The following is a 72,089-nucleotide window of genomic DNA, read 5'->3' as shown; positions in this document are numbered from 1 at the left end:
CAAATCTGCCTCCTCACAACAGGATGGGCAATTCCAGCCAATAAGATAGTTTGAATGTGCAGGGCAGCATGATTGCATTGTTGAGATGTGGGAGCGTATCCGACCCTTGGCAACCTTCCTTTTCCCGTCTTCACCGCTTAGGTCTGCAGACGTTTACCTGGGCCTCAGCAGGAGCATAAATCCAGCCTGAGAGCCAATCACAACAGACCACACCCGTCGGAGGTCTGCCAGGTCAGATTGCATTACGATGGCAATGTGTTTGACGCACAACTACTACAACTTTTCTTTATCTGAATAACGAATGGGGGTACAGATTGTATTTGAATGCAAAGTGGAAACGCGGCCTATGAGAAGTCAACTAACCAGATTGATGATGGAAATGGAAATCTGTATTCCATGCGGTGTGACACACCTGCCCTCCCTGTTCTGCTGCTGCAGCACATACACTTCAGTTTATTCATGAAAGGAAGTGTCCACTATGCTGGGCTACTCTGCCACATCCAATGCATTATCTCAGTGTGAAGATGAAAAGGCAGGGCTAGGGGTTGGGAATATTATAGAGATAGATTGTGTATTGAGACCATTTGGACTGGCTGCGGGAGCTGGCCAGTACACAGCTGTGCAGCTGATCAGTAATGCTGACAGTAGAGAGAAAAGGCCTGAATACAAGCTGCAAAAGGTCAGGAAATGAAATATAGCTCTCAGTCTTATTGTTGCACCAATCAGCTTAGCTCTGGTGCCCTTTCCAGCCTGTCAGCTGTAGATTCAGGCTTGTTTTGATACAACAACCTTTCATGTTGTGAATTACATACTCACTTCCTGTAATGGCTGTAATGGTGGATCCAGTAGTAATTATCATCAAGTTGCAATTGCCGTTTGAGTTAATGGAGCACAACAAAGACAGAATTATCTGTGATTAAACACCAACCTGTGTCTGAGCGGCCGTACTGTACTGTAAAGTTAAGTCGGGGTGTTTGTGATATCGAACGTGTGTATGACGGATTACTGGTTGTAAAATGGGGACAACAGAGGGAAGATGACATTTGGCCGGTTCTTACGAGTCGTTTCTCCAGAGGTATTATCTGGAATTGAATTTACATGCGGCGATTCTAGTAATTACTGCACTGAGTGAGAGAGAGAGTGTGTGTGAGAGAGAGGGAGAGAGACAGAGAGTGTGTGATAGACTGTTTTAATTGGATATTTGGCCCCTCTGGATGTGGACCGAACCATGGAGCAGCATCATTATAATCTCTCATCAGGTTCTAATTTGAACCCTGAATGCCCACTCCCCACTGTGCTCCCCACACTTGAAAGTGCAGGCAGTCTGCTTAAATCTGTCTTTGAGGATCATTCACATGTAAATTATACATCTCTGCTTATTCATCCGACCATGCAACCTACATTTTTCACATGACACCTTTTTGTAATCCAGTTTGCCTCACAGTCGGCAGGCTTATGTGGAGGCTAAAACATCTATTGTAATCTGACACACTGGTAATAGGTGGATTCTTTGGAAACAAACCGCGATTGTTAGACGTTTTCCTCCACTGTGTAAACACTGCATCAGATTGCAGACATACCTGCTGGGCTTCCTCCCATGAGTCCTCTTCTATATTCAACAAATGAAAGAATCCTATTAATTCAATCCATATATGCATCTCTCTCTCCATATTTTAGCCTCAATCACAGTATAAACAATGATCTGAGTATAATGTGCACATAAACGCACTCATCATTTCTGCATTTGTGCGCCTGCTGTACCATTTGAAAGGCATCAGCGGCTTTATCTACACATAGTAACAGCAGATTTGTAATATGATGCACATACTAAACAGTGGCAGTGGGAACCAGCGTGCACACACCCACACTGCTCTTCCTCCTGTGCATAAACAATTGAATTTCACCCAGCAGTGGTCGTGCTTATCTCCAAACCGCGGAGCTGTGAGGGTGTTTTTTGGCTGCTGGTTGCAGACGAAGCAGAGTCGCTTGGGGGCCTCGGGCTGCGAGTACACGACTCAGATGAGCCCTGTCAACTCCATTACCTGCTGATGTGAAACAACCTAATGACCTTTGAATGAACAGACAGGTTTGAATCTAGCTTACCACTGTAAAGCCTGTCAGGAATGACAATGGCTGAAAAAAAAAAAGCACCCGGCAGATGAGCGGCAGAGATGCCATATTGAAAGTAACAGATGATTTGCAGAGCATGAACCGTCTAATCAAATCTGACAGCCGGGTGTTTCAGTAATTATTTTCAATATGCATCTCTGGACTTCAGGTTCATTCTGGGAGCTGATTGTAAAATGAGTTTTTATCAACTTGGAGATAAAGCAGAATGCAGACAGCTCTCTGAAATCAATATGCTATAGGTCAGCCCAGAGTCTTGTATCAGTACAATCAATACTTGACATGAAAGGAGTTTGCCATTGTACACACTTAACAAGTGCAAAAAGGCCAAACCCTGGAGGATCAACCTGATAAGTAGGTCAGAGAAACACTCCAATTGGGTCAAATGTGCTTCTGGATGAGATTACTTCTGGAAATGTGCTGTGCATGTGTGTAACATTTATGGCTAATAATGCACTTGTTTTGATCAATACTGCACATTACTGTTGATTAAAACAAAGTTGCCAGCGCCTCTCTGCGAGGGAACCGCCTCATGCTGTATAAAAATCTGTTCTTTTTCTCCATTCAGCATTTCTTCACAGGAATTCATGTGTAAATTAATCTACTCAGCTGAATAAGTGCTGCACTAGAAACCTGCAAGTATCTTCGCTAGCCAAGCAAGTCGACATAATTGATGCAACAGCAGTAATTTCATCGCCCATAAAGCAGCAAGTTGTTCTGCTAAATGGAAGATGTCATGAGGAGCCGGTGGGTTCAGTTATGATTATGATATGTGTTTTGTCTGGTTGGACAGCCCGAACGGCCGATCATCGCTGACTGATACGGAGCAATCAGAATGAAATCTTATCAGTGCTGTATGGTAGATATTGTATGTGTGTGTTATCTGCACACAGCACGGAGCACAGAGCTGCGTTTGTTCCCCCAGCGTCGTCTGTGTGTGCACCCTGGGCAGGGAGATAATTTCACCTCCCTTTCAGAATTTGTCAGTTTTAGACCTGTGTAGGTGTTCATGTTAACACCGAAACTTAGACACAACTCAGGGCTCCATGCCTCAGAGGCAGGCAGGCACAGATAAGGATGCTCTTCAACATGTCGAGGGGAGCTGCATCGATCCGTTCGTTTCAAATACCAAATAAGATGGATGAGATTAAAAACAAGCTCGATGTGGCCGCGCCGCCCAAGCTAATGTGAAACAATGAGACTGGACTGCAAAGTAAAACCACATTGTTGAAGGTGGAAAATGATTTACACCTTTAATTAACTTCATTTTTGGTTATGAATGAATGTTTGAAGAAATACTCTGCACTTTCTGAGTGCTTCCTCCTCCGGCTCCTGTTGTTACTCCTGCTGTCACAAAGGTTAATTGCGCTTTTTTTTCTAAATAGTTTTAAGTCCAGAAACGTAAGAGCACAGCTGCAGAAGGTGAACAACACAAAGTTATATCAGGATGCTTTCTTGCTTAGTAATGTTATTGTCGGCACACTCAGGTAGCTTCTATGCTGAATTGTGGGGAAATCTGAAACTGCAAATCCTGCGCCATCCAATCAACTCAGCCTTCAAATTTAGACCAAACCCGACGAAAAGTAGGCAGATATGTAAAATAAATAAGCTGTTAGATTCTTCCACTTGCTGTTCAAAAATGACGGGGAAATATCAAACTGACACCTTATAGTTTATGACTCAGAAGTGTGAATAAAGGCTATATTAAGATGCTTAAATGAAATACTTGCCATACAAATAGAATGAAGCTGTCAGGAAATATAGAGTTTGATGCATTACATAAAATCTGGAAAACTATTAAAAGTGCAGAATTCTTCCTCTTATATGTTTAATACCTTCAAATATTTGTTTTGTACCTTCCATTCTCAGAAATCTAACCTCAGGCATGAATAATTCTAACCGCTTTCCACATCATACAACACACTTAACACAATTACCGGCTTCCCTTCCTGCTATTTTGCCTCTGAGCAGATGAATAAATGTCATGCATGATGAGACAAAGCCCTGTCGTGGGTTGGAGAGGACAATGTGCAAATGTGTAGCATGACATCTGACATTTGTTCTACTGGGGGATAGATACTGTTGAGAAGCCAGAGAATAGAGGAGGAGCTTGTATCTGTGCTGCTGCAGTGATGAAGTGATGCATCTCTGCACACGTTGTCTTTGAATGCGCTGGAAGGAGACATCAGAGCGTCCACACAGTTTGAATCACACCTGAAGAGACAGAAATCTATAATATGACCAAGAACTGATGCACATTTCGTTTTCTTTCCAGTCTTCCTTGTTATTTTTGTTGAAGTTAACTGTCCTTGGATCGCTTCACTCAAAGAGTCCGAGTGGTTATTGGCATACACACAAGGCTGTTTTGAGCACACACTCCATCAAGTACAATCAATCTCTGTCTTAGCCATTCTGAGCAGGCAGGAAGGATGGAGTCCAAAAATGATGGGGTTGTGACTGATCCACAGCAGATAAAAAATCCAATAGATTGGGATTTTAGGACTTTAGGGGCAAGCTTGTGTCATAGATTCTTTATTAGGCTACGGGCCATTGTGACTACGGTGTGTGTGTGTGGCTTCCGTGCTGAAATGTCAGTCTTCTACCGGCTTTCACTTGTCAAGCGTCTGTGGCAAATGCTCACACCATTGCCACAGTGTTGCTATAGATGCGGTAGTGGGCCAATAGTGGGCAGACCTCATGCCAGGAGAAATTTTATAATTAGGGGGATCTGGATAAAAATGTGGATTCAGTAGCACCTGACATATGGCTGGCAGTGTTACCTGTTAGAGCTCTGCAGAGGCTCTATAATGGACTCCCATCGCTCCTGAAGCTGCCCTGCAGCCTGTCTCCTTACTTTATTAGCCTTTCTCCCTGCTCGTCTTCTTCACGTTAAAGCCACAAAAATACCAGATGTTATTAGATTACGTACAAAACTCACCCTCGCCCCTTCACGCTCATCTGCAATCAACAGAATACTCCTCTTTTTAATAGATAATAGCACTTTAGTCATTTTCACGCCACTAAATTTGAAGAATAAGGTCCAGGGAGTGAATACAAAATGCATGAAGCAATGTCCTGTCAGCCTGAGATGATCATTATCCTGCATTGTTTGATTGGTCCCTAAAAATGTTATGTGAAAGGAAAAAAATATTGCCACTGCCCAGTTTTAGGAGCACCTTAATAATGTAGTGTACGAGGCCCTGAGGATAACCCTTCTTCCTTAATGGTGTTGTTAGCTGTCTGCTGAAATCCTCTGCCAATAGTCGGGGTTGTAAAGGCTAAGGTATGTGTAATTTAATGTAGTATGTTTCCCCTGTAATGCCGCGGCTGGGGCTTTGGTGAAACAAGGTCTCTGGACATCCAGATTGGCAGCTGCAGCCGTGGGCTTTACACCAGGGAAACATTGATTCCTTTTAAACCAAGAAACCCATGATAACTGGAATTAACATATCTACTTAATTACCTTAATCAGTCAGCACTCATTTATCAACCTCACGTCTAAATTGCTTTTTGTCAGGGTAAATTAATTTTGATTGCACTTTGACCTTAAACGGCACATAGGTTTTCCCTCCTTGGATTCCCTGGAGCGTGTCAGTTTGTGTGTGCGAGTTTGTATCCTAAAAATACATAAAACACAGCGGCCGGTGTGTTTCCTCTTCTCCGCAGCTAAATTTGGGATCTCATCATAGCTTCCACGTTGATATGGGAAGATAATTGCTTTTTTTAACAATGCACTTCTCACGCCCGCCTCCCCTGCATGCCTAGCGGCGGTCTAGCTCAGGCTGCGGCGTCTGGCTGCATCTCCTCGCTGCTCTCCTGTGCCAGAGCGTGAAGATGGTCTGGAGGAACACTAATTAGCCCGTGAGTGGCTCTGCTGGTCCAAGAGTGTGTTTAGGGTAAATATTTATCCAACTTAGGTTTAATTTACCCATGCAAGGGGGATGTTGGGATTAACGTGTTTACTCTTAATCAAGCCTTTAAAGCATCTCTGAACGGGAGTTTAGAGGAATACACTCTGGATCTATGTGGGGGAAAAAAGTACATTCACACTTTGCATAGTTTCTATTTGACTTGTGTTCAATTTTCTGTTGTTTTTGCCCTGGAAAAACCCTCTGGCAGGTCACAGTAGCTTTGCTCACACACACACACACACGCACACACAGTTGTCCAACGACGAGCCATGTTTATAAAGTGATCCATTTATAACGCACCTGCCGCAGTGCTGCAAATGAACGTAAAACATCCAACTGTGAGTAATGAAGCAATATATGTGCCAATGTGTTAATTTACAGCCTGAACCTCCTTTTTTAGCCGGATTAAGGTGCGTTCAAGCGCTCATTTCTTGGTCTGATTGACTAATAACAGACTATTTCTGTGCAAATGTGTGTCTTTTGTGGCTACAGACTAAGTTTAGTTCAAGCATACATTATGTCACAGGTTCACACACGTACCCACAGACAGACAGTGACTATTAACACTATCAGTGACCTATAGTCAGGGTGTAAATTAACTCTTATCACTTTAATATATTTGGTGTGGTTTGCTTGATCTTATCTGCGTTAAGCCACATTTAATTGCGGTTCATTTATCTTATTTATGCATACAGCTGTTACATTTACACACAGTCAATTACTTAATTCTACATTATAAATAATTGCAAAAATGTGAAACTATACTCTGACATCTCTGGCCACACATTGTTAATACGACTGAGGCTAAGTTAAGGCATTAAAATGGAACAAATGAAATAAAGAAACGATAGCGCCGTTCAATCTCTCCTTATTAGAAAGTCCTTTGAATATATTGGATGATATATTTTTCAATCATGGAAATGAGGGGAGATCCATCGAACATAAAACACTTGGATTGAAGTGACAGTTATGTTGATGAGGCCTTTTATGAATGGATACATGCCAGTAACTCTCCCAAGATGACTCACGGCTATGAAACGCATGGAGCATGACCCACATCTGATCGGAGACTCACACACTCCCAGACCAGGCATGAAATGAAGCTGTTATCTGACAATGAGAGTGACTTCTCACCGCCATGACACTGTTCTCTTCAGACATTCAAGGAGCAAAGCCGAGCGATAGTAGAAAGGAAACTTAAATGAAGATTCTTGATGTGAGGACAAATGTGGAATTCAATCATCTGATGAATGAATGTTTCCTTTCAGCTGCCACTTACTCTTTAATTCATCCACTAATTTCTTTTTAAAGAATCTGCCCAAAGCCGACGACTGAAACTTTTAGATAATCCACCAATGAAAGAATGTCTTTTGTTATTCTTTAGAAAAATCTTAATGGCTTATGTGCAGACTCATCATCCAACTTTATGAGGTCTAGAGAAAATAGATGAATAGATGAATGAGATAAAAATGTAGAGAATCATTCTGTAGGTAACAACAGATCTACAATGTTATCGCTTATTAAGTCATCATTTCCTGCTTTTGATTTGAAATCATTGATGCAAAAACCAATTGAGGAGCAGCCGAATCTAATTTTTATATCTGACAAACTGTTTGTAAAAACACGCATAATGATCCCGCCTACTGCTTCACTATTATTATTATTATTTTAATCATTTGTCGTTGCTTTTATCATCATTAATAACAGTCATAAACCAAATTGAGTGCCTGGGAGTTGGCAGAGGGGTGGTGGGCTAAAGGTGAAGCAGAGCAGAACCACTGTGTGACAGACAGACAGACAGACAGACAGACAGCCCGTCCACATATTTATGGCCTGTAAGAGATCAGAGCCAGGCAAATGTTATATGATGACAGAAAATTGTGTACGTGTTTGCATGTGTGTGTTTGTGTGTTTGTGTGTTTGTGTGTGTGCGTGTGTGTGTGTGTGTGTGTGTTTGTGTGGTGTCACAGGATCCCAGGCAATGCAGACGCACCAGGATACAAAAATTCTTTCCCTGTTCCTTCCTCTTTGGCACAGGAACGTGGAAAACTGTCAACACCAAAGGTCACCGTTCATGTTAAACCCAACATGAAGTAATACAGTATGAACACCTTTAGCTTTAAAAACTCATGGGGCTATTATTCCTATAGTTAGTATAGATTTTATTTTTGTATGCATACATGTTTATAGAAACAGTATATTGTAGCCTTTTGTTACTATTTTATTATATTGTTGCACTTTCTTTAACACATATTTATACAGTCTTATTCTTTGTCAATCTGCTGCTGTGTTATTATTTTATATTTAAACCCGGCTGAGGGAACCGTGCAAGGATTCTGCTGCTCTGTTGCTCATGTACCTGTGAAAAATCAGATCGGCTCTACATTGAATTAAAACCAGTTCTTGTAAGCATATCCATATGTTCATTTTAACAGTTTAGATTCTCACTTCTGCCTGTTTTCGCTTTCTCTTTCTTGGAACAGGTGCGCGCGAGTGTGTGTGTGTGTGTGTGTGCATGTGTGTGTGTGTGTGTGTGTGTGTGAGCCAAGCAGTCCTCATCTACAGCAGATTTTAAGGTTGAGTAGATTTTTCCTTCAGTAGCACTGCCATGTTGGCACAAAGAGGGGCACCATCTTGCCCACTGACAAGGATTATTTTTGTCAAGCGCAGCACTCACGGGTCTATCTAAAAGCCGCGCTAATGAACGTCCGTCACTGTTGCTATACATCACCGGCAGCGAGTAACTCAGCAGCTTGCAACACAAAGTGCTTACTGTACCGTCGCTGAATTAGAGCAAACAAGCTCGTCTGGCCAGGAGATGCATGTAAATGAAAGGCAATAGATAGCCTGAGCATAAAAAGGGATTTATTAGGTAAGGTGCTTGGGCTCCATAATGTGCTCACACATAAAAATCCGCAATATACACGGGCACAGACTTTCATGTAAATTGGCTCTCACATGGTTATCATTACTGCCATTTTCTATGAGCACTTTGATTGCGTTAATTATATTTAATTGGCCGCCTCACTCAGTCGATCCATCATTACTGGTTATTTGTTTGTAACCCGATTGAAAGCGCAGTGAAGCCGCCGCAGCTTGCCGGGGTTTGTGCTCTCTCAGCAGGTTATTTTCAAAAGCTTTGGAAAGTTTCAGCATTGTTCAGGCAGCAGAGTGGCTCCATGTAATCACAAATGGCTGGGGTTATTGTTTTACTGACAGAAACGCTCAGATTTCCAGATTTGTGCATTAAACATGCAGCCTAATAAAATATTAAGGTGCACTGCAGATGCCAGGAGTCTGATTTTCTCCCCCCTTCTTCCCTGCTGGATACCTCAGGCACAAGTCATAAAAGTGGCTCGCGGTTGCTTTTGCTTTTGCTGTTTTTTTTTTTTGCTTTGCTATTTTGGTTGAGAAGAAACCTTACAGTAAACTGAAAGAGAGGATTTTCCGTGAATATGTGGGCAGCGGCGGTGCAGGAGAAGTGATGTAACTGATTGATGAAGGGCAGCGCAATTCATCTCGGCGTGTACCATTCTTCCTTTGAGATATGTTGACATTAAGAGATAGACAGCAGATACATTAGCAGAATGTACCCCGGAGTGACATCAGACAGAGTACTTTGCCCTATATTTCTCTCAATCAGTGGGCAAACACATCCCTTTGGCAGCTCGCCCGACTGAACTATAAATCCAAACCTAGGTCACGTATTCGCAAACAATTTTAATCTGACAGCCTGTAAACTAAACATTTTTGCTGTGCTGAAAGGTGCAGCATTTTGCAACACTGGCTCACACTCACACACACATTTTGACAGTAGAATGCCGGCGTTAACACAGATGCACGGGGAAAGAATCTGACTGAACTTTTTACCCAGGGAGGAGTCCAGAATAGCTGCTGCCTCCGCTCGCGTTGCTTAGCTGCTGTTACGCCGTCTGCACAGGAACTCTCCTCTGGTGTCGCCCAAAAAGCAGATCTCCGCCCGGTGCAGCCCCTCATTCTGGATGAATGATCTACACTCCCAACTGCCCGGCTCCCTCCATCAAACCTGGCCAACGCTCATAATAAATGATAGTGGGGGACAATGCCCTATTTTCGCGGCAGAGTCATCCGTCATGCCAGGCCAGACAAAGCCCCCAGAGTTTCATCATTTTCAACTATTGCTCACACAAAGCAACAGAAAAGAAGCCTTCATCTGTTCAGTAATGGCTATGGGATACCTTGAAAACTGGCTTAAATGTATTTTCTATATGTCACAGGTCTTGGTTTACAAAGAGGAAGATGTATCATTTCTCTTTTGATTATCAATCTCACTTAATGATTCTGAACAAAGGGTCTGGATCTACATTTTTCTTTGCGGGGGAGCTGCTGTCACTTTCGCCGGTCCACATCCTATTACACCGATTCTCCGTTCAATTTCATGCGTTAAGAGCTTAATTAACCCCTGGATTATATGAGGTGGCAAACCAAGACAGACTCTTGATGGTTAATGTCAATTTGCAGGTTAATCAGGTCACCTTCTATCATCTGCCAAAGCTGCAGAGGCCCTATGGTCTTGTCATAATTATACACATGGGACCACCTCCACAGATTGCCACTCAAAGCCATCTCATCTTATCTCATCTCACACACACACACGCACACACACACACACACACACACACACACACACACACACACACACACACACACACACACACACACACACACACACACACACACACACACACACACACACACACACACTGGTAATGTAATGTCATCACTGTAGTGGTTGGGTTTAATAGTTGGGGTGTTAATGTTGATCTGGACCAAAACAAGATGGAGCTAAACGGAAATGGCAGATGTGAAATCAGACAAATGATGCGTTTAGGTTCCATTTGGCCCTATTAAGTAAAGAGCTACTGGTGTGGGGAGCCTCCAGTGAACAGTCATGCACATTACATCAGCATTGGCATTTAGACAGGCAGACACCGCAACTAAAACTACAGTAGAAACAACAAATACTGAGCTCGTACAGGAACTATTGTTTGTTTTGTTGTTTGTTGGTTTTTCATTCGTGACTGCCTTTGTGATTGGACCAAACGCCCGAGCAGATGTCAAGCCACCAGATATTGCGGGTAGCTGTTTTCTTTCTTTGAAGAAACACACAGCATTTAATGGCTGACCTGTGTGGAGACTGACAGAGCCCTAATGCAATCCACGCTCCGCTGCATCTAAACGAGTACATCTGCAGAACACAGCAAAGGCTTTTAATGAAATCTCACAATGATGGTGACATTTGGTCTCACATTAAGGCGGCCCGCCCTCCTCTCACACACACACACACACACACACACACACACACAGACTTACATTTACATCTTCACAGTGAATAATGCAAAATTGGGGAATACATCTATTCAACCAAACATGCATGTGCGATCGTTCTGTGTAATCTGGCAAAGATCTGCTGCCCCCCCTCCTCCCTCCTCCTCCCTCCTTCTCCTTCAACACCACCGCCTCCTCAACTCCACATTTCACCCTGTTCTCCATGTGATAGATGCTATTTACATGGCAGAGGAAGCGCTGTGAATGCTATGAGTAAGGCACCTGGATGCTGGCAGGCAAAGACAGAGTGCCCCGAGATAGAAATGTAACAGCACTATCTATCTGGGTTATTAGAGTCCCCCTCAGGATCCTTTTCAACAGAACACTGGCCATTATGTAGGCCACTGAGAAACAATACAAGGAAAAAAGCTGGGCTTTGGTAACACAGCAGAGGAATTAACTCTGAAGCCCTCAACCCTCCACATCCCAGCCTACGCCCCTGCTTACGAGACGGGATAATGAGAGAACGTGCAAAGAGTCGGGGCACTAACTGACAGATCAATATATCAGCGGCAATTATGCAGGTGTGCCACGGTGACAAAACTCCCGCTCGTCATTATTACTCTGTGTTTGGCTCCGTGCATAAAGGCCTGTAAAATGATTTGCATTAGTGCTTAAACCTAAAGTTTGACTGTGCAGAGTAATTTCCTTGAGAAATAACAGCAAGCACGCCACCGGCAAGCTAATGGCACTAAAAGCACTTTTTTTTCTCCTTTTTTTTATTTTTATAGAAGAGTTCTAAACGACACAGAATTACAACGCGGCGCTGAAAGAAGACGGTGTGAATTGGAAAGAGAGAGGAGGAAAAATGAGAATAGCGGTGCCAACAAAATAAATGTTTGGGAGTGTTTGTAACGATGTTTGCATGACATAGCGGAGTGAGCCAGCAGCTGAAAGTATGTAATTGATCATGTTGCAGCCTTCCCCGCTCTTGCTTTGAATGTTCAAAAGGATTAGTCTTCAGGTTGATGGATTAAAGCGAGGTGGGAGGGAAAGGAGGGGCCGGTGAGGAGCAGAGAGAAATGAAACATGTGCACACTAATCCTCTGCTGGGGTGTTTTTTTTTTTTTTGTGAAGAACAATGGCACATAGCTAATGTAAAAGTGATTGTGTGCGTGCGTGTGTGTGTGTGTGTGTGTGTGTGTGTGTGCGTTGCCGGCGTCGCCCCCAGCACTTTTTCTCTCTCCCCAGCTCCTTACTGTTTACTTTTGACTATTGAATTAGCAGGTTAAAATCTCATTAAATAGCCTCCCTCTGCCCTGAACTCCCAGGTTTGCAGAGCTCCTTTTAATCAGAGGGTGTTGGTGGTTCATATAAAGAGCCTCCACTGTGACTTCACAAGTCTTAACTCATCTGCAATGCAATTACAGACATACAGGTTAATGAAATATGGGTGTAGTACAAGCTAGTGTGTGACTGGGCTATTTTTTTTTACACACACACACACACAGACAGACAAACAAACGCGCACAGACACACACGAGGCTTGGATGGCAAACACAATGAATTATCCTGCACTGCAGTAAATAGAAAGAATTCTTCACATCAAACCAGCTCCCACGTGCCTATGTACTCCTGTAGTCACTCCCATGCACACACACACACACACACACACACACATATCTGTGCAGGGGGGCGGGGGGGGAGTGGTTGCACTCTCACACACGCACACACACCTACAAGTCAGCAAAACTATGCTCAGACAGGGAAGTCATTAAGGGAGCATTTAATTAAGGCCGGGAATAAGGTCAGCGTTGGAAGGACAAACATATTGTAATAAAGCCTGTGTGTGTGTGTGTGCGTGTGTGTGTGTGTGTGTGTGTGTGTAGCAGGAGGAGCCCTGTGCGCACTCATACATCAGCCTGGGCTGCAAGGACCACAGCTCAATTTCGTAACCAAGCTATTTCTATGCAGATTAAAAGCTCATTCATCAATTCCCCAGCACTCTCCTTTTGATTACATATCTCTTCTCTTCTGTTCTCTTGGTCTCTTCCTCTACCTCTCCTGTTGGTGTTCCCTCTGGGGGTTTATAATACCACAGGAACAAATGCACACCCATATCCTTAATTAAATCAATCTGCAGGGGGGCCAGCAGGTGCATCCACTCACCTTTGCTGTGATTCGCTCGGGTTTGTGCTCTCAGGCTGACCTTGATCACGCTAATCTGTCACAAGCTACCTGCAGGACCGACAGACAGACAGATGGACAGACAGACAGACCTGGAGTCAGGTGTCAGGTGATGACACAGAGGGTCACAGAGGAACCTTCTGCCAGGTGAGAAGAGCTGACGTAGAGAGAAACTCCTGAATATACACACACCCTCAGGACCAGAGAGCACAACAACACACACACACATCACAATCAGACTCACTACTGCAGTTATATTAACGATCTGTTTTTCCTATATAAAGAAGTTTTAAAATCAATTAATAATAATAATAATAATAATAATTAATAAATAATCTTACATTGTAATCAGTGCTGAAAAAGTCTCTATTCTTCGCTGCAGTTGTATGTGTGTGTTTATATGTGTGTATGTACGTGCTTGTATGTCAAACAACAGCAGTGGCTTTTCGAAACATAAGGGTACAAACATCATTTATTTTATTATTTACACTTATTTGGTAGTTTGTGTCCCATTTTAAAACTAAATCCATCTTGTTTCAGTTAATTGTTTATGGAATTACGTGTGTGGCTACTTTGTAAAACACATTTGTATATCTACTTTGCTGCTTTTTAAATTCAGAATGAATTGAAATCTATTTGAAATCAGCAATAGCACAACATGGTTGATAACATTCTCCATATTGGAAAAAGCTAAAGCCAATGAGAGAATGTACTGGAATGTTCTCCAAACATGATCCAGGCGAGTATTGGATTATTGTCACCAGCACCGTACTGTGTGTGTGAATCCAGAGGTGTGTATTCTTCTTTATCTAGTTGCTGTGAGAGATGATTAACTTTTACTGTACCGTGCTGGGAAATGAGAGAATATAAAGGTTGATTTTATATTATGTTCCTCTTATTTAGCTGGTGTAAATAAATTGTAATTTTACAGCCGTATGAGTTTATTGTTTTACCATTAAAGCCTGGAGACAAAGTGATTTCTTAAAGTATGAATAAAACGAGGTTAATCAAAATTCAGGGCCGTGCTTGTTTTTATTTGATTATAAATGTAATGAAATTGGATCCAAATGAAGAGCAGATTTTATATGCCGGTCCAAACGCGCAAATCATAATCCGCAGAGTAGAAGTCGAAACCAGAGAGAGGAAATCAGGCAGAGGGCAAAATGTAGCAATCCAGTCACAGTATCGGCTCAGAACAACAGACGCAAGACTAGTAGAAGTGGGAATGTGGGAATACTGGAACGAGTGCAGTGAGAGCGAGTTCAATAGCGGCACAGCGTAGAATGTTTAAATACTCCTAACGATTACTGAAGGAGATGGTGCTGAGTTCGATATAGTGACGAGGCAGAGAGCGTCTCAAAAGTTAGGGAGCGTCTGAGAAAAACAAAACACTCAGGTTGCTCCTAATTTGGACATTTGTGTTTTTAATCATGTATTATTCTACATTACATCTGTTCCAATAAGATGAACACTCAGTTTGACATTTAAATCAAGCATTTCGTTCATCACCAGAAATATCTCAATGCTTTAATATATCATTTATCATGAATGGGACATTGATGAATGAAGTCTGCGGGGAAGAAAAATGTGTCTTAAACACGTTGGGTCAGCTATAAATAGAGGGTCATTTGTTGGCACTTGGGTGGGTGAGGGTTGAACCTGAAATATGATCTCAGCATATGACATGAAATATGGTCATGAATTTAAACTGGCCTAGTTACGCTCAAGCTACATGAAGCAGTAATGAGTTTATTAGCTCCGTTCATTTGACATAAACACAATTATGAATATAAAATAAATCATAATATATAGAATTATGCGAATTCTACTGCATATGTCAACACGGCAAAGATGTTAATACAATAACAGGTTATTTTATATGGATGAAAACCAATCCCATCGTACACACACACACACACAGACACAATGCTTAAAGCCTGAACACACCCTCATTGTGCTGCACGGAGCGGAATGAGAGGAAGCTTCTGCTGTTACTGAATTCTATCAATGCCCTTTTCTACTTTTTTGTCAGTCAGTGAACTGAGACACTGTCATTTCCTCCTCACAGGATGAAGGTAGTGGCTCAGAGTAGTTTTGATAAAGCGTTTTGTTTTTACTTTGTGTCCCCGGGAGGTTGAATGTGCTTCAGTCATGTCAGAATTATACACTCTCGTCTCTAAAAGGGCATCCACACCTCTGCTCTGGGTGTCTCGGTGTTATTTGGCTGTTATTTTCTCGCCTGCACTGGTTCCCGCACACAACTTGTTTTCACCTGAGGAGTATTGAGTGACTCAATAACACAAACGACTATACAGGCGCTGCACAATAACAATATGTATCACACAAGACGACTTCCCGGCAGCACACAAGCTTAATCCACCAAAGGAGAACAAATGGCTCTAATGTATGGATGGATGATGTGTTCCTTTGAGTTGGATGAGCCATTTTGTAATTTGTTACAGGGCTCACAAAATGAACTAGAAGATAAACAGCAGGGGTAATGTAATGTAATGTACATATACTATACGGCTGCTCTAAAACCCCCAACAGTATTCACTTTTAAAGCTTTTATTTAAGGGGAGGATGCTTTTGGGGTCTTGCCAACGTGCGGTGCTAAAAGCTTAATATATCAGCTAGACCCACTAATGCATGAGGAGACAGAGGCCATTGTTATAATCATGTCTCCCCCTCATACTATTCATGCACAACTGAGAGGATTTAAGCAAGCCGGGTGTAACGCCAACTCTTGTTCAGGTCAGGAGAGAAGGGATGTTTGTGTTCTTTGGCTGCTAAACGGTAAAAAGAGGACTTTGTTGCAGTGACAGACCCTATAACATGATCAGGGGTTGACTCTTTATGTGATCCATACATTCATTATATAAAGGGTGTAGATAAAGGACACAGAAACCCCCTTTAGAGAGACGGCAGTAAAGACACGCCCGCACAGTCCTGAGACGAGGGCCTATCAGCCAAAATAAGCAAAAACACCTGTATGCGTGTGCGGAAATGTGGTTATCGTTAATATAACAGTTCAGTGTTGCTCGTATCAGGCAAAGACCACACAATCCACACAAAGAGTCTTTCCCAAAACCAATACAAGGACTTCAGAGGTAATCCAGATGAGGGAGGCCACTATGACCAAAATGCAGAGGAATCACAGAAAAACAAAATAACTTCTTCAGAAATAACGGCACTGCATAGAGAAAAGAACTTCCGATGAGGCTTTTTGAAAGTACTGTGACATTGCTTATTCATATTGTTGTTTTTACTGCATCTGTCAGGTCCTTCTTCATCATCTGTGGTTGCTTTTAAAATGCTGCATACTGTACATCCCAGTCAGAACAGATGCTGCTGTTCTCCAGGCCCCCTTTGGCCTGAATAATGTCTGCACTCACCTGCAGAGAACCAGCAGGCCTACATCCAGTTATCAGTCATTTGATTACTGTCTCCACACTGTGTCTTTGGAACTCAAAAACTCAAAGTCTGCTCAAATTCACATCAATTCCTTAACCATTTTTCTTCTAAATCTTACAAAAACTCCTCACCATTCAGCTCAGCAGTTTGATGCTCTTTGGCTCTTGGGTACCTTCAGTAGTTACTGGTTCTGAAAGTTAACACCCAACTCTACTTAGCTCAACTGTTTTTTGGCCTCTTTTGGTAAATTGTTTTGGTTCTCCATCTGGTCCATTTGGTTGACTCCCAATGGTGCTTATCATCGCCACAAACGAAGCCAACTTCAGCAAAAAAAAGAAAAAACAACAACATGTGACTATGTACCAACTTCCCAGAATACTATGTCAGAGAGGAACAGATTGCCTGTTTAATAAAGTTGAGCATCTGGGAAGCCAAAGACTAGATATTTTTACTTTTACTAAAAAAGTAGGAGAGAATGATCGGATGCTCATGTTGCCTTGTTTCTGCTAAAAACCACACATAGGCACTTAATTACACGTTTGCCAGAAGTATTGCATAAGTACATCAAAGCTCTGTTGCTATGACATTCTGTCAACTAGTGACTAAAAAATTGTTCAATGTTACACTAAAGGGAGAAGAGAAGAGAAGATTTACTTTAAGATCAGGAATTTCCCTTGGGATAATAAAGTTTTATCTTATCTTATCTTATAAGAACTTAATACTATAAGGAGTGTGCTGCAAACAAAACAGTGGCTCAGGTGAATTTGTGTACATGTAAATGCATGCAAACATACATTGTCTCTATTGCTTGTCTTGGGATTGTCCTTTGGCTCTGGGTTGTTTCTGGGCTTTTCTTTGGACTCTCCTGAATCTGAATCTGGTATGAGAGCAATGAGCTTTGGAGCTATTTCTCCATAATTGCTAGCTAGGTAGTCCCTCTGCTGCTTTGCATTGGTCGTACGTAACGCAGGTAGTCGAACAGTTGACACAGCTGGGGACAGACGCGGTCTGTGCAACGAGCTTATGAAATGACTTAAGTCTTTTTTTCATTTACGAATTTACATTTTTCTGCATATGGCCTGCAAGCTGCTCCCACACTCCGAGGGTGCACAGACCCCAGGTTGGAAAACCACTGAATTAAACATTACTGAGCAGGAGCAAGCAAAGCAAAGCAAAGTGGCCGTCCACACACATCAAAGCAGTTTGCTGTTTCATAGATCCAACATTTAGCAGCCATTATAAAGCAGTCAGGACAGTTCTTGCAAAAAAAAGAATTTCCCACATGGGCGAAGGCTTCCTACAGCATATCACCCTGGAGCCAATATAGGAGAATCATCCCGGCACTGAAGGAAACCTATGAATAGTGACACGCTATACTTTTATAGGGCAAGGTTTACAGGTAGGGGTTGGGTTATATAGTCTTAGTAGACTTATAACAATACAGCCCACGTTACTCAGAAAGAAATATGACTTTCGGTGTCAAGTGATAGCAACCGACCAATCAGATCCTTAGAACCTTCATCTGAGTGGAGGAAACATACTGTGAGAGTCAGGGTTTAGTCTGGAGAATCTTCTATTTCTGCTGTTTCTTTTGTGGTGTGTAGCAATGTGATCACCCCAGCACCTCAGTGTGGTTTAATAGTCATTAAATGATTCCAAAAGGCAGAATTTACTACATAATTCATCTCTGGATATAAGATCACTTATCTATTCTATTATGAATCGCAGCATTACAAGGTTTTAGCTGATGTAATGGTGGTAAAGCCGCAGCTATCATGAAAGTAAAACCTTCCAGGGAGCACGAGGAGTGTAGAATTCTAAAGCAGCAGTCTTATTTGTAATCAGAATTTGTTAGATCAATCCAGCTACATGCATTCAACTTTTATAATTATGACACGAGGTGGGATGGAGCTGCCAGAGGGAACACAGCATGGGCAGGTAGAGCTGCGCACTGACTCTTTAATGAGGATTCTGGCACTCCACAGTGAAGTCTCAAAAGCCGATGGTAAATGTTTCCAACTGTCAAAAGCAGAAATACATAATTCTTATGCCAGGAGGGCTTCCATCTTTTGCACCCTTTGATTTGAAAAGAGTCAGCCTCCTTCTCCTTATTGTTGTTTTTATGATTGCACCCACTTAAATTTGAATTGAATTGTGGTTTACTGAGCTGTAAAAAGTAACGGCGGCCCTTTCAGATTTAAAATGTCTTCGCTCAAAAGCCTCAAATAAAGCTGCTGTGTACAAGTTTGTACCTATGCAAAAATACTCTTTGCAGCTTCCAAATCTCTACACCCCACATGACCTCGCTACTTCAAGTGACTACAATGAATATATTGGAAAACCTTTGAATGTCCGCGACAAAAAAGAAAGAAGAATTCCTCCGGCACTCTGAGAAACATCACAATAAGCAGAAAGTAGAGATAGAACTCATAGGAAATGTATAAGAAAGCACAATCTAGGCTCCGTCTCCTTCAGCTAAAGGTGTTTTTGTGTTTGTGACTGGATCCTAAGCATTCATTTAAATGAAAGGATCAATCAAAACACCTTGACAGCCGCGTCGTAAAGAGGGCAGCCTGTTTATCCTGGAATATTCTGGATGGTATAAGAACCAGTGTTTACATTTTTAGAATATCGCTCATTCTAAACGGATCTGATTCTGAGATGGAGTTAGTCTTCCCTCAGAGACGTTATTATTATTATTAGGTTATAAAATGATTTCCTAACATTGTGAGGGGATTTTTATTTCTACAAAAGCAACACACTAATCTACATTTACACCATGATGACTGTCAGTCGGTGCAATGTGGTGCAGAGCTGAATAAAATGCAAATCTGGCAAAACTGCAATATACAGAATGACTGGATGAGACGCACATAAATAAAATTTATTTAATGTAAACAAATAACCGCTAATGTGTAGCTGAGATGCTGAATCTATAATCTGCAGTAAGTTTAGTAAAGTATTTATGGTCATTGTTTCTCTCTTTAGGAAAGCATATTAATAGACTAATTAGACTACACATGGCTAATTATAGTTTATTATATATTACTCTATTACTAAGCAAATTAGTGCTTGAGTACACATGCAGTGTTCTCACACATCCCATGAGCATAGATTACATGTACATTACACTCATGAGTCAGTGTGTCCGCCTGGCTCTCTCTCTCTCTCTCTCTCTCTCTCTCTCTCTCTCTCTCTCTCTCTCTCTCTCTCTCTCTCTCTCTCTCTCTCTCTCTCTCTCTCTCTCTCTCTCTCTCTCTCTCTCTCTCTCTCTCTCTCTCTCTCTCTCTCTCTCTCTCTCTCTCTCTCTCTCTCTCTCTCTCTCTCTCTCACACACACACACACACACACACACACACACACACCATGTTGGGATTTCATTATAATGTTCACCTGTGTATGTGGTGCAGCGGTGGCAGCTCTTATTTATCTGATGGCTTATCTGCCTCCCATATAGAGTGTTGCATCTGAAGATTACACACTCAGCAAAGCGGGATTTCAAGGTTATCATTGCATAACAGCTTTCAAAAACGCTACTTAATACAACAGCTTCAGGTACTACAACCGGACAGTTTATCTAATGAAAGCGTCTGCACTCACAGGGATCAGCAGGGCCGGCCGGCCGGGGGAACATCACAACTTCTTCAACAACAAATGAAAGAAATTAAGGTGGCTGATCTGTATTCAACATCCAGTTCCTCTCTCTTCCTTTGTTCATTATTCCTCTCACTTCCTGCTCAAAATACTAGGCTAAATCCACCACACACACACACACTCCCTGAAAGCACAAACATTTCGATTTCAAAACAAGCAGACGGCTATTTGTAGCGGCGTAGAGAGAGAGAGAGAGAGTCTCGGGGGCTGGGGTTGGGTAGGTGCTGGCGTGGTGGGAGTTTATGCCTGCAGAGAATGTGCAGGATGTGAAATGGCCTAGCAGCGGCGTGGACAAAGATACACCATTAAAGTTAATATGCACCCTTCGCCGCTGCTTGAAAAGAGACATTTGGAAAACTGCAGACTGCTGTGATAAGGGTAGATATGACAGTTCTTTCTCTCTTTGTCCGTCTCTCTCTCTCTCTCTCTCTCTCCACCCTCCCCCTTCTTGTTTTTCTCACTCCTATCTCTCCTCCCTCCCTCCTCGTCTCTTGGTGATGGCTGTCCCCGACACCTCTGTTCAGTCAGCCAAATGTCACATAACAGAAAGTGAAATATCAGGTTGGCAGTCGATATGGCGGTGGAATGATGGGGGAGTGGGGGGAAGGCGCCGCTGTCTTGTTGTCCTCAAAGGTGCTGTGAGTGTTACCAGCTATGCCCGTCTCCATCCACCACCCAGTGTAGCCATGACACCACCCTAGGCCGGGATGTTTAGGCCAAAGAACATACGACTTTCAAATCATTACTGCAGTGTTTTTGGCGGCGAGTGTCTTCACAGTAACTTTACAGCAGCAGCACTTAACTGATGAGAGCGTTACATGTTGTACTTGTCTGGGAGGGGATCGCTAATCAGCTACGCATTTATGTCTCCGCTAATAAGGTAGCCTATTTTCCCTCGGCTGAGGCAAAGCACATTCATATTTCATGCCATTAATATTCATCCACCGGTAGATCGGATCAGATCTTCTCAAAGTGTGCATTTGGTTAATAATGATATGTAGAAAATTAAGTATTTACAGTGTTGAGGAATTGAGAACATCCTAGCATCGTCCAGAGACCAAGACATGTCTTTCTCTCTCCCCATCTGTGTGTGTGTCAATGTACATATTAGCTGTAAGTACAACTAAGCACACGCCTCCTTCTGAGTCCATAATGGGATAGATATGCCTGAGTTTACATTTAAATTGAAGTATTAAGAAATGGACAAAAATACAAGAGTGCATTAAAGTCCAAGTTTTAATTAATTGTTCTCATAATTCTTGGATCTGCTCGGGGCTCTTGATCAGCACCGAAATGTAATGAGGACCTCCTCAGGCAATGCCAAACACTTCCACTCCTGTTTCATCCAAATCAATTTAGAAGTTCTTGCGTAATCCTGATGTAACAAGCAAATAAACAAACAAGCAGACAAGAGAAATCCCATTACTGCGGAAAGAATGAAGAAATAAGAGTTAAATTACCTCCTTAGCTTACTTTAAAGTGCTTTACATTAAACATTGACTTCTGGAGCTCAACCAAGTTCCGAGACGACGACGACAACAACAAGATGGGACGGGGGACAAATCAATACACGGGGGGGGAAATCATTAATAATAATCAGAACATTTATTGGCATCCTTATGTGGGTTATTAGGGAGTCCTGCTTTTTCACACCGGCTTCATTTGAGGATCCAATTTCCTCTGACCTTTAATGACACAGTATGTAACTGCTGGCTCTGGAGAGAGACATTAATAGACACGAAAAAAACTATTACAAGGCCGCTCTACCTAATTGTTAATAGAAGAGAATTCTCACCGGCACTGTGTGAGACGGCTATACAGCTCTACTCTCTCTGTCACAGGCTCCTGCACTTATCTACATACTTCAGGGTTTCTTTATCTCAAATGTATTTACTGTCACTTCATGGAGCTATATAAAGGGACTGTAGACATCTAAGATCTTTTCAAGCAGGAAATTGGAACCAGCCCCCTCATGGTAGTAATTTAGACTGGCTAATATTACAGGATGAAATACTGCAAGCATACATGTAGTCCATTATGAAGCATTATGAATATCCTTGCGTTATCTGCATATCGGATGTGCACTTCGACATCCATTTATGTTTTGAAGTGTTTCTGGATGTGGAGACGGAAGAGAGGACCTCAAACGCAGCGGCGGTGCTTTGTTTTCGTTCCTGGCGACCCCCGATCAGAGGCGTTCGGCCACCGCAGGATCCTCTACCCGCTAATTACAGCCAAGTAGTTTGTCGTGCAGCAGTTCCTTCTCTTGTTCGCTAATGAATTACGTGTGTGTTGCTGCAGTTAGGCTGATTAGAATGGATTAGGTAACATCTCTTTTGCTATTTCTATTCACGAGGCTGGGATCAAATCCTTTCTATCAGACAGTGGTGCTTCTAAAGTGTATCTGTATCGCCTCCGATGGGACTCGCTGTATCTCCTTTTACCTGCTGAGATCCATCTGTGATCATTGGTAGCGTGGAGGGCGAGAGTGTTGCCAAAGTGGACCAGCATGAGATACCTGAGGGGAGTGTGTGACCTCTGGGGGTCCTCCAATCCATGCACTATTGTTTTGTTCTGCTAATTAGGAAGCAGTGTTCAGGCTGATTGGTTTCCAGTGTGTAATTACTAAACCGTCTGCTGAGAGAGAGTGCTTTCCATCTGAGCGCCAGCCTCTCTCTCTCGGCCATGAGGAAACGAAGTGAGAGGCTGGCCATGCAGAAAGCCGGGGTCGTGAACCTCATTTACCCAAAACAGACCCAAGGATTCCAAACAAAGATGAAGGACGAGGAGCTGGGAAGGCAATATGGAGGAGCAGACAGTACACCAGACAGAGGCAATTTCTTTTACATCTCAGCTTGATGTTTGCTTCAAATAGCCCATTTTTATAAGGGGAGAACCCTGGCAGACGCAGCGCTTTCTCTGAAGGCGGACTGGACTACTGGATACATCAAAGGGACGCGGATATATATAGGGAATAAGGTTTGATTCGGAAATGATCCCCAACCAAGGTGGCAGGAATGACGAGTCAGGAGAGAGGAGACGATGAGGACATCAAGTCCAACATTCATTATCATGAGAATTAGCAGTAAAATGAGCTCGAGGATCCAAAGTAAATTAGCTCATTGTGGAATATGAGACTTCAAAGGATCTTTAATTGTTGTTTCACTTCAACCAATCAATCAAAAATAAAGATAAAACAGAATAAGAACATTTGAAATCTTTCACCTAAAATTGAAATACCGAGTTTTTGAGTTTTAGTTTTGTGGATTTTCTCAGCTGAACATTTACACGCTGCTCTCCGTCCAAGATAAAAGTGTGGTTGTAGTTAAACTCATGTTTAAATTAAAGCTTTAATCCTCAAAGGCTGCGTTTGCTCTACAGGCTTTGATGCCTAATGACGATGTTTGGCCTGCAGGCACTGTTTTGGACAGCCGCTTGTTTTTTAAAGTGGCCCATGTTCAGCGCCTGTGTTTACATGCTTCAAACCTCAACCAGCCATAAGCATGACTCGTTAGTTTTTAGGTTTCCAAGACAGACGTAAAGAAAATGCTTCAACGAACCAAAGGAGACTGAAACAATTTTAAGGGCGCTTCCAAGCATCTTCATGGATCTGCGCTAACCTCACTAAGAGACTCAGTAAAAGTGGGGAGTGGAGTCCTAATGGCAAAGGAATTCTGACAGTTGCAGGAAAATTAGGTGTCTTTAGATGTTGGGAGTCGTATGAAGTTAGCAGGCATACAGTGAAGACGGATTAAATGAAGTCATTCACCTCCAAGATGAAATATGATGACAGCATACCCATTACAGTCTCTTTGACTAAATATATAATGGCTAATTTTCATACCTATACTTTCCTATCCTTGCATAGTAACGACGACACGACTGTGCGTCTCAAAGTGTCAGCCGCTCTCCTCTCCTCCCTTTGCATCCTCTTCTGTTTGATCTCTACAATGCCGTTCAGTATTCATGAACCTGCTAAGCGGAGCAGAATATCTTTTCTGGGGATGCTTGCCATGAGCTGCCTCCACATTATCGCTGCTTAGAGGGACAAGCCGGGAAAGTCTGCCTACCAAATGAACAGTGAACAAAGGAATTCTTGAGTTCTGGCTCCTGGATTCCACCCGCAGACAAAGCAACGAGAGGGAGACGGAATCCGTGCACTTATCGGTCTTCGGGAATAATGAGCATAATAATAATAAAGCTAAACCTTTTAGAATAACCATCGCGCAACAAGGAAGGGGAACAATTGGAGACGGATGAAGTGACGTTTAATCTTCAAAAATATTATGTTTAAGTCACGTTTGGTTTTTGGAGAAGAATGAAATATTCAGACTATGATTTCTGCTTCTAGTGCAGGAAATGGAGAGATCAAAGAGTCGCCATTGGTATAGATCTTATTTGAATGTTTAGACACTGAGAATGCACAGCCTTCATTAAATGCCTTTACTGGTCTGCGAGCGGATGTGGATTAAAGAATCCAAAGCAAAACTGAGGAAACACTGAACGAGAAGTCTCTGTTTGGAGCTAATTAGCACTTGAATGGATTAGTTTACAATTTCCAAATCATAGAAATAACAACCCTGAACAACCCCCACATCATTAACCAAAATAGACCAATGCACTGTTTATTGTTAAAAACACAACATCTTTTGTTTCTCAAGTTTTTTCGTAGAACAACACATACACACCACACACACACAAATACACAAACACACAAACACAAACACCGGCACAGTCATGAGTAACACAACTATTTGCAAAGTGTTGTCTTGAGCAAATACTCTTTGGATGAAAGTTGTCATTGATTTCCCGACGCAGTGAGATGTTAAAAAAACAAAAAACAAAGGAAGGTTGCAGTGTCTCTCTCACAGCTGGTTGCTCAGATGCGTACACCACTGAGATTGAAACCGCTGCGTGCACCTTCAGCACGCAGATATAAAATGATACGGACGAGCATAATAGTCATCCTTCAGCGCGGTTTTTATTATTGCACCTGGAGGAAAAATGATACGGGTCTGACTAAAAGAAAAGCTTAGAAATGGAGAAAATGATATCTGCCCAATAACATCTTGGAGCCTGCCCATCAGAAATGTTGTTGGTGAAATGAAAGCCTTCATCACGTACACTGCGAGCCGTGCTGCCTTGCTCACCAGATGCTCCCCCCCGCCCCCTCCACTCGCATGCCTGAACGACGCCGTCCCCGGCAAATCATCAGTCGAGGTGTGAAAGATCTTGAAAATGAGGTGAAAACGTGAACAACTTGCAGGCCGGCCGACACACTGCAGAGACGCATGGAAGTCTAGCATCAAACAACACCAGATGCTAAATGAGTCGACATGGAGATGTCACAGAGAGCTCTCAATAGCAATAAATCATGTTAGTGTGTGTGTGTGTGTGTGTGTGTGTGTGTGTGTGTGAGACGTTTGCACAAATGGTTCCTGCATCCTCTCTGACATTGAACAGAACTGTTTGGCTTGGCAAGCGAGCCACAGTGTAACAACGTCTCACAGTCTGTGTGTGTGTGTGTGTGTGTGTGTGTGTGTGTGTGTGTGTGTGTGTGTGTGTATGTGTGTGTGTGTATGTGTGTGTGTGTGTGTGTGTGTGCTAAATGATATTCAAAGATCCCAGAGTTCAGCTCATAAATCTCTGTGGAAAGTTTGTCTTTGGCTGTGACCAAGTCAACTTGTTCTGCTTTCAGTTCTGCATTAATGTCGGGCTGTGGTTATCAAGCTGTGGTAGGTGTAGCGCCTGTGGTACATGACGTGCTGCCAGCTGGGCCTGCATATGACTCTGGATACTTCTGCAGGTCATCAAAACCAATGGAGCAAATAAAAAATGGTCTCAACAAGGAATACATAATTATATATCTACATAATTCCATAAAAAATATTGTTCTGTAAATTATTCTGTAATTTTTATTCAACTGCATATGTTTTAACAATAATAGTTCCATTTTTGTATTTTCAGCTTGATGTGTATATGAAGCCTTTCCTCATAAAGTTAGAGCCATTAGTTGCAGCTGTTCTAAGTCTAGTATGCTCTCTGTCCACTAGGGGGCATGACCAGGTTGGCCACAGAACGCAGCCTGATCACCACGCCCCCTGCAGGAGGAGGTGACACACACATACAAGCTTTTTCTGTGACCCTTGTTGGATTTGGTGGCTTGTTGGTGAAGCGATTCTGAGATGTTTGAGTATCACTGACTTAGGAGAACAAATATGACTCAATCTGACTACACTGCTCCAGATGGCCACTCAAGGCATTTCATCTCATTTGGGAAATGAATGACGCTGATAATTGACCGCAGCACGGCCCTATATGACAGGCTGTCGAATGATGCATGTGAGAGGAGGCGGCAGGTGGACAGCATAGTTTGGGATCTCGTTTCTCCCCTTTTATCTCAGCATGAGGCACCATCACAACATCTTCTGCTGCTCAAGGGAACGGAAAACATGGAAAGCTTTTCCTTGCAGCCTCTCTCCCCTCCTCACTCTCTCCTACTCTCTCTCTCTCTCGCTCTGTCCTCTGTTTGTCTGCACACTCAACACCACCGTTCCATTTCATCAGTTTTGAGTCCTTTGCTACCCTTTTAAAAAACAGGATTTTGGCTATCATTGTCTCGGAGACACACGGTGTTGACAGCAGACATTTTTCATGCAAAGCGCTCAAAAGCTCTGGATGCAATCTGTAACAGGAGACGACTCGGCAAATCGGCCTGTGATGGAAACAACACAAATAAAAGCATTGAAAAAGATGAAATAAGCAGCTCTGGTTTCAGGATGTGTCAGAGCACTAATGTGTGCAGCATTGTGTGTCACTTACATTTCACCAATTACTCTCACTTCAGTCATGGCACAATGCTCCCACAGCACAGCTTTCATGCAAATGCTACATTTTCAACGCTATCGCCCTAAACATGGAAATCCCACTATTGACTCCACACACACTCTCAAGCCGGTACGCTGCGCTTAAGTCACAAGTAACTTGTCAAGTGGAGATGAGAACTCAAACCTCACCGGTGCAGGAAATCCCCTCTGGATTATTATTGAGTTGTTAAATGCAAATATGTGGAGGGTTGTTTGATCTAATGAATCTGATGGGCTTTAATTACTATGACGATAAATCCCAGCGTCTCTCAGCTCAAGTTCTGTTGAGTCGGATCCATATTAGTCCATATTAACTCCTATAATGACGGTATAACGGTCTGTTTCACTCATTGTGCACCATAGTACTGCAGCAAAGGAGAATGCAACTAAATCACTTTGGTTTTTGCACAATAAAGCATCATAACCCGATTTTTCTAATTAAATTAAAAGGGATTCTGAATTTAGTAAGTAATTTTGCTTACTATTATTATAATTACGATTTTGTATTATTTTGATTAATAGATTTAGCATATTTAAATAGGTCTTTGTATATTTTCAACAAATATAATCTTGAATTGTTTCAGCTCACCCCGAAAAATACCAGAGAGAGAGAGAGAGCGAGAGAGAGAGAGCGAGAGAGAGAGAGAGAGAGAGAGAGAGAGAGAGAGAGAGAGAGAGCGAGAGAGAGAGAGCAAGAGAGAGAGAGAGAGAGAGAGAGGAAGAGAGACAGTAGGAGAGAGAGAAAGGCCTCCTGGTTGTTCTCTGACTTTTTTTGGACATGATAGCTGCAGTGGCTGTCATTTTTCCATCAGGGGAACAAAGTCACCTTGGCCCGTGCGAGGACAGGTGACAGGAGGAGTGGGAGGCTGCAGCGCTGGTGCCGTTGCCGGGCCCTGCTGATGAGGGCCGGAGTTAGTAGAGGTGACAGGAGCTGGGAGCAGCTCACCGGGGGCCCCTGACACCGGCGCAGCACCTGCCCTGGGAGGTGCAGCGTCAGCACGTCTTTGTACAGGAAGCCGGGGAGGGTAACACGTTATCTGCCTGCTTCCTCCCTCTCTGTTCTCCTTCCTTACTTTACTTTGTTATTCCACTAACCTCCATGTGCAAGACAGACAGAGGCATCAAATATTGATACGACCTGCTGTGTCTCATATTGCATTTTGCTGTGAGGGTGTAAGTGCCAGGGAGATTCATCGATAGTCTTTATAGATACACTGAGACAGAAGTTCTCAACTCCAGGAGCAGCACGTTTGATCTCTCACAGAAAGTAAAATCCTCTTTCTTTATTAACCAAAATTCGGATGTCTGTGTAGAACGTGTCAGCAATATCTGCTCTCCTCTCCCCTCCTCTGCCCTCCCCTCCTTTTCTCTTCTTCCTCCCAGGTCAGCATCCATCACCATGCAGGAGGCCACCTCTCCTCTGACAGCTTTGTCAATGTAAATTACTGCAGTCAGTCTTGAGAGGTCTCAGTCCAGGGAGGGCAGCACCCGCAGGGCTGGTCACTGGCAGCAAAGAAGAAACCAGAATAACCAGCAGACCTGCTGTCTGATGCCCCCCCCTTCATCCCGACCACCCGACACCCCCCCCTCCCCTCTCTCTCTCTCTCTCTTTCCCTTACTGATGCTGTTTCATCTCATGTGCTGTGATAAGCCCTCGCTCCTTTACTTTAGAACAGGTAACGCCGCAATCGAAAAAACGCTTCAAAGCACTTAGAAATTAGTAAAAAGCTCCTTTAGCAGAGTAAATATGAGTTAGAAAGGTTTTATGAGTCCCTGTCCCTAGGATCTAAAACAATAGTAAAATCATGAAAGGATGTTGAGATTTCTTAATAAAATAATGGGAATTATGGTATTATTTTGCTGGAATAATGAATATTTTGGATGTAAATAAATGGGGGGAAAAGCCAAAATTGGAGGTAGAAGGTTTTCACTGAACAGTTGGAAATTTGGACATGAAAATGAGAGAAATCCACCAAACAGACGTTCATAAGAATGAAATTCTTGATGTATCATACTTAAAAGATTTTCTTATAAATAATTACACATTTGGAAGGTTCAAAACAGAGGAGTTGTTTCACCCTCAACACTCAAACCGCTCTCCTCTATCTCACATTGTGTTGGGTGAACTGAAGCAGCCGTGGGGAGAATTAAGTTACTCGATACAGTTTCAGTTCCATTTGAAGTGGAGGAAAAATGTAAAGTCTTACAAATGGAGTTTAAGGGCAAAAGTAGAATAAATGTACATAATTCCTTCCCTCTCGCCTCAGCTCCGCTCCTCTCTGCTCTGCTTTGTCGTTTGCTGCATGTAACCATAACTCTTCCCTCTCACCGACGCCGACTCCTGCAAGGAAATCATTTTTCCCTGTTTTATTGATCTTAATTTCTGCTTTTAACTTTGCAAACAGCCAGCGCTACGTCTATTTTAAAGACAAGCGGCAAGAGTTGTTGCCAGGTTACCAAAGATTGTAAGATATCAGCGTCTGGATAAACAAGGTGGTGTGGCGCTTTGATTTCCCACCATTACATGACTGATTTGGTTACTCATTTTCCCTGTGGAACTTTGTTCACACGGTGGTTTCAGCAGTTAGAAATATGGCCTATTTCCTGCATCAAATGAGCTCCCAGGAGATTTATTTACTAAATTGCAAAGGACGAACAATAATTCATATCTCAGTAATTAGGCATGCGAGAAATACATTGCAGAATCGAATACGCCTTCTTATTAAAAAAGAAAAAGCTATGGTTTGATATTATGTAGATTTAAAAGGTCTCCCTCTGGGTTTCTATTCATTAATTATTTCTGCTTTTTTTTCTCCCCCTTTTATTTTAGCAGTGAATAGAATACAATTGTGAGCTGCTTCACATTCACAATGCTGAGCAAATTAAGAACAAAGATGACAGAGGGAAAAAGGAAGGAAGCCATTGTTCTCCTCATTCAAGCTCCTTTGAAGAAAATCGTAACTCAAGGACTCATTTGTATAACATTAGAAGAGAAAAGTGAAGAATCGTGCTGTGCTGTGTGTGTGTGTGTGTGTGTGTGTGTGTGTGTGTGTGTGTGTGTGTGTGTGTGTGTGTGTGTGTGTGTGTGTGTGTGTGTGTGTGTGAGTGACGCAGCCTCGGTTGACCTGGTAGGGCGCACGACGGTGATGACACATTCTGCATTGCAGTGTGTTATACCCGTAGGTCGCTCCCTGAGGTGAGGAGAAACCACAGCAAGAGCCACACGGCAAACTGAGAGGCAACGCTGAAGCAGGGAGAGCGTGTTTGTGTTTGTGTTTAGGCTCCAGGTGCGGCTCGTCTCCGTCCTCCGGAATGTCCGTATACAAAAATATGTGCGTCTCTGATGCCTGACTCAGCAGAGACGACTTTCAAGAATGATGGAAGATGTGTCTTTGACCCTGATTTTCAAGGGATCGGGATCATATTTTCTACTTTGGAAGTCAAAACGCCGTCGATAGCAAGACGCCTTGGATGTTAAACTACAGACAAACATCCTGCCAGTGCACAAAGTCACACTCACATTCATGGTCAGGAAAGTAACTCCAAGCGCTCACATTAGAGCCCCAAACTCTGCAAAACTGCAAACTGGGATCCAGATTCAGACCAAAATACAGCTGAAAAACACACACACACACACACACACACACACACACACACACACACACACACACACACACACACACACACACACACACACACACACACACACACACACACAACATGTGCTAGGTGCTAGCTATTGCCATTGGCCTTGACCGAGGCACAAGGTTGTAGACATGAAGTTGGTATAGTGGCTAGCTTAGCAGATTTTCACTACAAAAACAAAATGACACGACAGCTTAAGCTCACCAACTAACTTTTGTGTTTATTAAGATCATTTTAAAGTTGGTGTGCTTTTTAAAAAACACCGGTCAGATGGTTTTTGAACACATATTTTAAAGGATTTACAGTTTTATTTTGTCACTTTGAGCCTGTAATCATGCTACGGTAAAGTTTTGGAGGATGCTACATATTCTGCTTTGCACTTGTGTTGTAGTTGTCTAGAACTTAATCACAATATAAGCACAAATAAAAGCAACTTAAAGTGATCAAAGTCCAGTAGCAGCACAGGAAGAGACGTGGCATGTAATTACCAAAAAGGAATAAACACATAAATAAACATAATGTCCTGGAGTGCAGCATCAGTGTCAGTTAGATGTGATGAAGAACTGTCTGCTGCTCACGTGGGAAATATGATTGCATTTCTATTAAATCACGCTTGCAAATTAGAGCGTTTGGCGTGTCTTGCCGTCTCGCATGCATATATTGAAACATCTCAAACGTCCGGTGAGATTGAAAAACGGATCTTCATATGTGACCATAAATAAGTGATGATGTTGTGAGATGTTTTCCTGGTCTGAGCGGGGAGAAGGGTGTCTGCCAAGCCGCCCGGCTGCAGTAAACTGGCTCTCCTTCAGGCTTGGAAGCACAACCAGCTGTCACTCCTCTCCAGCCCGAGCAAGAAATCATCCAATTTCATCCACGCGCCGCTGGAAGGTCAGTGGGATGGTGGTCCACACTTTGATAGAGCGCAGAGAATCGCTCTTACTTAGAGCTCCGTCTCTCGGGACCCTTGTTCCTCTCAATCACTTCCAAGACTCTGGACACATAGAGCCACTTGGCTGCCATCCCGGCCATTACCAGTCTTTGCCACATCAATAGTACAGAACAATCCATTCCTACTGCTGCGTCCTTCTGTTGGGGGGTCCGTACCAAACACTCTGACCACCTTTGTACCGTAATTTCCCCCTTTAAATGACCTATTTAGAGGTACGTTCCTGTGATTTTTCCTGGTTTAGGCTTGTGTCGTTAATCACAGTGAGAATCGAATCTGGACTAATTCCTCTCAAAGTTATCTTATGGTTACAAGGAATGCAGTGCAGTCAAATGGATGTTCATTTTTGGGGATTACATCAAATCCCTAAAATCTATAAAGCTGATATAAAATAACCCTGACTGGTTCTTTAAATGTATATTCTGTATTTATTTGCAGCTTAATGATACTGACATCCTTTGAAATAAGCAGATACATGATAACGTCTTTTTAATCCTTCAAATTCAAACTTTTCTTTGAAGTTTCCTACCAAAATGTTAGGAAATACTTTTAGAAATGAGAGCACAACCAGCCCCGAGTGCAGAAGGAAAGGTTTAAAGCTGTAGACCAAATAGACATAGAAACAGAGCGATTATCTTTGTCAGATTTGTAACGAAATTATACCTCAGTCTTTTTTCAATTATATTTTCGCATGAAAAAATGAATTGCAAACTCCCATTCACTTCATTAGCAGGTGTGGCTGCAGACATTCAAAATAAATTCAAATTGCAATAAAATAAATTACTCTAGGAATTAGTGGTAAAATGGGGAAAACAAAATGTCAAAGGCAAACTGTAAAGACAAAGGTTCCTTAAAAAGATTCAATGTCTTATTTACCCCATAATCTCCACACACACACACACACACACACACACACACAGCATAATCTATTTTAAATTGCTGAATTTAATACTTTAATTTGCATGTTGGTGGATAGCCTGCTTAAATAGACTTAAATGTGTGTAACTTTGACTCATGAATATAAAGCAGTCGCAGAGGCATAAGCAGCATTTAAGGCTTTGCTTTGGTCTATCAGTGATTAAATGAAGTTGTATCGTTTTTTAAACTTTCTGCTTACAAAGCGCATTGCAATTTAGGCTGAATATGAAAAGTTTAAGGCCCTTTAAAGGTATAAAATACAATGTTCTGCTCTTCAGTCAATGCAGAAATAAAACTACTCAAGAAATCCCACACGTTAATTGCTGAAATATTCTTAACATCTTGTGCAGCATTTCCCCCAAATGCTGATGAATTTATTACCTTCAGTGCTAAACGCTGTTTTTCCACAAAAACTCATTTTCTAAAGCTTTTTGTTTAATTTAGCTTTCTACCTTGTCAAGGTCAGGAAACAGCAGGTGTTGGGTTTGCGTGAAGCACTGACAGTGCAATACAAAATACCCACAAAGGGAAGAAGCGTCTTGTCTTTCCGCCCTATTGTGTCATTGTGGTCAGATCGTCCGAGATGCAGGCGTTCAGCATTTTGTTCTGTGAATCTGAGATTAGTCTGCGGCTTGAGCGCTCCGTCAACCTGTCAATCACCTACCGATCACAAGTCTAGAGATTACCGATGACATCTTTTATTTGTCCGGTGGCTTGTGAAGCACTGGCAGTGTCTGCAGCGGTGTGTCGGCGTTGACTTTGATCACTGGCTTCTTGTCTTCCGCGCCTCTGCCAGCTGACAGGCTCAGATCAAAGCGCACGGCAACACGTGTGCCTGGTTTTCCTCAAGATCAGTGATGACTTCTTCAGATTCAGAGTGCTGTGTGGCCTTCATTCATTTATTTAACAGCCTTCCTCATGTGTCAGTCTGAGTTGAAAGCGGCAGTGCACTCGTGTTGACGCTGGGAAACGAGCTCTGGTTTGTGACAATCACTGCACTCACGTACAAGCGGAAGCCCACAGTAGCAAAGCAAGTGATGCTTTGTACTGCAGTGGCTTTCTGCTGGTGGAAAAAAAGACTTTTGAAGTTTTTAATTGTTGCACAGAAGACTTGAAGGAGGTTTGGGGAAAGCCTGTGAAATATCTGTAAATAACTCAAGTGGTGATGTGAAACCAATAGAACAGGGGCGACTCTAGAGGCTTACGGGCCCTGGGCAGAAATTGAAATTGGGCCCCTCAACCCAGCTACAACTGAATCCTTCACATGAAAACACCACACATAAACAAATTAATTACGTATCTATAATCAATGACTTAATCAAAGACAGAATGTGACTTGTTTGCAGGTTTCTAGTGGACATGCATACAAGTTTCATTTTTAGCAGCAAAGTAATTTTTTATGTTGATAATTGTAGAAATGCATGAAAGATCTCAGACTTCGAGTAAGAGGCAACACTTAAAAAACGCATGAAACTATTGACGTATAAGTCTGCGCCTGTACATTCAGCAATACAGAGACAAGTTGAATGTTGAAAGTAAGTAATTAATGAGGGGTTTTACATCTAACAAGATCTTTTCAGCATGTTTGATATGAAAGTGGGTATTATAGCGTTCTGCATATTGTCTTCTAACACATTGAAGACAGACGTGCACAATCTCTCATCATCTTGTGGCTAAGTAATGAACTAAATCTAATTTCATGTCGTGTCGCACTTGCACATTTCACTTCTAAACCGTAAATGAAAAGGAAAAGGCAGTCTGCCAGCGTCGGCCCTCCTCTGTCTGTCTGCACACCTGTTAGGCTCTGCGTACACACGCCGGGCCGCACTTACTGACTAATACTTGTGTCGCTTTGAATTCACCTGCTCTGACAGACTACGGCTTGGATTTGTTTCGCCTTCCTCTCAGTCTCCTCATCACGAAGTGGATTTTAATGGGTCAAATCAAAAGAGACCAAAGTTTCCCCTCAGGATTGAAGCTTTAAATTGAAAACCAAGCAAGTATTTAGGTTTTTTTCTCCGTTTTTGTGTTCCAGCTTTGGCTTTAAGGAAGCAAACTACAAACCCTTGGAGGTTTCAGTCACAGGCCGGGATTGCAAACATTGTTTCTCAGAGTAAAAATCGGAAAAATGAGCCGTATTGTTTGAGGAAGCATTATTGCACAGGTTGAAGATAAAACAGTGTTCATGCAGAGGAAAAAAATTGCTCTAAAATTAGATATAGATGATTAGTAAAGGCAAGTAAAAGTTAATTTAAAACATTTATTTGCAGTGCGAGGCCACTGGGTATTCGCCGTCCGTACGTCCTTTAATTAACTCCAAGAGAAAGGTCACACATTTGTTCCAAAGTACAAAAGTTGTACTCATTGTCTTCCAGCTTATTCATATTCAAATCACACATTTCACTTAAACTAAATCCCTTCCTCTAACCATGTGAGGTTTTCAAATGTAAAGCCTATCAGAGAGGCAGTAAAATCTGATGAAATGGCATCCGCAGCCTGGGATTGATTCTAATGTCTTTTACTGCGCCCCGAGATGAAACTCCAAACATTCTTTAGACTCTATTCTTAACTGCCTTAATTGGCAATCTAAAAGAAGATTCACCGTGTTTGCTCTGACTCAGTCACTCTCCAAAAAACAAACAGTACAATAAGATTGTAAACGGATTTTACAAAGCTACAGGACTTAAAATAAAGGCTTTGTGGCATTCAACAAAGGCAAGAAGTGCTAAAATAAAGGAGAACTGGTCAATAAGACATGAACAGGTGGCCAACCGGGTCCAAGAGCCTGAGTAGTAACACACAGCGTTGTTGTGTGGGTTGTGAGGTCAATGTTCGTGAAAATCCAGAGAAGCTTTTGACCACTTTGAGACACAAGAGTGAACCGAGGTCCATCAGAGAGAGAGAGAGAGCGAGAGAGAGCAAGAGAGAGCGAGAGCGAGAGCGAGAGAGAGAGAGACACACACACACACACACACACACACACACACACACACACACACACACACACACACACACACACACACACACACACACACACACACACACACACACACACACACACACACACACACACACACACACACACACACACACACACACACACACAGGCTGCTTGATGATGTGATGAAGGCATCACACTTAATCAGAGCCTCCATCTGCAGGCCTGCGGTCACCTGTGGCGTTCACAGCACATTTCTGTGTCCAATTCCTTCTGCGATCAAAGTTCTAGTAAGTTTATCTCTAATATTCTGTCAAAAGATGAAGAAAAAAAGCCCAGCGGGACTGATGAGAATAAATCAGATTTTCAAATGTGCAGACATTTCTATCCAGGATTAAAAATAAATTGAGAACAAAGATGACTCAAAGACACGGGCATGATTGTGTGTGTGTGTGTGTGTGTGTGTGCACAGGGGAGCCATTGTTAGAGAAGAGGCCCATAGAAGACACATGACAAGACACCAACACCGTGTTAGAGTCAAGGAGTTGGACCCCTGAGAACCACTTTGAAGGTTCAAGTATTTACAGTTTTGGAGGGAGAGGAGTATTGAAATTCTCCTTTGCGGGGGAGAAGGATGATCCTCACGTCTGGCCAGGGGCCCATTGTTTCATAAACCGCCCACCGGATCTAACAGAAGGCGCTCGTGACAGCTCGCCGTAATCCTCCTTCCTCTGCTTTCCTTACCTTTCCTCCCGCGTTAAAAGAGAACACGGCGGCGTCTATCAGAGGTCAGATGACAGAGCGTGACTCAGTCCACACTGGCAGTTTGTCACAAGTCACCTCTGTAATCTGCCCGTTGTCTTAATGACGCTGCCGGCGCCCTCTAATGACCCGGCTCAGGTGTCGCCTGCCTGCCGCGCTGTATTAATTTAAGCAGCCGTTCGCGGAGAAGGTTATTTTTTATTGTGTCTGTCAGAGTCTGATAAACCGTGTACACCATCCATCCTCCAGTGGGAGAGAGAGAGAGAGAGAGAGAGAGAGAGAGAGAGAGAGAGATAGAGAGAGAGAAAGAGAGAGAGAGAGAGAGAGAGAGAGAGAGAGAGAGAGAGAGAGGCGTCTTAAATTCTCTCTTCCCACTCAGTTTTCTCCCTTCCCTCTGCCTGGCTGACCTGTATTTATTCTCTTCGTCTTTTCCTTTATTTCTCCCTCTGCCTGCCATCAGATCACCTCCCCCCTTCACCCACCTCTCACAGCTTACACCCCTTGCATTTGCTCCCTCTGCTCCACACGGAGGCCCTAATATTTTCCCGCGGGGCGCCCACTTCTCTCCAACAGTGATGAATGGCTCTGGCTCCCGTATCGATTTCCAAACTGAAACAATTTAGGGACAAAACAAGTAGCAGTTTATCATATTGATTTTCTTCTGAATTCAGTTTCTCCCTTTCAGGTGACAGCGTGGATCTGAATGAATACATGAATGCTGAACGCTCCCTCAACCCCAGTGTGATTTGGGACAAACGCATGCATGAGTGAGTCAAAGTGCTTCTTTATGTGAGACGTGGATGTGGCAGCGGTAATACGTACGGAGACGAGCTGCCGCCTCATGAGTGAACTGTGCTTAGGACACATACGTCACTGACTGAGGCATTTACAGTGATACTGACAGGATGAGCCGCTACGTCTGCTCGGGTATTTTATTCTCACTTTATTCGCACCAAAAAACGATGCAAACATTGATATCAAATCACAAATCAAATCAAATCCTGGAATATATTGAATTTTCCAAGTCTCAATTAAAAACATGCCAATTGAAATGACCTCATAGGATTTAATTAAATTGGCCGTAACTAAACGCCATGGAGTTACAATTAACTAAACCATGATTGGCTTTAAAAATGTGAAGTAATAATCCAAAGTTAAGATGGATAGGATGTTTGGAATTGGATAAGTTAGGAAACAAAGTGTTTAAAACAGGACTACACACTTTTGCTTGTGACCTTTGGGCAGATGTGGAGGAATTTTGCGACAATAGTTCAGAGATTGATCTTATTCTCAAACTGAAACAGAAAAAAGGGGTCTAACACTAATAAAGGCGACACAACAACAGGATGATGCCAAAGGTTTCACATAAAGAAGTTTAAAACGGTTTGCCACGCAATTAAGTGTGTGTTCTTCCAGCTCATAAGGGGTAAAAGACAGACTGATGACTTACATTGTATAAGAAGTCTGATTCTTTAAACAAGCAAAGCCATCTTGTTAGGATGTTAATGTGTTGGCACCATCCGATCCAATTTCTCAGAGTTGTTCCTGGTCCAGCTCAGACCTCTGTGGGCTCGGATCCAGCAGGGTCTCTATGCTGCCATGAAAACTATGGATTTCACCTTTAACTGCACGTTTCCCTCAAAAACCTGGGATGAAGGTCTGACTGGTATTGGAGGAAAGTGTACGTCCTGTTCAAAAGGCCTGATTTCTGTGTGTGTGTGTTTTCTAAAGGTGACCAACAGGATCATGTGAGATTTGTCTACAATCACATTATACACACACAAAACTTTCCCCGTTTTGTTTTGATGGAGTCAAGTGTCAAGATCGTCTTTTCATACCAGATTGGATTCGATTACAATCTGCTGACGGTGCGGCCTGAACACACCTGAAAAAACATGTCGCGCTGCCCTGAACACATTTGTGCTGACAGAGAAGTCACGGGCTGGCGGACGTGTCCTTGGGCCCGCGCACTGACCAGCGCCTGCGTCGGAACGGACCAAGAAAGAAACCGAAAGAAGCTACGGGGGAGTGGACGATAACTTGGCATTACAAACGCATTACCTGCTTAACCCCGTGTCCTTTTCCACACGCTGGGTCTTTCTACCCAGCTGTTTAAATTAGCTCCTTTCCTACGGCGTCTGAAATGACTTCTACATGACACGTCTGCAGAGCGGTGACGCCGGCAGGGAGTTTGTACCTTCAGATGCGCCCACAGATAAGGAAAAGCTACTTCCCTGAGAAATAATGCTAATGGAAAAAAACATTATCCTCCTCGTGCTCCTTACGGTGGAAATCACTTTAAAATCAATATGAGGGAAATAGGGAAGATGGTCCGACTCAGACTGGAACACTAACTGTGGTGTTTGCTTTCCGAGTATAATGCTTTTAACCACAATGATTAATATGAGTTTGTACTGTGGGTAAATTAAAAAGTCGCACACATTTATCAAATTACTGTACAATGCGATATAAAAGCTGGTTGGAAAGGATAACAACAGAAGCACTAAGTAAGTACAGGTGTAATTTCCAGGATTTCTTTGACTTGGAACAAATTCAAGCGGTTGTTTGTTTGACCTTTGGCTCACAATGAAGCTCATGCTGGGCTAATGGCAGCAATAATCCTTTTGGCAGAAAACACAGCCATCCAAGTGATTAAAAAGACAAACACACCTGCGAGTGTTAACAGTGGGAGCATCACTTTGTCGCCGAAAGCAAAAGTTCAGCGGCGAGCGGTAAAACAAACATGAAAGCACTTTGATTTGATTTTCCTTTTCTGTGTTCCGTGCTCACTAATGTGTTATTTTGACAAGAGGTATTAACGCTTTAGCGGCTAGTGCTTAGTATTTGGAAGCTTGCTATGTTTTGACACCTACGAGTACGATTGTGATCTAATGTGGCTATCCGTGATTATTATTACCATTCGTCAAGATAAAATGTATCCTAAGAAAACTAAACTAACAACAATGAAGGTTCAGAATTGTACACACACGCGCATATTTGCTGCATCTTACCTGAATCCTGCTTTCATTGTGGTGCAGCAGAGAGTTGCCGGGTCAAACATGGAGGATCGATTCTGCTGTTAAGATGCGGCAAATACAAGAGTATGTGTGACTTATACTCTAAATATACAGAATCTGTAACGAGCACAGCTGCCGTAACTGTTTCATATCGATTCACTGCAGATAATCATGAGGCATAATCATTCAAGTGTTCAACATGTCCAGCGTTTCTATTGGATTTTTCCACTGCCCAGAATTTCACAATCAGCGCCTCTAAGCCAGAGGGCCAGTGGGCTCTGTTTACATGTCTTTGTCCCGATGAAGAGGAGCTGCGGTAGGCTAACAAACCAAATGGGGCTCGTAGGCGGTCACGTCTTTCACCGCGTCTGCGCTGCCTGCCTGAGGACTTTGAGTGGGGAAGCCACTATTTTATAATCACTGAAAAACCGCATTATGTTTTCAGTGAGGAGTGAGTGAAGTGAGTCTTCTTTCTGCTTTAGTGCTTTAATGGACGATTCTGTTCACTTTGTCCGGTAACTTATGCATTATCAGAGGCAACGTTACGCAATTATACTTCTAATGATACTAGAATACTGCTAAAAGTATCAGCTCGACAGAAGGAATGTAGTAATCATACACTCAAACAGCCCAGGTGCTGCTGCTGTGGATGTTTACTGTTATTTTGCACTTTGTCATTTCATCTCCCCGGTGCATTGGGAGCTTTTGGAGGAGAAAGCAAGTGACTGGAGCTCTCAGAGGAGACTAACACACAGTGGGCACGAAAAGTAATGATGGCCACCGACGCGTTTAGATTTAATAAATAATAAAAGAAACAACATGTCGCATCTTCAGACGTGTGTTATTAGTTAGTTCGATTCCCAGAGCGTTGCTTCTGTTGATGATCGTTGAGCGCAGTTCATTGACACACGTGATTGATATGTAATTACACGTTGCCTGGCAACAGCGAGAGCCAGAAATGCATCTCATTGATTGGCATCAGAGCTGCAGGATGTGCCTCACTTTTCTGGCATCCAGTCTGATCACAGCCTAATGATTTTGGTGACGGTCTGACCTTTCCTCTAACAAGAAATAAGGCTAAACTTTCCTCTTGTGTACAGGAAATTTGGTGGGCAGATAGCCAGTATATATCAGCTGAACCTTAATGCTTTGGCCCGGGGGAGGGGGCGGGGCTCAAACTGCAGGAGGTAACTGAGAGGAGAACTGCTGCTCCTGCACGTTTAACATCGCGAGCTGAGCTGGATTTGGCACCTGATCAGGGTGGACAGACCCAGAATGCACTGCAGGGATCACGTTGGGAGAGCTGCAACATATGGCTCAGTACATTTCAGCTACTTAAGGTTAACTGGATGCCACTGTGATTTGAACTTGGAGAAAGATGGATGGATGGATGAACATTTTGGAATTGGTGAATTTTAGAACGGAGGGCTCGGAGCAAGGGTCAGTCAGAAAGTCAAACCAGGGAAGAAGACTTACAAACACTCAAGTTGTATACATGTTTGAGGTGAGGGACAAGGTCAGGGGTACTAGGAGGGTTACAACTACACTGTTCCCTCGCTTCCAGCCTTCCATTCTAACGTAAACAGTTTGGATTTGGGCTGTTTCTTAAACTAGTGAAGCTCTAGGCTCTAATAAGAACTCAGGGAATAAAGACAAGAAAACTAATTTGTACTGTGCGTCAGTTCCCGAAATGATTTCTGCAGCTATCGCACGAGATAAATGGAAGTGGTTATTCTGCTGTTCATTAACTTCATTCACTTTGTGACAGGGGACGTATTTATTTTGCTGCCCAATTTGTCTCTTGAATTGTTTGTTCTGCAACAGGATCTTATTGCTGCTGAGGAAAGCTTCGTCTTACACCACCAGTAACGCACTATTTAACTACACACTGTATACACCTGATTATCTAAGCAAGTCTGCATACATCACAGAGAACAAGACTAAGCCCTGTTATTGAGTCCCGCTGGTTGTATGCTGTGTCTTCTTTGTGTCTTCTGAGGTAAAGAAAAGGAAATGTGCACCCTCTGCTCTCTCTTCACTGCTGGGCATCATTAATCTGTAATATTCTGAGCTCTTCCAGTAGTTATTTACTTCTCAGTTGACCCCGTTTTCCCTCAACATCATCTACCTTTGTGTATTTCCCAGAATACCTTTCGACATCCCCCAGTAGACTCGTCTTTGCTGCATACTGTTAGTGTATCTGGACAGTTGAATAGAAAGAGCAACAGTAAAGTGTTTTTTTCCCTCTCAAGAAAAGTAAGTAGGGGTCTGGGTAAAGCTGCAGCTCAGTGCTCAGCTGTGCAACTTGGAAAAAGCAAAGATGTGTTTGCTGTGGCTACTACCACTGAAAGAACCAACCAAAAAGGAATCTCTTCCCCTGGTGGCTCTGCAGAGCAAGAGTGTAGACGCAAATGTAAACTGATGTCAAGAGTTGATGGGTTTTTACCTCCGCCGAGGAGCTAACGTTTCTGACTGTTTGTTCGTTTGTGTGCAGAGTTGCTCAAAAGGCTCAGAGGCGATTTTGACGGAACGGTTGACGGGTGGGAAAGCTCACAGGGATCCGGGGATGGATACCGGATTCTATTTAAATCAATTACTCAAGATTATGGGATGTTGCTAGTACATTTCAATGTTTTTGTCAGTTTCTTCGAACGTTCGAGACCAATCTTAGAAACATGAGAACAAGAACAAGACACATCTAGCAAATGTGTGATTTATGAAGTAGTTCAGCCATTGGTAGAGCTAGACACACTGCTAATATCTCACACAGGCATGCACACATCATTATTAATTGTAATATACTGGTAAAAGTCTTTTCCCTCTGTCGGAGGAGAGATTCCAACGTGTCGTAGGTCAGTGACAAGTCACGGAAGAAGTTACAAGGATTTACAAAGTTTGTTGACTTTTATAGCTGATAACTAGGCTCCTCTTACGTGAAAGAAGGTCAGCAGCTCCTCTGTGTTTATGGTGGGTGATGGAGTTTGATGGGGTGCCTGGTCGGGTCGGTGTGACCTTTAGTGCAGCACCTACAGCTGTGTCTCCAGGCTGCTGTCACGCTGCTGTTGACCCAGACTGACCCCCCCAGCACTCAGTGGCACCTTCTCCCCGACCAATATCTCACAGCCGTCACATCTGTGCGCATCACAGACATGAGTGGATATTAGCGTCCCTAAGAATGAGTTGCAGTGTGTGTGTGTGTGTGTGTGAGGGAAATAAAATGGAACAGCAAAGGCTGTATTTTGAACGCTGAAAGGCGCATTTGAAATGAATGCTCAATTATGTCCTCATTTCCTCCTAAAAGGTTGTGTTTTTTTCCAAAGCTGCTAAATGTCATTAGGCCAGCGTTTGAGATCATTACTGATAAATTGAAAATGAATTTATGAATAGACGGATGGGAAGATGACCTGTCATTGCTGCAATTATGAGCAGGCAGATGACACCAGCCAGTGGAAAAAAAGGGTTGTGAATCGTATTTTGTGGCATAAGGACACACAAATGCTCGACACTTTCCAAATGAAAACATGCTGGAGCCGAGAGATGACACACGTTAAAAATCGAGTGGACAGCAAAGGAATCAGAGCGAATGTCAGAGTGGCTCCATTGTGCTTTCAGGTGGTCACATATTGGACAAACATAGTGAGCCATCACACTTTATTTCTCCCATCTTTCATGGGTCAGAGCTTGCTCCCTATAAGGTGTAGAGAGATTATTATGGTGTTTGGGAAGGGACAGACACACAAATTGGAATGTACAGCTCCTTTTTTTTTTTAAAGTGGCCCAAACCTGGCACCTCAGTTTCCGAGTCAACGGTAAACAAAAGTCACAATGAAGTGAATGAGAGAGAAATAACTGCACAAGCTAACGTTTCCCAAATCACCTTTGAAGGTCTGCAACGCCTTCATCTTGATGTATATGTGACTAATTTGTACCTGTGAATGAGCCAAAAGCAGAATGTGTTTTGCTGTTTACGTGTTCATAATATACACACATCCAACATGTGCCACATATGAACACAACATCAGAACTGAGTCACTTGCACCTGGTGGAATACATTCACATTTGTATATCAGATGTCTCATAAATAGATACAGTTCTCCTTAGTCCCTGCAGCCTCACTCATGCTTATATTTGCATTTGTATACCATTAGGGACGAAGCTTCACTTGACTGTATCTCTGCCACTGGTGTAATGGTAATAACATGCAGTTTGTTAGCGGTCAAACTCCACATAGAAATACATTATCCTCCCTGGAGGACACCACGGGTCACATGGCCGGGCCGAAACTAGCTTTGAACAGCAATGAGCGAATGCGTACAGTGTGTGTTCACGAGCAGAAGAGAGACGAGTGCTGTAGGTGGAGTTAAATAATGATCTCAGGCTAAGCTCGGCTGGCTAACTAGCTGCTTCACTGGTCTACTTAATGTCAGATCACCAACCAGTCAGAATCAATCTGCAGTCTGAGTGCAGCAGCATCTGTAAACTGCTCTGCTCTGACAGTGATTTTTTTTTGTTTTTCTCCTGTGATCTCCAAAGCGTTACCATAGCATCACACACACACACACACACACACACACACACACACACACACACACACACACACACACACACACACACACACACACACACACACACACACACACACACACACACACACACACACACACACACACACACACACACACACACACACACACACACACACACACTCAAAAGAGACGATGAAAGAGATGCAGGATGTTAGAATAAAGATGAGAACTAACACAACCTAGAGGAAGCTGATTAGCTGTAGAAGTTATTTAAAATCAAGGAGATGACAAAAATGCATTTGTCTTTGATATTATTAATCAAGCAGTACAACAACTTAAGTGCTTATGTGTGCGTTAACATATTTATGAGCAGATTTAATCCTCAATGCTTTGCTAATTTGACAAACTCTCACATTCCAACGGTGTGTGTTCAGTTCATCAGTGAGTTTGTTTTCCAGAACTGAGAGATAATCTTCCAAGAGCCAAAGAGACAATAACAACCCATGGAAACCGATACCATGGAGACCGCAGCTCAAACCTGCAGTCATAAAAAGGGAGCGAGACGTAGCGAGTAAGTGCTGTTTTTAACCACTTCTCAATTACAATCTACAGTCGATGAAATTCCTAACACCCTCGTAAAGCCTGGAGTAAAAAATCAGTTTCCATCTAACACGTAACCACATGTGTCCGAGGCTCTGCTGGCTCCATTTCCTGCCCGTACCTGTGCGTTATGGCGTCTGCCGCGTTCAGGGTCTGCTGGGTAATCTATGTGCTTAACGGGCAGATGTATTTATATCACTCATCGAGATCGAGATGGATTCGGTGGATTAGGGATCTCGACCCCTGCATGTCAAGCCCCCCGCGCCCGGCCGCCCCGCAGCAGCCTGCAGGCAGCTCATACATTCTACTGAACTCTGTGGCCGCCGGTCTGAGCTGCAGCGCCGAGCTTTAAACTGAAACAATAGATTATTGTCACCTCAGCCATGTAACAGTGAGGAGAGCCTTCGAAAAAGGACAATAGGGTATGAATTGATTTATGAGGGTTCAGGGGGCCATAATGTGCAGTAGTAACAAGGAATCAATGAGCTAGAAAAATGCTAACAGCAGCCCTTTATGTCCTGTAAGCCTTTGTCTCACCCAGAATTTAATTAATTTCGCTGCTTTTTGGGAGCTGGTGGTGTTGATGGAGAGGTGCATCCGTCTCCTTGCCTGCTGCTGCTGCTGCTGCTTCATAAACCAGTCCGAGCTGGTCCGCCGTGGAAAGTGAGTATGACAGATGCGGTGGTATTCCTTTGAAAATAGCTCATCCCGTAAAGACGCGTAAGGAGGTTTATTTTTTTATTTAACTTTAACTGCAGAGACGAATACAAAAGGGAAAACAGATTTTTGAATTCCAGAGGGAATCTGCCTCCAGATGCCAGTCAAACTTTTTTTTTTTCTTTACCAGCATTCCCGTTCCTCTTAAGCTGAGTTTTGGTGTACGTCACAAATCAATGTGTCAGCGTGATCAGCCTCATTAGGTCTGAGCAGCACCACAGAAGAAGAAGTTGTTTATTCCTGACAGGACAAATAGAGATGCATGAGAACATCAACGCCTTCTGGTTTGATACAGTGGCTAGGAAAGCATTTTATTCCATTTTTAGACTGATTCTTGCCTGCACTTACACTCCTCATCTGTTGTCGCCCGATTGTTAACCCAGAGTAACGTGCTGCACCGGGTGTGTGTCCATGACGACCGATGTAACCACCACGAGTGCATAGAGGGTCACAAACTAAATGAAGAACTATTTTATTGTACTTTGAGTTCCCAATAACAAGTAAAGTTGGATGTGGAATAAAAATAAGATTTCAAAATTGCACAAAAATGTTTCCGTGGCATCACACACGAGGTCAGGGCGAACGTGTAATGTCGCCCACTTCTTTTCTCTGCTATCCTTTCACTTTCTTTAGTATGTAGCGTGGCCTCCCTCCCTTCACTCGCACACTTTCATTATTTCAGTGTGAGGAGAGGTTTCTCCTGCTTGACCTTGGGCCGGGCCGTCTCTCGGTGAAGCATCCGTCGCTCAGCCCCGCCTCGGCCATGATGTTTAAAAGAATTCCGTGTGATTTCGGCTGGTTAAGTGTTCTGGGTTCTTACCTAAGCATTCTGGGAGACGGTGGATAGTTTTGCGCAACATACTAGTAATGTTTGGTGTCAGAGTTGCATCTGGCATCTTCTAACGTGTGAAGAAAACAAGACTAGTATTTCCATAGGAGACACAAGAGAAATCTATGGTGTACTTAACCCTTCCACCTCTTTCTGGTTCTCATCTTTAGCTCACTTAGCACGTACAGAGTGACAGTTACCAAAGGCCTCTGTTCTCAAGCTCGGCACTAAAACTGAGTCTGATATATTGGCTTTCCGTCTCAGAGCGTTGCAGTGGGATGACGCGGCGTACACTGGATGATGTCCTGTATATCGAATTAGCTGCTGAGCTGTCACTGAATATTATATTCAAACACATTACAGTTCAGCCCCTAGGAAACTGTGTGATTTTGTGGGCAATGACTATTTGATCACTGTTTCGTGACCGGTTAGATGAGGAAATTGGATTTGCCAGCGTTTGAAACGCCTTGCTTAGTGCTGCTGGCATACAATGTAGTGGTATAAGAGTTAATGACATAGCTAAACCTGCCGTCATGGTGACTTTAGAAGGTGGTGGCCGCGTCTACATATCCTGCAATTTTCCTGAGGGCAAATCTGGCTTGAATTTGTCGTCAAATCAAATGAATCCTACATATTCAAGTCAAAATCCACTCCCACTGTTGTGCCTTTATGACTCTCATGTATCTGTGGCCTGCAGTGGCGGGTAAGTACGTCTTCTCATTACCGTGTGTTTTTGGAACAAATGTAAACATCATAATACCCCGTATACGATAACTACCAAAACAAGTACTGATTAGAACAAACTCTATTATCACAAACTGAAAGCTTGACGCCGTGTAACTGGAGCGAGCTGTTACTTGGGAACTATTTAGGGACTTCTATGTATTGATGGATGTGTTGTGCTGGAAAGGGGATTGGGAACGTGACACCAGGCCTCCACCAATGTCCACCTTGTTACAAGCTACCAGGTCACTGCATATAGACATGTAAATAACATAAGACAATGACATTTCAGACACTAAATCATGGCTGGGTGGAACACAGGGGAGTTGATAATTGATTGAGATTTCCTGTACTTGGAAACACAGCGGTTGCTGAGGTAACAAAGACACGTCGATCAACCTACAGTTTTGACGAACGAACATACAGTAAATCTCATCTACAAACCCACGTACGTCGATGACATCGTGCCCTCTGAGTGTACAGTACATGCTGATAAGATGAAGTCAATTTAGCCGCACTGGTTTAGCTACAAGCTAGCTGAGGGTCTCTGCTCCTTCCTTTCTGTCTCTTTCTGTCTGGATCTGCTCACATGTGGTAATAATGAACCTCCTGAACCTGGAAGTTGCCTACATATGCATTAAAAAGCAAACGGAACAGCGTTTGTGTCCGAATCTGGAGCTGTACTCTGCTTTTTTAGTTTGCAAGCTCACAGGGATCCAAACCGATTTTACAAATGCACCAATGTCATGTAAACTAAACTAAATATGGCAGATTCACTCCAGATTCTGTGCAGCTGTGATGTCAGGTCCTGAGCTCTGCAGAGAACATCCGAGAGCTGGAGAATGACTTCATATTCACAACAGCACAGGAGTAATTAATTACATTAATGACGCCTTTGTTCCATTTACAGTGAACCAAGTTTGCGCAGCAGCAGAGCCTCAATACTGCAGCAGTGTATAATAATGCTATTAGTGAGACGACAGGTCAGAGTGTCTGCTCAAGACAGTAAATGCTACACTGAAAAAAAGAGGAAAAAGGGAAACAAACAGTTAAATTATGTCAAAATGTTAACTGCAAATTAGTAAAAAAAAATAGTTTATTTAAGAGTAGAAGGCTGTTAATTAGTCAACTAAATAGAACATTTACATTTGAATTAAAAATCAGTAATATTAGTTCTGTGTTGAACTATATTTATCATAGTTTAACACAAAACAATGTATTATAGTCAAATTTACAGTAAGTTGAGTATGATAAAAATTCAAAGTTTGGACTTTAAACTACAGAAGGAAATTGCTACAAATGATTAAATATTTATAATTATAAAAAAGTCCAAATACAGAAGAAATCTGGTATTAAAATATTTTATAAAAATTAGAATTGTGTTTAGAAGAGTTTGACAGTAAAACACTGCTCATTATATTTTCACAACCAGTGAACTGAATGGGATTTGGTGAATGATAAGCACATTTAGATTTAAACTGTGCAGACAAGTATAATATATTGACATTGTTTGATGGTAATTTTACACTCAAACACTTTTGTTAACATATTGTAGCGTCCCGGCGTCGGCAGTGAGAGAAGCTCCCAGCAGGCCTGTTCAGCAGCTGGAATATTTATCCTGCACATCCTATTACACATCCTATATTACACCAAGGGCACTCACAGGATTGCTTCCCAAGGAACGCAAAGAAACCCAAAGCCACCAATTAGGACTAACCTTACAACGTAATTTACTGAGATATATACTGTATATAAACAGTATAACCAGAGACTTACTTCACAATAGAACGGAGACAGTGCGAGCGAGAAATTGTTACGCAACTTACAGCAAAGCAATCTGCACAGAGAGAGAGGGAGAGTGACAGGGTGAGAGTGCGTGAGAGTGAGAGTGAGAGTGAGAGAATGAGAGAGAGTGCGTGGGAGTGAGAGTGAGAGAGCGTGAGAGAGAGTGAGAGAGTGAGAGCGTGAGAGATAGCGCGGGAGAGAGAGATTCTTTGCCCACATAGTCAAACTAATCGTTGCCAAGAGGTTGGCTGTAAATAAAATAACATTTTGCCTCAATCACTGCATAAAATCAATAATAGCATCTTAGAAATCAAGTTTGACCCTTGTTGTCCCGGTTATATCAGATTTCTCCAGCTTGCTCTCTGTGTGGCCGTTTCCTTGGCAGCGATGCTTGGTGGGTTCTGGGCTGGTCTGGGTAAGGTTAGCAGGCCTGCTGCTCTCAATGAGGCTCTCAATTCTAATTTTTTGTTCAACGGCTCCACAATCCTGAGCTGCTGCCCTTTCTGTGACATCACTGTTGGCCGATGTTAATTACTGTCCACTACAGTATTCTCGGGTGTTGTTTGACTGTGATTCACTGTAATCAAATGACCATAAAAATGACAATAATGAGAATTTTGTAGCGTAATATCTTTTATGTTTGCATCGTATATTTAAGACTTAAGTTCTGGCAACCACAATTGCCAGTATTTTACTGTAGATTTAGAAGGGATCTCTTTACAGGAAATGGTATTGAAAGCGTCCAAGGGAGGTTAATCAGGCAGACAGGACTTGGTTGTAAAAGCTTAATGAGACTGAAACTTCACAGACATCAATATTGAAGATGCTAAAATTGTATCAAAGTGTCCTTATTTTGCATTTCCCTCTCCATGTCTGTAGATATCTATAATGTGGAGAAAGCTGCATGAGTCATTTCTCACCATGGGTTGTTTATATGATCACCGCCTGCCAACAGTTTGTCAGCCGGCAGCTGAGGTGACTGATGGTGCAGCAGCCGTTCTTTCAGAAGGTAAATTGTCATTCAGGAGGAGAGAGCAAGTGAAACACAAAACCCCCCCGCGTTAATGTAAAGGGGGGGAACGTGGATTAAAGGCACGCAGCCTTGTTTGCTGTGGATGGAGCAGATGCTTTGAGGACGCTTACAGGAGAATGTCAAACATGTTCACGGAACAATTACAGAAAAAGGCTATAGATGCCAAAAAAACAACAACAATTCCACACATTTTGACACGAGTAGTCAAAGATTCCATTCCAGACAAGCTGTGAATAATAAATATAGGATAGAGCGTTTTCACCTCCTCCAGTAGCCTAAAGCATCAGCCCCGAGTTATTCTCTAAAGTGCAGTTACTATGATGAAATGACTGGAACCATGAAGTACCTGTCAGTTAACGGACTGACCTGAATTGAAAATATATTGCGTGCTTGCTGTCTGATAGGCATTATGTCAGTGTGTGTATCCAGGTGGTGATATGAACATCGATTGGTTGACTGTTTGTGTGAAGGGATGCGCACCACCGGGTCTCCACATCGCCCACAGCATTTGCTCCACAACACATTCTACATCTTTGTCATAAACTGTCGAGTAGTTGGCCGGCGGTCCTGTGAAGCCGCGGTCGTCGCTGGATCGCCCTGGAAACAACAGATTCGTGAGCCAAACTGTGTAAATCCACCCGTGACACAATAAAAGAGATTACTGTAATTAACTCCATATGTCCACAAGATGGTTTCATGTAGGAATTCCAGTCACACATCAGATAATTGTGATTTTGAAAGACGTTCAAGCACCTAAAGAAGAGCGTACTGATGGAGTGAATTATGGAGTGGCTGCTGAAGAAAGAAACAATGGCGCCATGTGAAATGGAGTGAAAAGCCGTCTGAAAATGGAATTATTAACATTAAGCACCTGTTTAGAACGTTACAGGCACACCTCTGAACTCTATATAAGCACAATACAAGCACAATAATAAGAGTCAAAGTACGAAATTGCTTCCATCTCGGGGTTGTTGAAGTGAGATTTAACGATCAATTGGTCAGGCTAAGCAGAGGAGCTTTGGCTGAAAATGTCCAGCCCACAATAACAAAGTGAGAATGCAGAAGGACGATTGTGGTGGAGCTTTTCCTAACCACACACATTTGTCGTGTCCGTGTTGTAAAGGGGCCGGAGCCGCAGACTGCCCCCCCCCCCCCCCCCCCCCCCCCCCCACCCTCAGCTCCCCCGCGGTCGCTTCTCCTGCGGGAAATCACAGCAAGCTGCCTCAAATCAAAACACGTGTAGGTAAACAACACACCCTCGACCCCTGAGACGAGCCCAAACTCGCATCCACACACACACACACACACACACACACACACACACACACACACACACACACACACACACACACACACACACACACACACACACACACACACACACACACACACACACACACACACACACACAAAGCCGCCACCTCAAGTCTGTGCTGTTGGGTAGCAGGTAGCCCTGTGCCAGCCAGCTAAATCAACCAGGCGTGTGCGGTGGGAAGCGATGCGGTGCGAGTGGAGATATTTCCTCTCTATTTTCGGCAGCTCCCTAACAAGCGTCCTCAGACAGGGCTGCAGGGGAGCAGGGTAACTGCTGAGCCTGGCACCACTCAGAGCCCAGAACAGAGCAGCCAGCAGGGCTAACAGCCATCAACAGCCCAACCAGCTGCTGCTGAGTGCCCCCGATCCAGGCACCAACCCCCCTGGGAGCACGGCGATCAATAAAACCCACAGCCTGGAAGATATGCAGGAAGAAATGTGTTGAGGCAAAACAGGCTCATTTAAAGCTAAAGTGTCCTATCAGTGGGGTTGGAGGAGCAGGCGGAATCTCTCTCCGGAGAACGGGGGAAGTTACTTTCACTGGAGGAGGCTTTTGGATGCTGTGTGCAATTTGGAAGGTCAGCGTAATTGGCCAAATGAGGGTTTGACTAAATCTACAGTGTGTACGAATGTGTATGTGTGTGTGAGAGAGAGAGAGGTAGAGAAAGCGTAGCGGAGAAGGAAAAATGATGAGGGATTGAAGGAGGTGCAAACATCTGCTGGGTCACATGGGTACTCTGACAGGAAGAGTGATAAGACTCGCTCCCTCCCTACGCTACGAAGAAAACACTCCAGGGTTTGTTTGTTTGTTTCTTTTTAAAGATGTTTTGGCCATTTTTTAATTAACACATTTTGATGTTTCACCCAGAACAGTTGCAGATTCCTTCCACTCGCTCGCCTGCTCGCTATCAAAGAGCACCTGTTCCTGCGTAAAAGCTCCGCCGCCGCTTCTTCTTTTATCGCCCTACACCTCGACTGTAGGAGGGATCCATCAGCGCTTCTAACGCGCTACGAGAAATCACTACGTCTCCCTTTGATCCCCTCTTTGGAATGTTTTAATCAAAGCTCTGCTGTGTGATTGAACCAGAAACGCAACAGTTTTAACCTTTAGAGAAGCAAAACTCCTTCCTCACATCTTTGCGTCGACTTAGTCAACTCTCAGAGTTGACTAAGAAATTCTGAGAGTTGGCTCGGAGAGGGTCGGTGGAAAAGCTTTACCTCCTTACTAATGGAAAAGGACGTCGCTTACAATGAAGTCCAGCGGGGGAAGAAGTTTGATTTAGGACCCTGACGCACCGGCTTTTACCTGCACCAATGCAACGCAACACGTGAGGTCATTCCAAGAGGGAGAAAGAAGTGACACACAGCAAGAAAAAGGCTCTTAAGAAGGCGCTCCGTGTTTTCTATTGACGACTTGTATCAGAGATCTACAGGCGGGAGAAGGTTTCCTTTCTGATGGAGTAAAGCCAAAGGAGTGAAGCGTGTTGTGAGTGCAGTGAAAGGACACATACTGTAGTTACACTGTGTAATAGAGGTATTTTGGGGAGTGTGTGGACAGCCTCTAATGTGTGTGTGTGGTTGTGTGTGAGGCGGTGCACTGGGGCGAGTCTGGCAGACCACAGACCTTGTGCTGTCATCCTCTGTCGAGGAGGCACGACTGAGGTGACATTCACGTCCCCGGTAATTATCAGGGCTATGATGTGGGAACATTAATGATGTATGAGGGCCCAGTGAGGGGTGAGAGGAGTCGCAGCTTCACAGGGCCTCATTACTAAGAGATACCACCGCCACCGCCACACCCACCCGGACGCCGCCGAGCTTTTCCCACCGCAACTCGGGGCTCTCCCCCAAGCAGACGACTTCATGAATTAAAGACACGCAACCAAACTGCTGCACGTCTGACCTGAGCGAGCGTGAGCTGATCCTCATTCTGGGCTCAGATCCAGGAGTGGAAGATTCCCCAGACAATTTGTGACCTTTGAGACCCGATAATGGACAAAAAAATCATTATTGATTATTCCTAGGGACGGTTTGAACATATGATGAGAAGTAATTAAGACCAATAATCGTGAGAGGACTCAGATAATGTCGTCCATATGCTGCTTAATAAGACGAATCCCTCCATTTAGAAACAACAAGCTTGAACACTCTCGAAAACAAGATTGGGAGACTTTCCCCCGAATTCCTCTTTCTGTCTTGCAGTTTTACTCTTAATTGTCCCACTTTGTCACTGTCGTCACACAATAAATTAGAGCCTCACATCCAAACAGTGACAGTAACACTCCTTCTTCCTTTTAAAAGGGAGTCGCCACGTTTGCTTTGTCGATCCCAAATTACCCCAGCACGAAGACGCAACAACCGGGCGGATTAACAATGTTGTCAAATTGAAGAAATTAGAGCCCTGAATGTCAAACGGAGAACTTTGATCCAAGCAGACCTGGATTTTACCCTCTTGTAACTGGAATGGACAAGATGTCTGATTATCTCTAATTAAAAATGATTAAGCACCTACTTGCGGCAGTCAATGACCATTGATTGAGGGGAATGCTGATGTGGGGAGTGTGGCCCCCGTTTCTGGGCAAACTCCAAAGGCCTTCAAATTTCTCATTTCAAATCAGAGAAGGTGCTCATTGACTAGATTTAAATCATTAAAGCCATCCACTTCTCTCCTGTAGGGGGATTATGGATCTCTGGGCTCCCTGTGCTGTCCGCTTCATGCATGCTGAGCAGAGGGAGCGGCGGGATGGAGCCAGCCAATGTGAAAAGTGAATAAAAGGATTTCAACAAAAGAATAAAGACGGAGGGAAAAGTCAATTACATCTCGAGGTTGTCAAACATTTGACGGTGAATCGAAGTGGAGCTAGAGAAGAACAGCAAAGAGAGAAAGTCAACATGTCTGCGCGTCGGCGGGTGGTTGGGAGAATTAAAGAGGCTCAGAGGCGATTTAGGCGCGGCGCCGGCCGGTAAACAGCGACCGCCGCTCCACCGAGCCGCTCGTTGTTGCTTCGCGGGTTTAGACGCTCAGAGAGATGTCATCCGGCCCCGTCTTGCTGCCACCATCTAGAGGGCACGTGCATGACTTCATGTCTAATCAGGTGTGGTATCCATGGAAACTGAGGTAGCGGAATGTCATGTGCAGCAGCATCTCGTCTCGTAACACTCCTGGCACACAGCAAGGCCGCAGGGCTCAGGGCCCACATACAGCATGTCAGCCATGTTCACAACAACACCACACACACACACACACACACACACACACACACACACACACACACACACACACACACACACACACACACACACACACACACACACACACACACACACACACACACACACACACACACACACACACACACACACACACACACACACACACACACACACACACACACACACACACAAGCCTGCAAACCTCAAGCCTCACAAGACAAACAAGGCAAGTATACACTTTCTATCCATCTACTGTATCAATATGAACTACTATGTGTTATTGTCTTCATCCTCCTGCAATATTCTATAATAAAAGATAGAGTAGTGATACAGAAAAATACAGTTTTAAAGGGAAATACGTTCTATAGATAATGAAAGTTATATAGGAGAGATACAATATACAATATGTGTTTTTGATTCTGGTTGGTTAAAAGAGGGAGGGGAAAACTTTGCATCTACTGGCTGAAATCATGAATTGGACATCTAACGGTTTTAAATTTGCAAATCAAAGCGCATGACTGTGAGTTTGAACGACCAATCAAAGACTTGATTGCACTCTGACCCTGTCACGTGGTGAGAGTGATGCTAGGGAGGCTGTGGTCTTGGTTGGTGTCTGCCAGGTCGGTGTGAAGGTCAGCTGATATGAATCTGCACCTCCAGTCTGTAAACCTTCACACAGACCTGTCAGAGTGTCTTTGTCTTTAATATACCTGTACATTTAAACACCACTCAGGGACATTAACAGACACATGTTCCTTCCTATGTTACTGCCAGTGGGGCTATAAATGTGATTTAATTAAAATATGATTGGAATTAAAGGGATTGCTTCATTTGCGATGACGCGGTGAGAGAACGTGTGCCGGGGGCGGGAAGGTAAAGATTGTAACACGATGAGCGTTCACAGTCTGGAGCGGTCAGACACAAAATGGCCTCATGTACGTTTCTAACTTTGAATCCACCAACACAGGCTCACGGGGATCGGTTCGTGTCTGTCTCCTGCAGAACTTCACCCACGCGTTCCCCAGGTCACGTCCCAACAACGTCTCTCATAAAGGATTATTGGGGTAATAATGTTTAACGTTCACCTTTTGTTCCGAGCTCTAAATAACAGCTTCTGATAAGGAGGCTAAAGAATGAGAGTGTGTCAGACGGGCGCCCGGGCTGCTGGTTTCCTCTGGCCCATTAGATTCCGCTGTAAAATGCCGGTTTTTCAGCACAGCGCACGTGCCGGCTCGCTCTAAAGTGACAGCGAGCACAATAGCACCGCACCGCACATCAGCCTAATAGGCAAAACAACAACGATAAAAAGGCCGAGCTGTGAAAAACGTGCTGGAAATGGTGCAAAAACAACATACGTGATGCCATGCGTGAAGCCGGAGGAGGAAGAGGAGGGGGAAGAGGAGGCTGGAGTGTGGACATAACCGATGCCCACAACAAACTTTCTCTCTGCAAAGTTTAATTGTTTTGCTCCACAACCCGAGTACAATTACTTTTTGATTGTGCTTATGTGACCAAATGAAGCAAAGAAAAGTAGAAACCCACTGCAGGGTGTGAAAGTTACTCGGTAAACAAACTTAATTCAATTTAAAAACACAAACCGCACCGTTTCTCTGGACGCGGCTAACGACCCAAACACGCCTCTGTATCCACTTGTGCCGAGAATTAATAGACGGAAAAGTTTACAGCCGGCAGTTTAGGAATTTTGAACATTTTAGCCGTAAGACTGAAACATTTTAATTGAATATAGCACGTTATAATATCATGTATCAGGAGTTTAAGTGGTTGATATAGCAAATAGAGAACGTTAGAGTGTGTCGATGCACTGATGCCGACACGAGAGGTGAAGAATAGAAACTTATTACATCATTTCCTGTGATTATAATGCTTTTTTTTCAAATCACAGACAGAGTAAAAACCCTCAATCCTGTAACTGCGTCCGAAATCGTCGAGGGAACAATGCCAGAGTTGTTTCAAAAGAGCAGCACGACAGGAAACGAGCGCAATTAAGAGTCCCTTCACTTTACAGGTTTCACAGGAGCTGCTGTGAGATTTTCAAGCAAAAGTGTGAAAGGTAAAAAGTGACAAAATCCTCCGTTAGAGGGTGACGCATATGACTTTGTGCTGTGGACCGAATGAAACACTGCGGAAATGAAAGGTCTGATGGTGGAAAAACTTAAAGGTTCATTCATGTAACGCCTTAAAGACGCTTTTAAAAGAGCGGAACAATGAGTCAAAGTCTGAATCTGACTCATTTAGACTCTTTACAGATGAAATATGGGAGCAATCGTGTCATTTTCTTCATTCTGGCAGGACAATCAGTTAAATTCCGTCCTGTTTCCAGGTCCTGACACTCCTCTCTGCAGCCTGGGTTGAGTATTGTCGTTACGCCGGCACATTGGTTGGAGACGATTAAGAAATAAGACTAAACTGCTGATTTTGTCGATTGGAGGCGTTTAGATGATGTGGGCTGTGTAAACGTTCATGTCGTGCCGGTGTGCGGCGATGATGACGGCTCCGTTTGTCTCACAGGATGTTTGTTTACCGTCTTTATTCCTGCTCCTCTCTGCCTTGCTGCTTTGATTTAAGCTCAGCTCCTCTCAGGCGGGAGGTAATTGCGCCGCCGTCCTCCTCCTCTCTTTGCAAGTGGGTTTGTGGTGACATTTCCTTTTTAGAGTTTTTAAGGAAATCGGACCTAAATCACGGAGAAATAGAGAGGAGAGAGGGAGGGGTTGTTTTAGCCCAAACTTCTCTTAGTGGTATCTGTGTGGACATTACGTAAAGCCTGAGGCTGTAAAGTGCCCGGCTCTAATATCAATTAGCTCCCAATCTCACAGCACATTAGTGGGGATAATAGTTTGACCCCTGATACGACCCCGGCCACTTCACTTCAATGGATCCTCCTCAAACGCTCCCTCCAAGAGCTGAGAGGTGTTTGCGGAAACAATGTGAGCTGAAACATGAATTATTGAAAGAATGATTACAGATCCTGCAGTGAACATTTTGGAAATCCCCGTCTCAGGGGGGCAGAATAATGTTGTTCTTTCTGCCGCCGCCGCCCGCTGCAGGAGGAGACGACCTCGGCCCTGCGTGGCGACTGAAGGGTCTATAAACGCTCCACGCTCTGTGTCCCGTGAGTTACTATGCTCAGGACAGGCCGTAACTCACACCATTAAACATAACGAGGACGTAGACAGGCTTAGTCATCGGCAACCACCAAAAATAATGTCTAATCCCTCCATGATGCGGTATATTACGCCTCAGCTGGGTGTCAGGCTGTGACAAATCTGGGCTAAAGGAGAGGACAGACAGGTCGGGTCTGAGGGTCAACCTGCAGAACAACACAGGGACCATCATGTCCACCTGGAGGACAACACTGCGACCCTCATGTCCACCTGACACCTCAAGTCAGCTCATTCATATGCAAATAAATAAATGAAATAAAATAAATCTTACATTGACTTGAATTATTAAACTATATCGTGTGACATCATAGGTAAAATGGCAGAAATACATAACAAACAAGCATGAAAGTATGCAGATCAAGACCAAGGAGTTCAGTAAAACCAAAACATAGCAATAATCAAACAATAAAGAGTGAATATTGTGACTTACGTTGATCAGACGCACTCAGGTGAGACTCAGGATGAGTTTGACGCTTTGGTTTGCTGGAAGTTGCTGTAACTCTGCTGGATGTGTAAAAAGGAAGAGATCCGAGCACCAATAATCTGATAAAATGCAGCTTGTATCAGAGCTAAATGTCTGTCAACTCATTTAGCAATGACAAATATCATGATGTTATCGATTAAAAACATGAATGATTAATGTTCACGCTACGACTTCTTCTTCATCTTTTTTCGTCGTCTTTCGGCTAGATACTTGGTAAGGCAACGCCCCTTGTGGTGACTGGTGGTATTAATTGAGGCTCAAAGGATTTTCACCCAAATTCAAGATTCCATCAGTAGGAGGCGCCAAAGAGGCATTTTCAAAGAGGACTCGATTTATGAAATCTCCTGCCGGGATCCAAAGATGATTCCTGCGAATTTGAGGAAAAGGATTATAATTTCCACAGTTAATTGTTGTGCTTCTGACAGCGGCACCATAACAAACAGAGAGTTAAGTGCTATTGTGATGGTGGAAATAGCAAATTAAGGTCCAGGTGCAAGATAATTGCACTATTATTTAAATTGTCCCAGAAACCAGAACAATAAATTCTTTATCATCCAGCGAAGCCTGAACTGACTCCCAAATCAGATGCTTTGATGTATGTAAATCTGATCCTAATTCATCTTTCAGAGTGGCCACTTCAAAACACACTAACTCAGCTTTAGTGTGGGTGAGATGGGCAGAGTTTTGCTATTCGATGACAGCTGCTGCGCGTTGGCAGAATATTTTCTTACAGAATGACAAGAGTTCACAATTTGTACTCATCCATGACGTGTAGATTTATGTCAATACAAATCTCGGTGATTAAAATTGCGGCTTCCCTCCCCTCCTCCCTCCCTCCCTCCCTCCCTCCCTCCTCACACTGTCACCACACCGCTTCCAGCAAGAGAAAGCAATCTGTTATCTATCTGCTCCTCCTCAACGTTCACCCGTTACAGTGTGACAATCAAAAATTCAGCAATTAACCTGATCCGTCACCCCACACTGAGAGGGACTGCTGGACTGAAGCTAAACTTCAGTGGTGGCAAATGAGTTTAGAGAAGCAGGAGGGGAGGCGGGTAAAGCTTTGAGATGAGAGCCGACACGCCGAGCTCCACAGATACACAGCATTTGTTATGTACCAGTAAGTCTAAGATACAGTATTTAAAAATGCTGTTAGAACATTAGAAAATGTTACTAGGTTGTTATGTAAAGAGCTGGCAGCCAAACCGAACAGACTTCTGAATCACAGCAGGAGGGACGGCGTTTATTGATCGTGGAAAATTAATTTGTGTATCTGCCATTGTATTTTATTAATGTGGCAAAGATGCCATTAGCGGCATTAATCTAAATCAGCCTGTTAAAGATTTTGTTTCTGCAGCGATCAAACCTGCAGCAGAGTTCTTTGCTGCGCCGCCTTCTGCTTTGAGGACGCGGCTCGATAATCTTGTTCTCTGAAGTGTTATGTGGGTGTTTTGTCAGTATGTTTTCATCTCAAACAGAACTCCACCTTTTACTTGTTTGCTCATCCGAGCCCGAAAGAAACGCTACAAGGTGAAGATTCTTACGAAGCCTTCCTGAGGCCCTGACAGCAGTTGTGAGCTCATCTTAAGCCAATTTGCTTAAACTCTCTAACTTGGCGCGGCGCATCAGGAACAATACCATCTGTATCCTCCGCTGGTTTATATAACTCCATACATCCCTTAAAATGTGCAGACTTGCTTGTCTGTGGTTGAGGTTGTGGATGAGCTTGAGGATCTGTCAGACAAGGTTCTGGCCTCTTCATAACCCTGCCTGGTGAAAAGAAGCGGAGCAGGAACCTGAGACTCCTGCTTGTTCTCCAAGCACCGTTTGAATTACATAATGTGGGTGAAATCCAATTGTCTCCGATCCTCTCAGGCTCCTGTGTTATCCATCATTTTTATTAGTGCGGCAGTGAGATAAGACTTTGTTATGTTTCTCAGGGAATCCATTTTCACACGACAAGGAATGTAGATTAAATATAGGTTACTCGAATCCCCGAAAAACATCTGAACCACTGTCCAAGAGGAAGATAATGCAGATTCTTTTTACAAACTTTGGCCTTTCGAGGGAGAAATCTCTCTGCAAAGGAGGAAGAGGAACATAAAGTGTATAGCAAACCTGGCATCCAAGGCTGATTTACAGCACAGGGATTTATGAAATTGAATTTCAATGGCACATTGAGCTGTTCATTGAGAGTGTGCCAAAAGTAAGAATCCTATGACGGATTGAGACAAATCACTGCCCAAATGAGCTGACAACATGATGCCTGAGGCGTTGCATTACTATTCAATTAACATTTAAGAGGGCTTTGGGGAGAATTGTTTTGTTCTATTTTGCAGATAAAATATGAGCATTCCCACAGATCTCTCATTAGGGCCACTTTGAGGGTAACTCTCACCCCATTTATCTTCTCCAATGTGGAACCCCAGTGAATTACCAGCTTCAAATATCGCAGAGAGGAGACATCATTGAGTTATGCTCATTGAACTGCACGTGATGAGTCGTTAACTACTTTCCTTTCAGTTTCTATCTGCATTTCTGGTTGTTAAATACGTTGCGGTTGTCTGTAAACACGGTTGTGATAACGGCATCACTGCATATTCAATTACTTTAGGTTTTAATGAGATATCACAGTGATGCCTCATGTCTCTTAGTTTTTACTGAATCTCTGTGATTTGAAGCGTCAGGTACCAAACAGCCGATTTCCACCTAAAGCACTGAATAAAGCCTGTATATAGTAACAGTGCGCACACAGAACCACGTCACCTTGACAACAAGAACACCACAAAATGAAAAATACAAATTCTTCACACTGAGATGTTTCATTGTTGTTTTAAGATTGTCGAGCTTTCATTTAGTTTTTCATCAATCCATGATGGAAACTAATATGTGTGAGAAATGTTTCCCTGGGTCTGCTGGTGCATTAATCACTGCTGCACTAATATGCTGTTGTTGTGATTATGACAGCGACTTGCCCAGAGCTGATAAACATTTCTGAGGTCTGATAAGTGTCCCTCCTGGGCTCCCATGTGACAAAGAAGCCAACTAATAAAGGGAAAATCAACACGGCAAAGGCCAGTTAAAGCAAACTTCACAAATGAGGCTACAAAGAATACAAAGTTCTATTCAATTCTTACCAGCATGCACTTTTTCTCACAATCAATTTGATTTTCTCTTTTTAATTATGGCAGGATGATGATGTATGCTCCACTAATAAGACATGAATGGGAAATGAAAGGTCGCTGAGACCTAGATAAATGACTCCCATTATTTCACCAATCGGATAGAAGCCCCTCTATATGTTCTAATTTGAATGATAATAAAATTCTGAATTGCTTTGTCCTAGCAGGCCACTTTCTCCATGATAAGCAGCCTGGCAAGGTAACCTTGTCCTGTAACCCAGACTCCCACTGGCTCCCCAGACCTGTAATTGCTTTAAATGAAGGCACATAACATACACACACACAGAGTATGGCTGCGACCAGTCCACCAATTATTTAATAAGGCAAAATAAAAACTCGCACAAAAACAGGCATTTCCCTCCAAGCACGAGGGAACAGATAAAAGTTTTCATCAGTGTAAATATGATAGATTGAGTTAAGTTTATTAAATAATATAAATGTGCGATACTTCAAAGTGCATAATATCTAAAGATGACAACGTCAGACAGGATTAGGCACAATGCATCCATTATCTGTGCTTAGAAGTCCTAAATGAATTGTTTATTTTTAGCCTGCCCATCATTGGCAGAGAAGGATAAGGTGGCTTTGGGAGTATAAATAATAAATCACATTGTCCTTGTCTTGGAATACGTTTGAAAAGCAATGAAATGTGATAAAGTGTCTCATCCGGGTTGTCTGATATTTGTGGCAGTCACTTGTGAGTTGACATGCGGTGCTGTATAGGTTACTGATGGCACAGCAGAGCAGGTCTCAGCGGGTCTATAGCACAGGAAAGGCGGAGGCAAAACAAGTCGATGTCAGTCTGTAACTGTGGAGGAGGAGGAGGACAACGACTGCTGCACCTGCAGCTGTCTGCACGGAACACATCGCGTACAACACACCCTATCTATCTATCTATCTATCTATCTATCTATCTATCTATCTATCTATCTATCTATCTATCTATCTATCTATCTATCTATCTATCTATCTATCTATCCATCTATCTATCTATCTATCTATCTATCCATCTATCTATCTATCTATCTATCTATCTATCTATCTATCTATCCATCCATCCACCCATCCATCGTGTCGGTGCTCAGGCTCATTATTGAGCAGAGCTGCGTTTGTCTTTTAATTAAGCGGGAGTAACAGTTCAGCTCATGCATATTGGAAAGCCTCATACAAAATGGGAGGAATGTGTTTTTGTAATAAATAGCAATGATGAGGTTTTGTGGATTCATTTATTTTGATTACAGCCGGTATTGTTCCACTTTATGAAATTAATTGAATTCCTCATGCGTTGGAATAAACGGACAAACGAATTAATCAAGAATTGGCAAACAGGTCCTCATTCAGCTGTGATGGGAATTCATATGTTTGCTGTTATGTTTGTGTGTGTGTAGGTGCATGTATGTGTGTGTGTGTGTGTGTGTGTGTGTGTGTGCGTGTTATGTTGTTTGATCCATTGCACGTAAGGTTTCATAATGATGTGCCGGGGTGTGTGACCTTGTCGGAGAAACCTTGACGCATGGGAATGAGCCTGCTGTCTAACAGTAACATCCGATTATCACAAAGGAATCTGGCACGCAGGAGTACGTTCATCTTGGTGTCAGCGCTCGTTCACGTTCAGACAGAACTCCAGCCAGCTGCTGGTGGAGTGAACAGTCGCTGACACGTTGTCGAAGCTCATCTCCCATCTGCTCATTTTCACACAAGTAATATTCAGAAACGTCAATGGAAATGTTGGTTATTGTGCAAACAGTGAGGCTATCTGCTCCGGTTTACTGTCACACTGAATCACTTTCACCACAGAGAAAAGAGAGAAAAAACATTTGTCTTTCTCATTATGCACCGTGATTACTCTCACCTATATTTAGGCTCTTCGGATGCTGAATTAAAATCTTAAAATATGAACAACCTACTGTTTCTAATATTTTGCAAATCATTTCTAAAACATGTTCAACTTTGAGAGAAAGTAATTAAATATTTTAATAATAAATCCACAAGTGGCATTTTTTTGCAGAGACATTTACCAAAATGCAACAGAATCTTTACTGAGGTCAATATAACTTTGGGTCTAGATGTATAAACATGTTTAATTTCCTGTATAAAATCCTGTTTAAATTTCCTGTTTCAAATCTGAACCTTGCACATAAGAGGAGTTGCATGAGCTTGGTGGCAGCAGCTCCTCCGGCATGCTCATGTGTTTCTTTCCCTGCACCAGCACCTCCTACGGGTGGGTCAGCATACCCGCATGCAGGACTCGCCAACAAGTCCCCTAGCCCCTTCAGGTCATCGTTCAACTGACTCTGTCTTCATTTCCATGAGTTGAGCTTTCACGACGACTTTTCTCTTCCAGCCACAAACTTATATTCTGCAAATCTGGCAGAATTCTATACTTCCACTGGGCCTCATTTAACATTTGCGGGGCGTCACATTTTTTCATAACAGGAAAAAAAAAGAAGCAGAAAGTGCTGTCAAAGACATCAGTGGGCTTCTTCTGAACATATCAAAGAGCAGTTGATAGGGAGCTATACCTGTTTTTATCTCCAAACGTTGCCCTGATGTTTTCTGAGGCATGTCTACCACTGACACACCCTTCAGACTATTATCTCTTTGCTTCCTTCCTCCTCATCCCCCTGCTCCTCCTCCTCCTCCTCCTTCTCCCTCTCCTCCTCCTTCACGCCTCACAACATAAAAACACTCTCTAAGTCCCTGTCTCAGCACAAAATATTGTGAGACATAATGATGATGCGACACAGGGAGCAGCAAAAAAAAAAAAAAAAACCCGACACACTTTGTACTGTAATTCATCAAAAAGGCATTTTAAAGAAAAACTATTGGCGTGTACCTCTGCTCAACATACAAACAAGTATATGAGACAGCATTAGCATCGGCGTCACAGAGGTATATGTTTTAATGGAGGCAAATTTAATCTGCGTAAAGAAGCGATTATGTAAATTCCTCCACACAACAATGGGATCATCAATAAGGCCGGGATGTTCTCTGGGCTCAGTGAGCTTTAATATATGAATGTTGGGCTAATACACCCGGCAGATTGGTAAGCAAGCTCACTCATGCGTGATTTCTGTGTTAATCACATGAGTCTATATTCAAAGGTGTCAGATGTAATGGAATGTTACATCTTATGCTCTTCTCACAAATGATATAAGCGAGCAAGGGAGCGCTTGATGTATTGACCTGTAAGCGCAAACACAGCAGAGTACATACGGAGCCTCTTCTTCATTTTTCGAGTGTGGGATTATTGTAGATGAAACGCCCCGGACTAAATGCAAATACTGAAGTTAGATGAGCTGAGGCGTCTCGCTCGGCTGTAACCCACGCTGTCGACTCCAAATGAGTGAAGGCGCGTGAGTTACTAAAGAGATCAATGAACGTTCAATTTGCTATAACCCATTTGAACGTAGTGTTTATCTCAGCTGTTTGTCCCTGGAGAGATGAGAGAGAGGAAGCAGCACAGTGTCTGACTCGCCCTTCGTCCCTACGCCTCTCACACACATAAACAGATGTAACAATAAAACAGAAATCAGAACCAGCAAAGCTACAAAATCTACTAAATTCCTCGTTTTAATAGGAGGAAATGTTTTGTGTTTTTGTGTAAAATGCCTCAATTATGTCCCGTATTATTAAAGCTGTGTGTAACTGTGGAGAATAACAGCCAGTATGGAAGCTTGGGTGACTAATCTGAATATGTTGTGTTAAGCATAGATTCTCAGATATATAAATACTAGCGTGTGTGTGTGTGTGTGTGTGTGTGTGTGTGCGTGTGTGTGTGTGCGCGCTAATAGCAGAAAAGAACAAATCCACCCTCAAACACTTTAATACTGTTTTTAAAAAGGAGCTTTCGACAAAATGTGTTGCATTTCTGGGCCAATTTTTGTAAAAGTAGTATGACTCACGTTATCTTTTATTTATTTGTTTATTTATTTTTGTTGCTTACTATCATTATTGCTTTCTTCATAACCTCCCGGCAGAAAATAAGCGCCAATGTGCTTTCTCAGTCATTCTGTGGGCAACATGGGAGAAAAAAAAAAATGAACAAAGTAAGAAGCAATTGAGGAAGAGCGAGGAAGAGTGGCAACACTAAAGAAAGTCATTAACAACACTTCCGCTGCAAGTCCTGGAACTCTTATTCATCATAATGCTTAACAGTGAAAACATCTGAATGTGGATATTTCCTTCCGTGTATTTGCTTGCTGAGTCGATAACTTTTCAATAACGCTGAGATTCCTGTTGCAGCTTAGCCTTAATTTGGAATATATTATCTTTGGATGCATTCAGGCGTGCTCCTCTGTCTGTGTTTCAGAGAGTAATTAGTCGGTTAGTCGCTCGTGACAACTTCAAATCCTGAACGTCGTTGGAGCCGGTGATGTTATTAACACCAAAACCAAGCAGATGTTTTCTTTTGGGAGAAAAGCCGAAAAACAGCCGATATCCCTGAATCCTTTGCCGAATCAGAATTCATCTCCACTCATGGTGCCCTTGCACTAACTAGCGCCTAATGAGACAGCTGACCCTGCTGGCATGAGAGGGCCCACTCAGCGGCGCGCAGGCGATTCAGAGCGGAGGCAGTAATCGGTTAATGGAAAGAGAAAATCAATGTGGACGCCCTAAGAAAGCTTTAAGGAACAAGAGAATGATGAAAGTTTCCCCGAGTTTGATTGCAGTTTGCAGTTGTGGGGGTGATATTGTCTTCACTTCTCCTTTTGAAATGATCATATAAAGACTCCTCTGCAGCCTTAAGAGCCTCTCTCTCTCTCTCTCTCTCTCTCTCTCTTCCCCTCTCTCTCTCCCCCTCTCTCTCTCTCTCTCTCCCTCGACTTTTTTTGATTCTCACCAGCAAAGGCAACGTGTCATTTATTTATTTATTGTCCCAGAGTGAAACTGATCCTTTTCCAGCCTTTTTGTTTTTTAGATGTCTCTCTTAAGGAAAGAAAAGGGGATAAAAGAGACAAGTGGATTCCAACTCAAGGCCAGCAGCATCTGGCTATGTTACTGCTGTTTACCTGACGAGCCTCAGCCGGGCGAGTGTGTGTGTGTGCGTGTGTGTGTGTGTGTGTGTGTGTGTGTGTGTGTGTGTGTGTGTGTGTGTGTGTGTGTGTGTGTGTGTGCATTGGTGGGCAGGGATAAGGGAAAGTACAGGCAGAGGTGGTGAACTTCCCCTCTCTGCTTTTGAGTGGCAGAGCGTCTCCCCCCTCCCATGAATACCAAGGGCAGCCAGCCTCCATTATTCATAACCCAGCTGTTCTAAGGTGCCCATATTTACACTTATATTGCAGAGCCAGCGAGCGGCTTTCCCTTTTTAATATCGCGGCTGCCAGGCCCTCGCCGACATCTCCAAGTGAAGGACCAGGCCGCGTTGCTGTGGGGCAAGAAGCGTGCGCTGATGGGTGGCAGGCGGGTGAATTTATAAACAAGGCCTGGTAATATAATATTTGCTATTTGAATTATTGAACAGAGTTTTATGATGCTTTTAAGACTCCGTCAGAATTTGATTATTATTTGATTATTAAAAAAACCTGCTCTGGTTCCTGAGGATGCCGAGTTGATTAGGTTATTCATATGGTTTGGGCTGCGGCGGCGCGCATCGCTTTGGGATGTCTGAGGAATAATGAACAGCAGGATTTACCAGGCGAAAATCTCAATCCGGTACACAACTGCAGTGATCAACAGTCATTACATGGCTGCGGGCCAGCAGCCTAGGCAGATGAATAACACATGAATCCCTGTTGATGAAACATTGGAGACCAGTTACCAGTACCCAGCTGTCTCATTGAGATAGTCTTCATCGCCAAGCGGTGTAGCTCTGGTCAGAATTCACGCCAAGCAGGTGCTATGCGAGTTTCGTGACGGCGTGTGGGCGACTGCAAACAGGTTCAGCAATGACCCGGGCCTGTAAACACAGACAGATTGTTTCAGAGGCTCCATTTTCCCCTAATAATCCTTCGCAAGGACCCAGGCGGTTATTCTGGTGTCTCTTACACAGACAAAGCAGGACGATCACATGACTCAGATGCTCCGCGCCCCCTCAAAGGATGACTGGAGTAGATATTGTTGCAAGATCTGTCCCTGATGACGAAATGAAACCCATAGCTGAAGACTGCAGTTTGAGTTTATCCTCAGCGCAGGTCAGCCCGCCGATGACTGGGGTCACACTCGCCAATCCTGTCCCCAGCTCCCCCCGGGATTCAAGATGAGAAGACGGTCGAGAGCAGTGACAGGATCGACTTACAAGAGCGAAGCACATATCTTATTCATGTGGTCAGGCCGCACGGATTTGGGCCTCGGCTTGAAATAGCTATTTGTCGTCGTTGTTTTTCACCGGGGGACGCCTTCAGCTGACACCATCGCAGGGACTGTAAACACATTTGGACATGAATTATACACCTACAGTAGAGCACGTGGAGAAGAAAAGGACCTCTGACCATCCAGGGTGTGTGGTTACAGTAGGACGGTACAGGTATGTTGGAGGTAAAGGAATACATGGGCTTCACATAAAGATATACAGCTTAGAATCTCACTTTCAGCTTTAAAATGCAATTCTGGGGTCAACAGCCTTGCATCCAATCCAATTTTGTCTGTTTCAGTCTTGTTTATTTCCAGATTGTGTGTCGAATACTGGAGATATTCATGATTTAACACTCTGGAAATAGCCCAAGTACATTTTGCATACACTGTTCTTTTCTATTTTAAGATAAATAGAATTTTGAATGTTCCTATAATGGTGCATTTTCCCATTCTCAGTCCTTTTCTGTAGTTAAGGATTCAAGTGCTTCCTCCACCTCAGCAGCTCTTTAATGGGGGTCCTGTGTGAGTGGATGGCATGAACTCGTCTGTGGAGGTAAATCGGAGACACTGACGCATCAAAGTTCAGTGAGTCACTGCGGCTCACAGGAGGGAAGAGGGGGGAAGGAGGAGCAGACAAAGATGGAGGCGCGGGGAAGTTTTCTTTGTAAGGTGCACGGCAGCATTTGCATGTCTCCAAGCTTAAATTTGTTGTCAAGTTTGTCCCTGTAATGGCCTTCAGCGGCGTGGAGTCACAGGGGAAGCGTCGGAGGTGATGTCACGGCGACGGGCCGACATGTAGGGCAGCAGCTGCCTCATTTCTGAGCCGTTCCACATTTTTGCGCACGGTGGTGAAGGAGATGTCACCCGAGCAGAAACCTATCTGACAGCTGAGAGTGAAATGAGGTGAGAAATCAAAGTCACATTCTATTTGGGAATGTCTCCATGGTGCCTATCTGCAGGCTGATATCACCAACAACCTCCCCGCCTCTCCCTCTTCCACAACCTCTGAGCCCGTTTCCGTGTCACACACAGGACTCACACACACACACACATACACACTTCTTTGCTCTCTGGAATAAGGCGTTATTATAGAACACAAAAGAGCCTGCATAACGGTTTAATACACAACACATAGGAGCAGGAGAAGTATGCAAACATTTCACTTTCAGAATTCTACATATGTTAAAGTATTTAAACTAAAGTATTCAAACTACCAAGCATCATGTCACAATTGCGTCCACAAATACATCTTACTCGCGTCTTTAACCTTGGTACAGACAAATAATTAGAGTGTGTGTGAAGATCCCTGAATGTGTGGATAGAAGTTATTCATTCTGACAGTGTAAACGACTTTGTTTATTGAATTTTGTAAAGTCTGGGATGAAATAATGAAAATCACATTTGTCCCGGTATGAAAAGTGTTTCACTCTTGGGGATTTTAATGATTTAACACACAGCAATAACTTTCCAGATAACTTAAGTGTTCTATTATATAATAGATATATACGCTAATATCTATTTAACTATTGATATGATATTTAAAATACGTTAAAGGAGGAAAGTTGTAAGAATTTTGCAGAACAACAGAAATTTGATGTTTCAGAGCTGGAAGGAAAAAGTGCAGGAGAAGGAGAAAGTAAAGTGCAAAATGGAAATACTCCAGTAAATTAAGGTACTTAGACATTGTGCTCATGGACGGTAGTTGATTAAATGTCCTTAGTTACAGCGTCCTGTCCCCCTGCTGAGGTTGTCTCCATGTTTAAGACTCTCTGCTCCGCCTCTGTGTTGACGTGACCAGTCACCGGGTTCAAGCAAACTATTTTTGATATACCATAAAGGTGGATTTCCTGGAGACAACCACGTATGTAAACACTTTACAGCTTTACCTCGGCACCTACAGGAGAGTAACCCATTACTGGGCGGGGAAACGAGCAGAATGGATGGCTCCTTTCACAGTCTGTCTATTAGTTTTCATTAGGCTGCCCAGGGAAGCCTGGAGATTTATAGTGCACATTTGCTTTAAATTCAGCCCTGCAGGGTTCCACCTGATTGCTGCCTGGGACAGACAATGATCAGCTCCCATCCGTCTCAACACTCGGTTTCTATTTCCATAAATTCCTCCTGTCTGTGGGAGAACAGGAGCCTGTCATAGTCTACAATGTCACAGCCGAGACATCCACCCTGGCTGGACTTCTAGTTGCTCCGATCCGCGGCTTATTCTGCCAGGGCTTAGCCGGGATCACTGCTGACAGATCCGCACCTTGAGTTGTTTGAGTCTGAAGACATGTCAATCATGAGTGTTCAGGGATACTTCCTAGCGGAGCAGGAATGACTTTTTCCCTCTTCCTTTAGTAGAAGCAATATCCCGTAAAAAAAACATTTCTGGTATGACTGTTGTGAGCCGTTGATTTTGCTGGATGACCTCGCCTAAGCCTGCAGGTCTCTCAGAGATGTTTGTCACAAAGAAAAAGCTCATTTTCCCACCGACAATATAATCAAGCCACTCACTTCTATTCTCTACAAAGCATTCCATATTATTCCAGCTCCCGCCATGATGGATTGCCCGTTATTCAGCAGACAAAACAGTGAAGCAGGAGGTAGAAACTTTTGAAATCATTTGATTAGTTTTGGCTCTCCATCTCACAGACGACCAGCCGATGCTTATTCATTTTTTCCCGCCGCTCTTGACTTTGAGCGATCGCGTCCTAATCATTATTCTCAACTTCTCTCAGAGAGGGTGTGATCTTTGCCATTATGCAGAGTGATGTCATACAGCATTTTTCACGATTCAGCCGATGCTATAGGATTTCCTCCCCACAGTGGGATCAATAGCTCCTTCCTCAGCTGGGAAAAGACTGAGATTTCATTAACCCATTTAGAAAGACTTGACCGTCTCTTGTGAGTTATTATTTGAGGGTAAGGAGGCCAAGTGCATCCTTTAGCCCAGGTGACATCCTCTCAGGTCGGCATTTCTCCCCCATATTGGCCTTGGCCTGCAGAATAGAAATGATGATGATGATTTATATGCGTTTCAGTCAATGGCAGGTAAATCCCTGTGTTTAAGCAATCAATAACGCTGTGATCCATCAATTGAATTTCTCTATTCCTGTCAGAGCTCCTCTCCTCCTTCAAACAATATTCTGTATTCACTGCACTGGTCTTGAATAAATGTTTTGCTTAGATACTCCAATCCTCCCATTTGGTTGGCAGCCATGTTTCCTCAGACTTCTGCCATGTTTTATTCATACACCTTCCATCCAGGCGGTCGGACTAAAAAGCGTCCGACCTGCTGCATGTGATCCCTGTGATGTTTTGATGAGATCACTCACACTCCAAAACATGTTCTCCACCTCTGTGTCTATGCTTTCACTCAAACCCTGATGACTGAGCTCCATCTGTTTCCACAACATTAGGCTACAACACGGTAGTCTGTCTTCCTCTCTCTCTCGTGCCGCCCGAGCACAGCGGTGAGGTGTGTTGAGTCGAGGAAGAGAGGAAGGAGTCGCAGCCGTCATATGCATGTGAATGGCCGAGTGTGTGAGTCACTAGCTGGCTGTTCCCGGGGTAAGCAGCTCGCCTTCGCCTTCTGATTGTTGTTCCTATGGAGCTGAACCGCCTGCTGTTCCCAGGCCTGAGGGACAGCCTGTCTCCTCCTCCTCAAACAAAAAAATAGAAGAAGAGGAGTGAAAATCAATTCCTCATTAAACAAATTTGTAAAGGCTGCATCAAAAGGTGTTCAACATTTGCTTTGGCACAGCTGTCAGTTTGATGTGACCTTGAGAAAGCGATGTGACGCCTGACAAACAGCGCGTTGGCTGCGGAGGAAGAAGGTGTTGCTTTTTTCCTACCGGTGATTGATAGTTGGGTCATCGCTCCCTTCACTTCCTAACACGGTGAAACAATGCTACGGCTACTGACAAATCAGAAGGCAAATCAATGGGAAGGTGTGAGTGTGTCTGTATGTGTGTGTGTGTGTCTGTCTGTCAGGGTCAGTGTAATTGTGAGGATAAGGTAATGTTTTATGAACAGAGCAACACGTGAGGGAGCAGCAGACTCCCGGCAGTAAGGACCGATACTCAGAGTACTGAGAGAGTGCAGTCAGAGAGCGAGTGTCTCTGTCTGAGTGAGGACCGTCAGGTGGACATGCGGTTATTTTCTGATCTAGTTCATTCTGCCTTGTTCATCTGAAGCGTACTGAAACCCTAAGGAGACTAGAAGAAACTGTGAACTCGCAGGTCAGAGGAGTGAATGTCATCTCATCCATGTCCTCCTGTGGCACAGGATTGGAATTACCGTCCTTATGTGCTCATACATCTTTTTCTTTTACAGATGACCAGCTCTCCCCTCTGGAATTGACACCCACAATTTATACTCATTTCGCTGCTCTCCAAAGGCTACGAGAGGGCTCCTTGCGAAGGTGTACCCGCCACGACTATCAATAGAGTGAGTCGTCATGGACTGGCTAATGCAGCCCACTCCCACTGAGGTAATCCTTCAGCGGCGTCTGGCGGC

The sequence above is a fragment of the Genypterus blacodes genome, unplaced genomic scaffold (genome assembly GCF_046128005.1).
Source record: "Genypterus blacodes isolate CSIRO-AG114 ecotype Tasmania unplaced genomic scaffold, CSIRO-AGI_Gbla_v1 ptg000128l_1, whole genome shotgun sequence".
NCBI classification, from domain to species: domain Eukaryota; kingdom Metazoa; phylum Chordata; class Actinopteri; order Ophidiiformes; family Ophidiidae; genus Genypterus; species Genypterus blacodes.
Note: the sequence above shows the minus strand (reverse complement) of the source record.